This window comes from Durio zibethinus, chromosome 3, assembly GCF_047325235.1.
Source record: "Durio zibethinus cultivar Kanyao isolate XHJ-2024 chromosome 3, ASM4732523v1, whole genome shotgun sequence".
Classification (NCBI taxonomy): Eukaryota; Viridiplantae; Streptophyta; class Magnoliopsida; order Malvales; family Malvaceae; genus Durio; species Durio zibethinus.
In genome coordinates this window covers 9276276-9347289 of record NC_143164.1, presented here as the reverse complement: position 1 = coordinate 9347289, position 71014 = coordinate 9276276, and the positions used below count along the sequence as shown (strand labels likewise).

General features: G+C 28.6%; 1 pseudogene; it reads right to left on the bottom strand.

The window, feature by feature from the left end:
- Positions 1-10805: 10805 nt before the first annotated feature.
- Positions 10806-42496, bottom strand: LOC111300056 (ACT domain-containing protein ACR8-like; annotated as a pseudogene).
- Between the last annotated feature and the right edge of the window lie 28518 nt (positions 42497-71014).

Genomic DNA, 71014 nt, shown 5'->3' with positions numbered 1-71014 from the left:
CCCGGTTATGTGAAAAGAGTTTATGAAATCATCAAAGCATGAAAACAGGTCAACCGAATGAGCCCAACTAGATCGTAAATAATGTTGCAGAAGGTTACCTTACGTGGATGATTAAAAGGGTTAACGAAATTAGGCCTCTACCAGTCGATATTTTAGAAAAGTTACTAGCTCTTATTTTAGTACCGGTATTGTCGACTTTTGAGATTGCCCAATGAAAGTTTGAGATTGAAAAAAAAAAGGTTAGAAAAAGAAAAGATGGCTATGATGGATCAAGTTAACCAACTAAGATATGATTTGATGATGAAAGATGATGCAGTACAGAAGTTGACTAAAAAATGAAAAGTATTGAAAGAGGATCTGTAAAATTTATATTAAGAAAATAAGAAATTGAGGTTGGATAGTAGACCTTTGAATAGATCCAAGAAGGATGTAGACAAATTACGAGATATGATAAAGTATTGGAAGAATAGAGCTCGAGAGAATAAAGAAATGATCTCTACACTCACCAAAGAACAGCATGAATGGAAAGAAAAACTTTTAAGAGTTTTTGAAAAGGTAATAAGGTACCAAAGAGAAAGTGAGAAGCTAAAAGCTGAACTAAGGAAGGAACAGAATAAGAACTCCAATTTGTAAAGTGAGAAAAAAGCTCTAGAGCATGAATTAATGAGTTTGAAGCTTCAACTGACAAGCAATCAGAGTCACATAGATAAGATTTTGGCTTAATGGTAAGAGAAAGAGGATTATTAGGCTTGTACTTGCAATATGGAGGTAGATCCTCGAGAGATGTGGAGAGCGAAAAATTTAGAGAGGCAGTAATACATCAAACATTTGACTGTTCAAATCTACAATGCTGTTCGAAAAGCAATTAACATGGTTAAAAAGGCGAAAGCACTGGAAAAAAAGATTATACTAACCCAAGGCCACAATCAGAGATTATTGAACTTTTTGTATGAAGCTAGGGAGCAATATGCTCAAATCAAATGTTTTTATGGTTTTAATGCAAGAATGATCAAATGATGTATAAAGACTCCCATGGTTAATGAAAGTTTCTTTTTGTTTCGATCGATCCAAGATAGTACCCCAATTTGTATTTCATTCATTTCATACATGTATTTTAATAAATATAAATACTAACAAAAATATCAACGATATTATATCATGTGATCTAATTCATGGTTAATAAACTAAGGTTCAAAGATAGCAAAGTCAAGGAATCAAAATCAGTCAATTTCGCATAGATATAATACTCGTTCTCAGACTCGAGCTATGGAAGAAGAGAATATAACTAGATTTGAAAGGGTCGAAAGGGCACAGGAGGAAATCGATAAAGAGTGATGGAAATACAACAAAGTATCGAAGCACAAATGATTGAATTAAAACAACTGTTGTTTAGTTCAATGAAAGGAAAAAGAGTCACTCGTGCATCAAGGACAGGGGATGAGGTTAATATGAAAGAGCCATTATAGCTTTCGAGATTCACTCTGTCTCAGACTCAGGTTCAAGTTTCTCGGGGTATACATATACAACCACCAAGTGCACAGCCATACCGTTATGTCAATTATTCTGCAAGTCAACAATCGACCCACTTGAATACTAACTCGAGACCTATCCCAGTTGATCCCATCATAGTGCCAAATCTTGATGACCCTGTTGAACAAAAAAAGTCTCGTGAAATGTCAAAACCTGTTATAAATTCAAAATTTTGAAACAAGTATGACCAACTTGAGGAGAGGCTCAAAATGGTTGAAGGTAATGACATTTATGGGGTTGTTGACACCAATGAGCTGAGCCTAGTACCTGACTTGATTATCCCACCAAAATTTAAGATCCTAGATTTTGAGAAATATGACGAAACAAAGTATCATTCCGTTCATATTATCATGTTTTGTAGAAAGATGATAGGTTATACTTATAATGACAAACTATTGATACACTGTTTCTAAGATAGTTTGACTGGTTTAATAGTAAAATGGTACGTGTAGTTAGATCGAAGTAAGATCCATTCGTGAAAAGACTTGGCCAAAATTTTTCTTGCTTAGTATAAGCATGTCTAGGATACAGCCCCTGATAGGCTGTCATTACAAAATATGGAGAAAAAATCAATGAAAACATTCAAGAAATATGCACATTGATAGAGAGATGCAGTGGCCCAGGTCTAACCATCACTGATTGAAAAAGAGATAACTGTGTTATTTGTCAACACACTGAAGGTCTCTTACTATGACAGATTGGTGGGAAATGTCACGAAAAATTTTTCTGATATGGTAATCTCAGAAGAGATGATAGAGAACGCTATCAAAAGTGACAAAATTGAAGGGCCCGAAAAGAAAACAGTAACTTAAAGAAAAAAAAGCAAGAGACACATGCTGTCACTCACAGAAATCCCTCATACCATCTTTTTGTCTCATATAATCCATACCTCCCTTACTACCCTGCTACAAACCAAAATTTTCACCAACCATATCATTACCAGGCAACCTAACAACCACTGCCCAGACTAAGCTTTAACCCTCAACCATCCAACTACACCTCTGTACCCTCAACTCGACCATTTACCTAACCAACCTACCCAAACAGCAATTAAAAAAACTCACAGAATAATAATAATTAGGAAAGATCTCATTTTGACCCAATTTTTATGTCTTACACTGATTTATACCCTCAATTAGTGAGAGGCCACCTTATCGCTCCTTCTTATGTAAAACCATTAAAATCACCTTATCCAAGTTGGTATTACCCTAACGTCAAGTACGATTATCATTACGGAGTTATAGGATACTCTACTAAAAATTGTACAACATTTAAACATAAGATGCAAGGTTTGATAAATTATGAGCTTTTATCTTTTGATACCAAATTCAAGTCAAGTGTTAATGAAAACCCTTTGTCGGATCATACCGAAGGAAAAATCAATATGATGGGTAAAAAAAAAATGTGAAAATCAAAAGATACACGGATGAAGTGAAAACCTCTTTTGAATGGGTGTACGACTATTTGTATGAGACGGGCATGATTCAATAATTATTTTTAGATGATAATGAAAGTCATGAAGACCCTGACCATTTTTATAAATACCATGAGAAAATAATTGGACATTCGATCCAAAGTTGTGAGGTCTTTAAACGAATATTACAGAGCTTGATAGATGAGCCATCATTAAATTCTATGAAGAATGTGATGGGAATGGTGTGAATACAATGGGTGACGAGCGTCCTGGCAAGTCTTTTATCCCCAAACTTCTCACTATCTACTATGATGAGAAATCAAAACCCTTAATTGAGAAAATCATCTCCTCTTTCAGAACATCGATAACTGTTTATATCCCTAGCCCATTCCCTTATCAGACCGACAAAGCAATCCCATGGAGATATGATTATAATGTGGTGATGTGAGGGCCTGATATGACCTTGAATAATCCAAGTACGAATAATACTACCAACATAGCATAAATAGGAAGAATGACTCGAAGTGGTGGAATTTACACTCCTGAAATGTCAGAAAGGGCCAGGAAAGGGAAAGACAAGATAGAAGAAGAAAACATAAGAGAAAGCCAAGATTCTCAAGGGTGGTAAACTTGAAAGTGCAAATTAACAAACCGATGTTAGAAAAAGAAGCTTGTGAGTTTCTAAAGATCATTAAACATAGTGAGTACAATGTGGTTGATCAGTTAAATAAACTGTCAGCTCGTATTTCCTTACTGTCGTTACTATTAAATTCTGAGTCGCATAAGAATGCTTTGCTGAAAGTGCTCAACCAAGCTTATGTTGAGCATAATATTTCTGTTAAGAAGGTAGATCACATGGTTGGAAAAATTATAGCCTTGAATTTCATCACCTTCAATGATGATGAAATACCTCCGAAAAGACATGGTAGTGTTAAGGCTTTACATGTTACTATTAAGTGTAAGTCCCACACTATGACCAAAGTGCTGATTGATAATGGATCATCTATTAATGTTATGCCTCTAATGACATTATCAAAGCTTTCAGTAGATTCCTCTCACATGCTAAATAGCCATATGATTATAAGACCGTTTGACGAAGCACGAAAAAAGGTAATTGATGATATAAAGATCCCATTACAGGTCAGTTCTTGTACCTTTAATGTTATATTTCAAGTAATAGACATAACTCCTGCATATAGTTATCTATTGGAAATACCTTAGATTCATACGACCAGAGTTATACTTTCATCCTTACACCAAAAGGTAAAATTTATCATGGAAGGAAAATAAGTCTATGTGGATGGTGAGAAAGATTTATTGATAACAAAGATCTTAACTACTCCTTACATTGAAGCAGCAGAAGAAGTGATTGAATATTCATTCAAAGCTTTTAAAGTAGCAAATGCTACTTATGTTAGAGAAGGGTCAAGAATACTAATCCCTTAATTATTAAAAGCTACAAATATGGTGATCAAGCATACTGCTGGTAAAGGTTTATGAGTCAGACAAGGCTTAAGGAAAGCTTTACAAGGAATCATAAGAGCACCATGCTCAATTGAAAATAAAAAAAAGATGAGGGTTAGGCTATAAGCCTATGGCTGTTGATAAAAAAAACTTAATGCTAGAAAAGAAAGAAAAGAGAACGGCACGCCTCAAAGGGTAAAATTCAATTGATAGAAAATGGTGTTCCTTTATTTGTGTGAAACCTTTCATTCAATTAGGCATGTCTATCCTGGGTCGACAGAAGTTGAACAGGGGGAACTGGTAATGGGATTGAAGAAAGCTTTGTTGCAATTTCAAGTGAAAGCAGATGAAAGAGTCATGCAAGATAAAAAGATCTTTTTTTCTTTTTAGGAGACTTGAAGAATAGTGTACCATTTTTATTGTCCTTGAACCTTTTAACTCAAAAATTCCAATTGCTTCTGCCCAATAGAATGCGGAGGTTAAGTGTATGGGCTTATTTTCATTGTCTTAATAAAATGATGAATGTAATGCATTTCACTTATACCATGTTCTCTATTTTTCATTTTTCTTTTCTTTCATTATCATTCTCTTTACCCTTGCCAAGATCAATATATTTCTTTGTGATTATACGTATTTTCAGGTTTTCTAATATTGAACATTATGGATGACCAAGGTAATAACACCAGTTTTGATTTTGAAAATTTGATTCACATTAGCGAGCTTGATAACGATGTTAATTCAGAAGACTATGATTTACCTCATGATCTATTGAAATAGATGAAATAAGAGGAGAAAATTATAAAACCCCACCAAAAATCAACTGACTTGTTAAATTTGAGAGATGGTGAGAATAAGAAAGAAGTTAGGATAGACACTTCATTATCACCGATCGATAAGTAAAAGTTGGTGAGTCTGCTGCAAGAGTACATAGATGTATTTGCATGGTCCTACCAAGATATGCCCAGATTTAACACGGAGGTGGTTGAGTATAGGTTACCTTTAAAACCAGAATGTCAACCAGTACAATAGAAGTTGAAAAGCATGAAGCCAAAAATGTTACTGAAAATAAAAGAAAAAGTAAAAAAGTAATTTGACGCTGGTTTCTTAAAAGTAGCCAAGTACCTTGAATGGGTAGCCAATATAGTCATAGTTCTCAAGAAAAATAGAAAAGTTAGAATGTGTGTGGACTATTGAGATTTAAATAGGGCTATCCCAAAGGATAATTTTTTATTGCCATATATTGATACCCTTGTGGATAATACTGCTAAGCACTCTACTTTTTCATTTATGGATGGTTTTTTTAGCTATAATCAGATCAAAATGGCTCATAAAGATATGGAGAAAACTACATTTGTGATAATGTAGGGCATGTTTTGTTATAAAGTTATGCCCTTTGGGCTAAAGAATGCTGGTGCCACATATCAAAGGGCGATGGTCACTCTCTTTCATGACATGATGCACAAAGAGATAGAAGTATATTTTAATGATATGATAGCTAAATCTCAAAAAGGTGAAGATCATGTTGTTAATCTCAGAAAGCTTTTTGAAAGATTACGAAGATACCAGCTCAAGTTGAATCCAGCAAAATGTACTTTTACTATTAAATCTAAAAAATTATTAGGGTTTATAGTTAGTGAAAGAGGTATAGAAGTAGACCGTGATAAAATTTGAACCATTCGAGAGTTGTCAGTACCACGCACGTAAAAAGAGGTGAAAGGCTTTTTGGGGTGATTGAATTATATTTCTCATTTTATATCTCAACTTACCTTGAAATGCGATTCAATTTTCAAGTTGCTTCGTAAAAATAATCCTGGTGAATGGGATGAAGAATGCCAAAATGCATTTTAAAAGATTAAAGAGTATTTAATAAGTCCACCGGTGTTAGTACCACCAGTTGCAAGAAGACTGTTGATTTTGATATCTAATAGTTCAAGAAAAATTAATGGGATGTGTATTAGGGCAAAGAGATGAAACTAACAAGAAAGAGCATGCTATATACTATTTAAGTAAAAAGTTTACAGAGTATGAAGCCCAGTACCCCCAAATAAAAAAAATATGTTGTGCCATGGCTTGGACTACTTATAGACTCAGGCAATATTTGCTCTACCATATGACGTGACTAATATCGAAATTAGATCCCCTTAAGTATATTTTTAAAAAATCATCTTTATCAGGCAGGCTAGCGAGATGGCAGGTCATGCTCTCAGAATATGATATTATGTTTGTGACACAAAAATCCATAAAAGAGAGTGCAATTACTGATTTTCTTACCGATTGAACTACAGAAGATTATGAACCTATAAAGTTTAAGTTTTCAGATGAATATTTGATGGCAATCTTACAGGATGAAGATGAAGAGCCTGTAAGAAAAGTATGAAAAATGTTTTTTGATGGGGCATCTAATAAAATGAGACATGGCATTAGGGCAGTGCTAATATCCCCAGAAGAGAATTATTACCCCTGAACCTAAGGTTAGATTTCAACTGCACAAACAATATTGCTGAATATGAAGCATGTGTCATGGGATTACAAATGGCCATTGAAAAGAAGATTGGAACACTAGAAGTATATGGGGATTCAACCTTGGTGATTTGTCAACTAAAAGGTGAATGGGAGATCAGGGACCTGAAACTAGTGTTATATTAAAAGCACATAACTGGCTTGATGAAACATTTTAAAAAGATCCAATTTCAGCATGTTCCCTGAGAAAAAAATCAGATTGCTGACGCCTTAGCTACTTTAGCAGCAATGTTCAAGTTAAATAATAGTATGGGAATTCAGCCTATTAGAGTACAAATGAAAATTTCACCAGCCCACTATTCAAATGTAAAAGAAAAGGTAGACCGACAACTGTGGTATTATGACATTATACAATATATCAAGTGTCAGAGTAGGCTTCAAAAAATGATAAGAGGATCATTCGAAGGTTAGCAGCAGGTATTATGCTTGATGGAACAATCCTATATAAAAAGAGTCGAGATCAAATTTTGCTAAGGTGCGTCGATGCTGTGGAAGCAAGAAAGATACTTGAAGAAGTACACGAAAAAATTTATGGAACACATGCTAACGGGCATATGATGGCCAAACAGATTATGAGAGCTAGTTACTACTAGTCTACAATGAAAAATTATTGCATCAGTTATGCTAGAAAATGCCACAAATGTCAAATTTATGCAAATAAAATTCATTCCCCTCCAGTCCCGCTACACGTCTTGGCACCACCATGGTCTTTCTCCATGTGGAGAATGGATGTGATCGGATCCATAACCTCAAAAGCTTCAAATAGGCATTGATTTATCTTTGTGATAATCGATTACTTTACAAAATAGGTAGAAACAGCTTCGTATACTAGTATTACGTGATCAGTGGTGTGTAGATTCATAAAAAGAGAGATAATATACCGATATGAGCTCTCAAAAAGGATCATCTCAGATAATGCTAGCAATTTAAACAATAAAATAATGAAAGAATTATGTGTACAGTTTAAGATCAAGCATCATCATTCAGCATCATATCGTCCAAAAATGAATAGTACAGTGGAAGCTGCGAATAAAAATATCAAGAGAATATTGAGAAAAATGACTGACACATATAAGGATTGGCATGAAAAATTACCTTTTACTTTGTTTGCCTATAGAACATTAATCCGAATCTCAACAGGGGCCACCCTGTTTCCATTAGTGTATGGGATGGAAGCTGTATTATCAATTGAAGTGGAAATTCCTTCTTTGAGGGTGTTGATGGAGACAAAATTGGATAAGACAGAATGGGCTTCGCATCATTTTGAGCAACTGAATCTTATTGAAGAGAAAAGGCTCTCAGCATTCAGTTATGGACAAATGTATCAAAGAAGAATCATGCGAGCACATAATAAAAGGATATGACCTCGATGCTTTCGCGATGGTGAATTGGTTTTGAAAAGGATTTTGCCATATCAGCATGACAATAGAAAAAAATGGACGCCTAATTGGGAAGGTCTATATGTAGTAAAAAAGGTTTTTTTTTGTGGAGCTCTGATCCTTGCAGAAATGGACGGAGATGAATTACCAAATCCTATAAATTCGGACACTGTCAAAAAATATTTTGCTTAAAAAAAACAAAAACAAACCAAAAAAATACAAAAAAAAACAAAAAAGAAAAATGAAAGAAAGTGATTCAGATTAAAAATCTGAAAAAAATAGTTTGAATCAAAGGGGATCATTTGAGCTAAAAACCTAAAAAGATGATTTGAATGAAGGTGGAGCTCGGAGAAAGTGTTTTAAAGAACGAAAAGGTGACACCAAATGGACGAATTATCACAAAAATTAAAAAAGATGACTTTTAGGGGGTAAGTTCTCATTAGTCACAGATGTGGGGGCAATGATTGGTCATATGAAATCACAGGTGACAAGATCGTAAATGTAACAAGTTTTTAGAAAAGACTTGGTCTGAGTAGGTCGAAATCGTCCAAATGTTCATTATTTAGAGAATTGTTATTTGATTCTTGAAATACTCTTGAGTAAACTGTTTTTTATGTCTCGAAAGACTTATCTTTCTAAACCCAACATACCCCATTAATGATCGTGTTTCACGCCCAACTTTGAATCTGAAATCATTGCATTTGTCATTTAAAATTAAGAGAATGATTGATAAAGTTCATAATAGACCAATGCATCGCTCAAAAAGAGAATGCAATATAAGGATGACAGAAATATTAATATGAGGGCAAAAAGAATGAAATGAAACAGATTGATCACTGAAAACAAAATAGAAGAGATAAAGAAAATATTCAAAAAAAGATTTTAGAGCGACTAAAAGTCAAGTGGGTCCATCATAAGACAGAGATTTCTGATCGAGAATCGAAAGATTTAGAAAGATGAGACTATTGGAATCAACTTTTAAAGCTCGAAAGAATTGAACCAAAAAGTTCAATTAACTTGGATGAAAATGCATGATATAATACGTTGATTGCATCTTTGTCTTTCATTCATCATAATCATTGCATATGTCACAAACCTATTAATAAGTTGCATAAAAGATTTCTTTATGAGACATCAGGAAAAATAAGCATTTTTCTTTTCAAAATAAAGATAATGGCCTAAAAGATGATGTGTTATCGTGGCATGATTCTTAAAATCGAAGCTGTCAATCTATAGAGTGCTTAATCCTTTATTTTTCAACTCACAACTTAGTCTTGGTTATATTTATTCTCTCGATTTATGGTTCAGTCTTGGTTATTCCTATTTTTTTGACCTGCGATTTAGTCTCGATCATCGTTAATCTCTCACTTGCGGTTTAGTCCCAGTCATCGTTAATCTTTGACTCGTGGTTTAATCCTGGTTATTCTTATGTTCCCGACTTGCGATTTAATCCTAGTCACTTTTATTTTTTTTCTGACTTGCAATTCAATCCCAATCATTGTTAATCTCTGACTGGTGGTTTAAACCCGATCATTTTTATAGCTTCCCGACTTGTAGTTTAATCCTAGTCACTTTTATTTTTCTGACTTATGGTTCATTCCCAGTCATCATTAATCTTTGACTCGTGATTCAATCCCGGTCATTTTTATTAGTTACCTGACTTGTGATTTAGTCCTGGTCATTTTTATTTTTTTTTTACCTGCAGTTCAGTCTCGGTCATCGTTAATCTCTCACTTGTGCTTTAGTCTCGGTCATTCCTATAGCTCTCTGACTCATGATTTAATCTCGACCACTTTTATTCTTTCTGACTTGCGGTTTAGCCCCGATCATTGTTAATTTTTTACTTATGGTTTAGTCCTAGTCATTTCTATAGTTTCCTAGCTCGCGATTTAATTTCAGTCGCTTTTATTTTCCTGACTTGTAGTTTAATCCTAGTCACTTTTATTTTTTTCACTTGCAGTTTAATCTCAATCGTCCTTATTTTTTGACTCACATTTTTAATCCCAATCATTTTATCTCTATCATTTTTTAATTCATGATATCATCTCAATTGTTCTTTTCCACTTAATTCATAGTTCAATCTTTTAAATTAATTAGAAAAGTCATTTAGTTGGCTTTGGACAAAATCGTTGTCTTTATCTTTGTCTTATTACTGATTCTCAGTAAATGTACAAAGAGGGGTAGCTATAGACACCGAATTTTATCCGAATCTACCATTTCTAATCTTTGGTTTAATAATAATAATAACAATATTGATTTAATTAATATAAAAAAAATAAAAATAAAAGTGATAACTGATAAAAAAAAGAGAAAAAAATCATGATGGCAGTGGTGCCTTACACGCCACCACTACCACCCACCCTATCACCACCATCCTCAATCCCATTGGAGCCCCTGCACTTTACTTGCCCCAACTGCTCGAAACCATCAACCTTACCTTACCATCACACCCATACCTTGCCAGACATATGCTCTATTGGCTACCACTATTTTTAGCCCTATAAAGCCCCTAGCGTTTCCCCTTTCAACCTCCCTCGGACACCCCCTTCTTGAAAACTTTCAGATAGATCTTCGAAACCTCCAGACATACTGCCCTCAGCACCCTCTCGTTTCGAGCCCAAACACCAAGCCAAACTTTTCCCTTCAACAACCTCAAATAGAACCCACACCAACCATAAAAAAATAAAAACAAAAACAAAAAGACAAACATAGTCCTCCCCGTATGGAGGAACCTTAGCGTCGAAGATCTTTACAAGAACAAAAAAATCATATTAGTCTTCGATTTACAAAAAAAAAAGAAACAAAAATCTTCAAACCCCGATCTACATCGATCAAGGCTTTTTTTGTGAAAAAGATAACAGATCCGAGCTCAGGGGGTTGAGAAAAGCATTTTGGTGAATTCTGAAAATTTTTTGATCAACGACGGTCACCGGTGGTGACCCAATAGTGGTTGGCGCGACGGCAAGGCACCAGACTTCGATCGGAGCCAAAGAGCATTTTCAGACTGGGGAGTTTTTTTTCGAGTAGAAGAAGAAATGAGTAAAAAATTTCTTTTTAGGTTTATATAGAAAATTAAACAGCTCAAAACGATGTCATTTTGGCAGGGGAGGATCCGCGCGTGGACCCGAACTTGATCCAGGATCCGCGTAACCGATCTGACAACCCAGCTCCTCAACAAATCTGAACTAGTTTGACTAGACCGAACTAAGCTGCTCCCTAGATAAGCCCGAACCACTCCTTAACCGGCTCAACCGAACCGCACGTCGAATCGAACCCTTTTCGATCCAACTGAACTGCCGTTGACCGATCCGATTCAAGTAAAAAAAATTTTTTATTTTTTTTATATATTATTTTTTTGTTATTTTGAGTATTTTTTATATTTATGCATGATGGATTTTTAAATTTTTTAGGATAAATATTTAATGATTTTAATAATAATAAAAATGAAAACAAGTAAGATAATAATTAAAAATATATATTAAAATGCTTAAAATAATAATAATAATAATAATACTATAATTTTTCTTATTTTCCCTGCTTAGATGTTAGAGGGAATAAAACATATTCCTAAAAATAATTTCGCCTAGATGTTGAAGAATTATTATTAATAATTTTTCATAAAAAAAAATATATATAAGAAATTTTTGATTAATTTTCAAAAATCGCTAAAATCGAACTTGCTTCGAAAATCCGTCTAGATGTTGAAAATTTTTAGAAATGTTCACATTTTCTTAAAAACGAAACCTTAAACACTAAACTCAAAATCCTAAACCTTTCATACCCTAAAATCCAAGCCTTAAGACCTTCTAAACCTTAAAAACCAAACCATAAAACCCTCAAAACTCAGTCCAAAATCCTAAAATCCGAATCTTCAAAATCTTGAAACCCTAACCTTTAAAACCTCCACTCAAGCCCTTACTTAAAATATTCTGAAAATCCTAAAGACACATGTGAAAATCTCATTTGAAGTAATTTATTCCTGAATGCCGCCTAGATGATGAGGTATTTAGGAAACTTTACTTCGTTAAGTTTTTTCACACAAGTTCTTAATTCGTATTAATAATACGATTAATAAATAAAAAGTATAATAGTAAATTAGATTCTTAAATATAAACAATCGCACCTAAGTTCTGCCTAGATGTTAGAGAGTCAGGGTGGTCTCATTATACTTAAGAACCCAACTTTTAAATTGTATTTCTTTTTACATGACATTCATTAGCATACATACGTTAGTGTGTTATCATTATTCTCTCTTTAATTTTTATTTACTATTTGATGATAAAATATTTTATAATAAAAAAAGAATAATACATTTTTTAAAAAATTTTATGATATTATAAAATAAAATAACAATAACATTCCGAAAAAAATAATTCTTAGTACTCTGCCTAGATGTTGGAGAGTCACTAACAATTATCTTTTATAAAGATTTTTATTTCATTTTAAGGATTATCGTGTTAAATCTTAAGCGAAAAGAGTTATTTTAAATTCTGCCTAGATGTTGAAGAATTTTAAAATAATTCTTTAACTTTAAGATTTTCTCAATATTCCTAAATAAAGAGCTTTAGCAAAATCTTAGTTTTCCAAATGAAAGGAATTAGTGTTAAATTTCAAATTGAAACCATTTTTATCCAACATAAAAAATAGCGCATAATTAAATGGTATCAATTTATGGGCGTTGTGGGGGTGCTAATCCTTCTCCACACATAACCAACTCTCGGATCCAACCTGATTTTTTGTATATCAAAATTTTTTTTTTGATAAACTTTAAACTCGCTTTTATAGTTTTATTAAGAAGATAAACTTTTAGATGGCCAATCACACCCTAACAAAGATTGGTGGTGACTCTCTCATTTATTTCGATTTTAAAACTCTTTTACGTCTGACGATCTCAAAATCGTTACGACAATCGTACAGGCAGTCAGTTATGCAAATGCTGTAAAAAATGCTATAGCAATTATTTCATCACACCTAAGAATGAGTCAACATCATGACTGTGGTCATTTCCATGGACGAATGCATTCACCAGAGCGATTTTTCCCTGATGATGATTTTATTCTATAGGTAAACAATGCATCACATCATTCATGGATGGGTCAACTTTTGGTTTAAGAATGTCGACTATAAATTACAGAGGCAATAATTATTCCTCAAGTCCATCTAGATTCATTGAAGTTAGGACTGCTTTTATGGCTGACAGTGTAAGCATCTTTATAGTGAGGATCTTGTGAATCGAATATTTTGCCCAATTGACAAAGTTGATAGTACCAAGTAATATTCATTGTCTTGGAGTATAATGCTTGTAGGGGATATGGATATTAAAAGATTTTTAAAGAAATTGAAATTTATGGGTAAATGACAATTTTTAAACATATGGATGGTAGAGCCAATGAGCCTTTGGTTAAGCAGCATCATGGTATTGGTATATGGAGGGTTGCCAACGTCCAAGGTGTAATCCCTTCCCTAATCAGGGAAGCTCTTGTACTTTACTATAGATACTAAAGTCGAATGGGTTAAAGGTAAAATAAGAATTTTAGAAGAAAACATATGAATAATATAAAGAGATTTGACATATGACTCAACAAATGTTAGTATAAATGCATGTCAAAACTCTATTATCTCATTATTTCCCAAAGAATGAATCAAAATATTGTTTTTGTTCCAATGATTGAATCCTAAAATTGTAAGCTTATGATGCCTTGAAAAAAATTAAACATGTATCTCTCATGTATTAGAAGTTTCGTAACTTAAAAATTGTAAATCAGCCTTTTATTTTGTAAAAGACGTAGCTTTATCATCTTAATAATACATGGACATGTTTCTTTAATAACTATTGTTGTCTAATTATGATTCATGAAATTCTCCGTGATATGTATAGTTTACAAATTGTAATTAATGCAATAAATTTTATGTATTACATCTTATTGTCATAATGTATAAATCTATAGACCTATAGTTAAACATGACTAAATGAGTCATCCTCAATCTTTTTTGTATAAGTGTGATTGATCACCTAATTGAATCTATCCCATTTTAAAGAGAATTTTCAAGTTTGACTCAGGTATTTTTAAAAGATAAATTCAATGTATACGAAACCAAAACTAAATTCGAGAGTATGATTACATATGAGGAATGTTAAAGCACCCTTACAACGTCAATCAAAAGATGATACTAGCTTGATTTCATGTTATCCATTAGGTCTTAAAAAATTTTACCATATAATTAATTATTGAGAATTATTTTTCATTGACTCTAATACTTTTGACATAAAATTAAGATAATTTTTTCACCTTAAGAATATACAAGAAAACTATTATTTCCTTTATAGATACTTAATATTATAATCATTTAATATTTATTTTAATTTTTTTATGAAATTCTTAAAAATTTAACTTTAAGGAAAAATCAATATTTCAATTTCTTCAAATTCTTGAAAATTTTCATTTAAGGAAAAATTGATATATTAACTCTTTTCTTAATTTTTTTTGAAATTATTTTTGTTTTAAGGAAAATCGATACTTCAATTTTTTCTTAAACATTTCTTGAAATATTTTTTTATTTAAGAAAAATTGAAACTTCAATTTTTTTCAAAACATTTTTCATAATTTTTTCATTTAAGAAAAATTGATATTTCAAGTTTTTCTTAAAATATTTTTTGAAATATTTTTTATTGGTATTCCAAAATTTTCATCATTATTTGAAAATATTTTTATTTATTTTTTTCAAAAAAATTTCACTCAAAAAAATGAATAAATAAATAATAAGCAAAATAACAAAAAAAAATCACTGCTTGACTTGGCAACTTGGGAGGTGTGCGGCTACAGGTGTCACAGACCTAAGGAGGAGTCCTAAATCTCACATCGAATATAAAAAGGAAGCTCACTGGGGTATAAAAGGGTTCACACTATCTCTACCTTGTGAGGCGTCTTTTGTAGGACAAAACCGTTAGGTCAAAGGGGTCAAAGCAGACAATACCTCATAATGGTGTAAATAATGGCAAGTAGGCTGATCTGGGACTTCGGATGAGTGGATGCCCGGGTCCTGAAGCCATACGGGTAAGAGCTTAAGTCTCGACCCGTAACAAGTGGTATCAGAGCCAACCCTAAACCGTTTGATCTATGCCAAACGTCTCGAGAGAGGTAGGCAGGGTGACCAATCTCCATGACGAGGGCGTCACGAGGTTAGGTGGGAGAAAATGTCACGGACCTAAGGAGGAGTCCTGAATCCCATATCGAATATAAAAAAAAGGTCAATAGCGTATAAAAAAGTTCACACTATCTCTACCTTATGAAGCATTTTTTGTAAGATAAAACTGTGAGGTCAAGGGGACCAAAGCTGATAATACCTGATAAAAGTATGAACCATAATAGGTAGGCTTATCGGAGACGTCGGATGAGTGCATACTCAGGTCCTGGAGTTACGCAGGTCGGAGCTTAAGTTTCGACCCGTGACAAGTGATATCAAACTAACCTTAAATAGTTCGATCCACGTCAAGCGTCTCGAAAAAGGTAAGTAAGGTGACCAGCCTTCGTGATAAGAGCGTTACGAAATTGGATGAAAAAGAAATTTACGAACTTAAAGAAAAATACTGAATTCTACATCGAACATAAAATAAAAATCATTGAAATATAAAAGAGTTCATACTATTTCTATTTTATGAAATATCTTTTAATAATAAGTGAATTGATTTAAAACATCGAATGAATAAATATTTGGATCTTAAAATTATACGAATCAAAACTTAAGTTTCAGCTAGTAAGACATTCACATAGACATCTTAGACATCTGGCAACTCGGCTAGGTGACTAGGCTCTAGAAAGCTGAAAAAAGGTATGTTGGCACGTTGTGCGATCAGGTCAGATAGGCCGTGGAGTAGCACATGGGTCTTTTAAATAATCGGGTTCCGTTAAGAACACCATTTGGGGTTATTATAAAAAAGCTTTTTTTTTGTCATTTCCAACTTTTTCTTCTCTCTCTACACATTTATTTCCTCTTACTTCTCTCTTGCATTAAAGTAAACACCCACCAAAGATGCAGGCCTGGCTTCAAGCCTTCTCGAGAAATTGATGCCAGATCTTCAACCGAGCTGTCGTCCACCATCACCGTAAGCCATCGGTCGGACATCATTGAGGCTTAAATTTCACTCAAAAACTCCTTTCGGCCTCCTCTTTCGCATGGTGTCGTTAGTTTTCCATGAAAACATCTCCAACTCCGTAGATCGGGTTTTGAAGGTCATGGACTCCTGTCGAATCTCCCCTTCTGCTGCTTTTTGAGCCACTGTTTCATGATATGTTCTTCCCCTTTTTCTTAGTTGCCTCACAAATTTTGAAGCTCCAAAAATGCCTTGAAGAGAGCTGAACTAAACCCAGGAAGACATCCTCTCTTTTTTTTTTTTGCCATTTCCAGTCTTCTTTGGTTTTTGAGTTGGTTTTGCTTTTCCTCTTTTTTTTGGTGGTCTACTAGTAGTTAATGAATGATTGGCAAAAGGTTAATGATGATGGTAGAATCGGGTTAAATGGAGGGCAATTGTGGCATCTGTTTAGATGGTTTGTTGCGTGTCTTTTAGTTCTGCCTATGCTATTGTTTATTATACGGTCTATGGAAAATTTCAGGTGGTTGAGATTGCTAGAAATGTGCTATGGTTTTAGTTGAGTTTGTTGCTGGGTTTGGGTTCAGTAGAGTCTAGACTGTGTGAATTTGGTTAATGAAAAATTGGGGTTAGAATTTGCATTTGGGTTAATTGGGACTGTGTTTGAAATTGAGATTAGACTTGAGGCAGTGAACTTGACTAGTTTTATGCTTGGAGTTTAGCCTGGAATTGGATTTGAGGTCTATATCGTAGGTTATTGGCAGTGATGGAAGTGTCTTAGATGGAGGTGGGTTGATGGTTACTATTTGCGCGAGTATTTGGTGATGGTAGCAAAACCTAATCACAGCAACGGGGAACCGGTTAATGGTGGTTATTGTATGGAGTTGGGCACCGACGACTAGATAGAACTCGCAATTCTTGGTCAGTTACCTGTTAATTTGGTAGAGCTTTTGAATTGTGTAATATGTTGAAGATGGTTTTTTGGTCTGGGTTTGATTGATCTGTTTGAATCTGCTTAAGGCTGTTTTAGTGGGTTTTTGAGGACTATGTTTGTTTTCTTGTTTTTTGGGTTATGGTTGGAATTATGGTTTAACTATGGTGGGGTAAATATGGTGATCGAGCTGCTAGGAATATTTTGATTTTTTTCTGTATCTTTCCTTCTGATTTTTTCTGTGTTTTTCACGCTCCCTGATCTTGCTCTGAACAACAGTTTATATATCATGACAAAGATATGATTTTAATTCAAAAAACCGAGCATCCCATCACTTTCAATTTGAATTTTGATTTCAAGAAACATTAGATTTCAAGAACTTAATCCAAGCTCTGAATTTCAAATATCAAATCTTATCACCGAATTTATCCTTTTTTTTAATCTTTTTATTTAGTTTTCTATAAAATACTAATAAAAGCAAAATAATTACAGGCATGATTTTATCCAAAATATAATCTATGCTCAAAACTCAGATGTTAAATCCAAATCCAAATGGATTGGGTTCAAAGTTCAATTTAAATTAACTTAAGATTTAAGGATAATACGGCACAACGTAAGATGTCTATACTTACTTTTTCTTTAATGCATAAACTGTTATATTGTTTTTCTTTCGATTATTTATTTCTTAATATACTTTTTTTTAATTAAATAAAAATTTTATATATTTCAAATTTTAAGTTATATTAAATAAAAAAATTCATAGCAAAGCACGACCATCGTACTAGTATAAATAAAAGGAAAGTTTTAATTTTAATTACTCAAAATTTGGCTGCATTAGTCAAGTCAATTACTTGAGTAGAGAATTATATATGAGGTGATTTTTTATGCTATAAATTACATATAGTTCATTTCGAAGTGTCAGGCAGAATCCATACAACCAGGCGCAAGTAAGTGGAAGTAATAGCGACAGTCAAAGCTTTGAAGCTTTGAAGTTTGATGGATGCCAGACTACTTTGGACCCAGAGGTCCCTTGCCTGTTCTTTTTCAGGCTTGTAATGTAGGAGACACATTAAGAACTAGAAACACAGCAGCTTATATATATAATAGCAAAACATGGTTTACTTTTGGTAGAGAATTGTCCTAATTGATACAACATATTGTTCAGTGTTCATGGAGAATGTAACACAGTTCTACGAACGAGTTACTGTTATTATTATTATTATTATTATTATTATTATTATTATTATTATTAAAACCCTCGTCATTACAGGATATATATACATAAAGGTTTATAATAAAAATTTTCAAATAATTTAAAGTGTTAATATTATAGTGTCTCGTTAAGTCTGTTATTATACTAATTATATGATCTTATTAACAAAAAAAATTGAATCAGCATATGCTTGAGAATATACAAGTCACTTTCCAAATTAATCTTCTACACTCTTTCTAAAGAGAATTAGAGAACATAGATACATGAAAAAAAAAAACAAAAGCAAAAACAAAAACTATCCTTTTATTCAATATGTTAGTGAAAATATTCAATAGTTTGATCTATAGGTAAGGATTTTTTTTTTTTTTTAAGTTGTTTGCTTTCATTATCACATCTCCAACTTTGACCTCACATTATCATCCCCCTTCCAAGCGTGGGAAACGATTCACCCTACATACTTTCATCTTTTGATGCCAAATTTGTTCAACCAGTTCAAAACAATTTGATATTTATTCACATGAAGAAAATAAGATAAACTCAAAAACATTGACGTAACATCTCTCTCTCTCTCTCTCTCTCTCTCTATATATATATATATATATATATAAATATATGTATTTATATTTATATTTATAGAGATGATAGATGATAGAGCGTCAAGCTGGCAAAATAAAAAAACATGCACATTCCATTGATGAGGTCCAGTTTGAGAAGTGAATGGAGTTGTTGATAGCCTAGTCAATCTCATAGGCTTCAAATTTGGATCCAAATTCTACCAAATAGGCCAATACTAATGCCTGCAAGTAAATGAGCCCAATCCCCATGATACCATGGAATGCAGATAGTTTGATTTTTGAGAATTTATTTATTACTTCACCGATTCCATGAATCCTCGTACATCTGCTTTGAAATGTTTCCTTTAATTTCAATTTGTGCATCAACATCTTTCAATGCTTCATTTATCAACTTTTAATATTATAACTGTAAGTAAAGAAGGTTTTGCCCAATGGTTTAATTGGTTTGACCTTTCACTTTGAGAGGCTTACACAAGGAGAGCATTTTCAAGAAAATATGAGGTGCTTGAGTTAGCTGCAACTCACTTTCACATCTTGGCCAAATTTCCTTTTCTCTGCTCAAATTATGTCTCTATTTTTCAGTTGTGTTATTATACATGTGTATACATGCACGAACATCTACCATTAATTCAAAGAAGTTTACAAAGAAAATAGGTCCTCATTATTAACATTGTAATGAGATGGCTCGTTATAGATTTTTTTTTTTTTTTTACTGCCTTAAGTTTTAAACTCATTAAGAGGTTATAAAAAAAAAAAATTTCATGAATTCATTGTATTTGATATAAATAAATTTATTTGAATCAATTTAAAAATTATATTTCTAATGAAAATTAAAATCTCATTACTATTAAAAAAAATATTGTAATGAATTTAATAATAAGTTACATTATCAAGTATCTCACTGATGATGACAACGCTAAATGTACTGAATGGTACTTGCTAACCAAATGATTCCACTTCGTGATCTTTAAAGTTGCATGAAAATCACACCTCCCCCACTCCAATTAGTGAAACACAAAAAATGAATAAAAAATTTGTTAATGTCAGGAATGATGCACGCAGCATATTATTTGGGACCCACAGGTTTCAGCATACTTCCAAACTTTTTCACTTCAATTTGCGTATGGATCATGTTGCCTTGTTTTTCCCTAATATCAACGTTATAGTTTAACCCCATATTAATTTTAATGGTTAAAATTTTAAAATATTATTTTAGAGATTTCAAATTCAAAATTTACTACAATGAATGCATTAAATGTTATTGTTTCAATGATGAAATTAAATTTAGGTTTGTAATTGTATATATTGATTTTCTTGGTTTAGGCATGTTGGGTCCTACCTATATACGGAATGGAATATCTGCAGGACCTTGACATTTTGTAAGGTAGTAGTGGTACATGTGACATTGTTTTCTTTTAAGGATAAAGAAGGGCAGAAAAGAAAAAGTGAAAGGGATAAAGAGGATATGCATCAGATTTTGTCTGGGGATTTTTGTGCTAATGTTTCAAACATTTTAGCTTTCTTACCTCCTTCGTTTTTGCTCCCAAAAAAAAATATCCATTCAAGTTAAATAAGCTAAAATGTTTTTTTTTTTTTTAATACAAGCATATATTCTGCCTCTTAAACATTCAAAATGATGAATAAAAGTAAGTATTCCAATTCAAATAACTTTTTTCCCGAAATTCCAATTCCAATCATTTAGTACATTTCTTAAAATACAAATATGTAAAAATACAAAATGAAAAAGAAAATACAACAATAAGAAGATGAGTATTTTAGCTGAATAAATAAAATAAACTCTATAATTATTCCTTGGAGCTAAGGTGATTAGTCTCCGTTTTAAAAATTATTTTAGATGAACGATAAAATTAATTATGATGAAATTAAAAATAATAAAGATAATTAATTGTTATAATAATAAGATTTATTATTATATTAATAAAACTAAAATTAATAATAAAATATATGTTTGAAAAATAAAATAACGGTAATGGTGAGATAAAAATAAAAAATGAATACTAAGAACTTTATTTTAAAAATATATTGATAAATTATTTATATATATTTTTTTATACTTTTATACTATTTATTTATTATATTAAATTAATAAAATTATTTTTTAAATTTTAAATAAAAAATCAAAATGAAAAAAAAAATAATGAAAGATTAAATGATATAGAAATCTCTACAACTTTAAAAATAGAAAAGGAAAGAACTAAAAAAATTATAAGTAAAATTGAGATAAAAGGTGCAGTGGAAATGTACCAATTTCAATTGGAGCTTTTATCTCCGGCAGATAACTGGAGGCTATCACGTCCCAACGTTGTCAGCCAAACATTGCATCAGTGCATTTGGCGCAATGTTCCATAGTAAATAGAACTCAACTGGGAGTACAGTAGCATCCAAATCACCCCTCAGTGCGAATTTCTCTTTACAAATCGCACTGTTATCACGTTTGGGTAATACCGGTGAGGTGTTCCGTTGTTCACTGGAGCTAAGAGCTCCAGTTAAAATGTTTCCATTTCCACACACCTCTATTCTAATTTTGTTCATGATTTTTTTTTACCTTAAATTGATAGAGATTTTCATGCCATTTAATTTTTCAAATTTTATTTTTTATTTAAAAATTTTTAAATAATTTTATTAATTTAATATAATAAATATTATTATATAATAAATAAATAAAATTTACTATTATATAATAAATAATATGTATTAATATATAAATAATATTAAAATATATAAATAATTTATCAACACATTTTAAAAATAAACTCTTAAACGATCATTTTCATTCTCTTTTTATCACCATCGTTATTCTATTATTTAAATTCATATTCTATCATTGATTTTAATCTTTTTATTATAATAATTAATTTTATTATTATAATTATTTTTAATATTACCAAAATCAAAATCACCTTTCATTCAAATATATTTTTAATATGTAAAAGGCTCCTACAGTTATATGCAAAACAAGACGCAGACTAGGCTTTAGGTTATTTAGTATTGTTTACTGTTTGCAAAATTTAGATTAAAAAATTTATTTAAAAATTATGGTTAAAATTTTAAATATTTAATATTATTGTAAAAGAAATATTATGAGTAGTTAAAATATTTAAAATATATAAATAATATAATAATTTTTATTTCAAATATTTATATTTTTATCTCAAAACACTTTAAAATATTTTGATTTGAATTAAAAAATCAAAATTTTAAGTTAAATAATTATATTTTTTGTTATTTATCATTACGATTAAATAAAAATAGCTTCTGAACGTGAAACGTAAATGCAAGACGTAAGTGAATTAATCGTGTAAAATCACAAAAGAAGGCCCCTCACCTTACAAATTTAGCTTCTCGTCCACTAAGTTAGCCTTTTGAACAATAAGCTCAACTCAGCTACCTCTTCCCACTTCTTGCTCTTCTTTTCTTTTTTTTTTTTTTTTTTAGTTTTACTTTTTATTTTTATTATCATCATTTAATACTTCATTTCATTCGAAGTAATTCTCTCTTCCATCAATATTTGCACTATACTTGCCTTTTCCCTGCCAATCAAAATTACAAAAGGGCGGCTGCAATGTTTTTATATTATAATAATTTATCATTCGTTGCCTTTCTCAATCAGATGCCAAATATAAGTAATCCATAAATCAGGCATAAAATCAAAGTATTTTAGTTCATGCTTAAGATTAGGTGCCTCATGGTATAAAAGTCAAGCAAGTGTCATGATTTTTATGAAGGTATATCTTTCACTATAATAGTTTATTTTAGTATTTTTAGGTATGGTAATTTTTTCTTATTAGTGGATCAAAGATCTGTTTTGCAATTTAATAAAAATTCTAATATATAGGATTCACGGTACTATAGTAATTACATAACATATTAATTTATGTCACTACAAACCATAATATAGAACCAAGAACTACTTCTAAGACTAAGACTAGGATGGAAGGGAATAGTCAAAAGAGAGAGAGTTTAAGAACTCATAGTTTTATATTTAACAAGAAAGGATTTTCTTTCAAGAGAACTTTGTGCCTTCACAATGAAGGTCTTTTTGTCTTTGTAAGAAAGGAGTTACAACTTATATAGGTATGACAAAGTAAATGAATAGGACCTGATATAACTAAAGGGTCCATGACAAAGACATAAAGCAATGCAAACAAACTAGTAAGGTAACTTTAATAAAGTAACTTTAATAAAATTGAGGGAATCTCCTTTACTAAATTAGTTTTAATAAAATTAACACAACACAAAGTTGATGTATGTTTGGACTTGATGTTGTAGCTAATGTAGAGGCTGATGTCATCAATTATCACTTGTCTTGAAAAACAAATACACTTGCATACTAAACAAAGTCACACATAATTATATATATCTTAAACTGAAATAAGGAATATTCTCATTCACCAAACTGATCACAGAGTTATCTTGATAAGTACTATCAACAGAACATTTCATCTTCAAAATTTTCTTTTGGATCTTTTTCATAGGGTTTCAACCATTGATCATGAATCTTGTCTTCAAATATTTTTGATCCATATGACATCTCTTATATCTTGCCAATAAAGATTTGTGAGAAGTTGCATTAGTTATGCGAAATTTAGGAAGTCAAAATTAATGAGTCTTTGTAACATGTCATTCCACCAAATATCCCAAATGAGTGTTTGGATCCATCTGCTAATGTGATGGTGTAATTCTACAATGTACATGGTTCTTTTCTGAAAGGTGGTAATTTTTCAGGGTCCTAGGAATGTGATCCTTGTTGATCTTGCAAAGTCTTTGAAGGAGAAGTTAGTACTCTGTAGGATATGCATACAATCTCTTATACAAGGAATACGAGTTATAATCATAAATGGTTAAGTATGGCTAAAAACTGAGTATACCATCATTGTTCACCCAACAATGTCTGTGAAACATAAGAATGATATAAGGGAATTTCTCTAATTTGTTCAATCCATTACTGTAATGGTTTGAACCATTCAAGGAAAGTCTTAAACCATTTAGCAAAATCTATCTCACCAAGACGATAAGGGGTTCTCCTGATTAGGTGGATGAGTTCACAAAAGAAGCTTACTAAACTGAATTTTATGGCAATAGTATAGAGTTAACAAAGGTACCATAAAAAGATAAAAGCTTCTTTGTAGAGACAGTTTGGGTGAGTAATTTAAAACAAATGGAGAAATAAGTATTATGGATAATCTAATAGGTCTGAGTCAATAATTAGCACGGGTTTGAATGAGAACATATTGAAACTTGTTTATGAGTCCTTTTACTTTGTCATCAAATGTCCTTTTAGCAGTCATCTACCAGATGTTTTGAAGGAGATTTTTCAATAAAAACTCTATAATGAAGGATAAAAGCTGAGAAGATAATGAGAGATTTATCATAGCAATAACAAAAATGATCTTTAAAGTATTTAAAGGTCTAAATAACATATTTGGAATAACACTATCTTTTCTTTTTATATATTTTATGGTGAATGGGTACTTTTAAAATCATTGAGATAAGCATAATAATTGTGCATTAGGCATCTGCTTCTTTATGAAATTCATTATCGAATCAAAGGTTCATATGTCCAGTTCTATGAGAAAGTGATAACCAATAAGGTGAAATTCAAATCTTTGAATTCCATACTTTACTACTAAAATCTCTTTTAAAATAAAGTAATAGTGAGTTTTTGAATCTTTGAATTTTTTGCTTTTGTATCCATGTATTTGTCTTTTTTCATCTTTTTTCTTTAAGGAGAATCATAAACCAAAACTTATCACTTGCATCAGTCTGTAAGTTTTTTTTCCATCAAAAGGAATCTTTAAAGTTAGAATAAACTTTGATTTGACTTTGAGCATCTTTACTAACTGTGTTTATTTTTGGGACCACTGAAGAGGCTTTTTTCTCAACATTTTTCTAAAAGGATAGGATATCTAAGCAAGATCTGGAAGGAATTCACTTATATAGTTCACTATTCCAAAGAACTATTATACTTATCTTTTCAAAGTATTATCATCAAGGAAATCTTTAAGTGCCTATACAATGTAAGACTATGTAATGTATTATCTATCTTTCAAATGCATTCCAAGAAAATCAATCTCTATAACACCAATTATCATTTTTTTTCTAACAACATTATTCTATACTATTGCATAATTATTTGGAATTTATCAAGTAACTGTGTATGAGTTGTTACATCTAAAGAAAAGAAGGGGATATCATCAATGTGTACGAGGGCATTCTTGAGAATTTAGGCAAAGATTTTTGTCATCGCCTTCTAAAATAATGACGGAGCTATTTTTAATCCAATGGGCATTACTATCCATTGAAAATGATGTTGAATGATGTAAAAAGTTGTTTTGTATCTTTTTTGTGGATGAATACCGAGTTACCAAAATCTTACCTTTAGATCAAACTTTGAGAAAATTTTTACCTATACCAAGTTTATGAACAATAGTTTCCTATTAAGAAGAAAAAACTTATCATCTACAAGGAAAATAGTAAGAGACTTGCAATTGATAACCAATCTTAATTTTTCTTAAACTTGTTATGATCTTTTGTTCATATAGAATGCTTCATATGCATATGGTGAAGAAATAGGTTCAATACAACCTTGAGCTTGGAGTTGAAAATATTCTTCAATGGCTAGCTTGAAATGATCTGGATTCATACCTAAATAATTAGCTTTTGTAGGATTGACATTCTTATTCTTTTTTAAATGAAGGGTAATGAAAAAGTCAAGGTTTTGTTATAATAGTTTTTTTAATTTTTCAAGAAATTTTAAGTGAGTGTTAGCACAAGAGTTTTGACTATCTTTTGATAAACTTCTTGGAAAATATATGTTTGGATTGTCATGGTAAAAAGGTTGGAGAGCTATTTCATGGTTGGAAAAAACTTTTAAACTTAATACCTTTTCCATTGAGCTTTAAACCTAGTATACTAATAATAATGTCAACCAATAACTAGATCTTTTTGTGGAAGTAATGATCTTATAATTCCTTGAGTAATTTCACAACCTAGAAAGATCTAAATGGTAATAGGTTTGTTAATAAAATCTGTAAAGAAAACATTTTCATCAGTAATTTTGAAAAAGGTTTTTTTATCTTTTCCAAATAAAATTGGCTAGTATAATGGGGTTGGCTATGGTCTGGGTTGCACCAGTGTCAAAGAAAACAGTAACTTTAATGATAGGTGATTGTTTATAGATGAAAATTTGAATTGAGGCCAAAAGTGTTTTTTGAAGGCTAAATGGTTTATATTTTTTGGAGTTCTTAGATTGATATATACTCAAGGCATTGATCATTATCAAGTTCGAGTAGTCATCTAACTCTGTGTCTAAACTATCATCTACATATTGCTTGATCAAAATAGTAATTAAGGAGTTTATTTATCATTAAGAGAGACTACTAATTTGAAATCATCATCCAAAAGATTAATACCAAAGATATTAGCAACATCCAGTATCATCTTAATGGACCTTTTGTCAAACTTAGGGTAGTGTTTTGTAAAATGTTTTAATTTTTCACAACAAAAAATATTTGTTGGATTTATTCTTTGAGTCTTTTTTTTCTGTCGAACTTGAATCTTTAAAATCTTATAGGCTTTTTGGAGAATTTTTTGTTTTTGGTAAAATGGGAGTTGGTGTCTTGACACATTTAAAATTTTAAAGTATTTATTTTTTTCTAATGACAAAGATATGAAGAGTATTTTGAAAAACATTTTATTTGTAAACCAGTTGCTGAATAAGCACATGGTCTATCCATTTTTCTAGAGTTGTTCACTATATCTAAAATATACTTATGCTCTTTGCAAATCTTGTCAAGGGCTCTTACCATAACCTTGTAAATGTTATCAAAGTTCATGCTTTTCAAATCAAGATATCTAAGATTAAGTTAAGTCCTTATCTATTGGGTAAGGTTTTCTGAAACTGAGTTAAAGAAAGTTTGTTTTAGATTAATATCATCGAATCACCAGAAAGATAAAATTACTAAAAAAATTATTGGTAATGTTTGTCAAGATCTTTTGGATAAAGCAAACAATATTTTAACTTAGAAAATTACTCTCTAATCTTGTCCATTTGATGAGCTTCTGGGCCATAAAATATGGTTGAGAACTGAGAAACAGATTCTATAATTGTAGCGCATTGGAGAAATTTAACTATTTGTATTTACCAATATTATCCTAAAAGTTCTTAAAGGTTTCAACCAGTATTGAAATAAAATGGATTAAAATCATCTGCATTATAAGATTAAGATTGGAATTCAATTTAACTAGTCCACATGCAAGGAATTCTTGGATGGAAGAATGTCATCAATTGTGAAGACTGAGAATTTGGATGAAGATAATGAATTATAGGACTAAAAATGAGGATGAGGTTTTGGCCATTGTTCATAGGTTCTAGGTTACAAACTTCTGGATTGTCAAATAGGTTTTCAATTATTGATTCTATCAAGGAGATCTATAGAAGTATCTCAACAATATCATCAAAAAATACTTCATTAGAATCTATAAAAAAATCTGATTCATCCATAGTAGGGAAGATATTCTCAACTGAAAACTAAGAAATATTTTTTTAGATCATCTATTGGAGTAAGGTAGGAAAAATGTTTAGTGTGGAATAAATCATAAGATGGGATGATGATTTAAAAGAAACATAGTAGGTACTTTCAAGAACATGGTCAGGATTGAGGGAAGAGGAGGTAATAACTGAAGTAGTGGTTGTTTTTAGCTTTCGGGGTTGTAAAAGTTGGTGTTCTGCTATCCTATCGGGTTTCTATTCAATTGGTTATTTTTCTCTAAACATTTTTCAGTAATACTAAAAGAAGGATAGTTTGAAAGAGAGATGTATAATGGTTATTTTGAAATAGATGTAAAAAATGATTTTGGTTGAAGGTATGAGATGATAGGTATGGATGGAGGTGTGAACACTGATGTGCTTGGTTTGGGTTGGTATTGGAATATGGTAAAGAAAAGTTTTGGAGCTAAAGGTGGGATATATGTTTGGTAAAGAGTATCATGCATTCCAGTGTTAACTGGACAAAAATACTTAGGCTTAGGGTTGAAAGTTGTGGTTGTTGTTTTTTATAGAGTTGATTATGGAGATCCACAAGCTAAATCTTGAGACTTTTCATTTCTCTTTCTCTTTAAATAAAAACATAAGTGTAACCATTGTTGGTTTCAACCAACTATTTGAGCTCTTGATCTATAGTAATTATTCTTACCTAGATGTCAATAATAATATTCTAGAGATTGACGAGATTCTGGTTAAAATATTAGGTCACTTGGTCTAATTTATTCTCTGTCCTATGTAGGGTTACATTATGGAGAATAGAGTTTTTGGTTTGTTAATTCAATATTGATTTTGTAAGAGAAATTTCTTACTGGTTTCCTTTTTCATCTCTATCAGTGGGATTTGAGTTTTTGGGATGTACCTATACTGATCTTTGTTGAATTCCTGGAGAGGAGGAAATTTTGCATCACAAGAAGATCTAATAGACCACATCACGCAGATCTAAGGAAAAAGTTAAAGAGAAACATTTGGAACAACATTGTCGACTTTTTGTTTATAGCTCTTATAAAGCAAAGCCTTTTCTACATCTTTTTTAGCAATGTAAACAAGACCAATAACATAATAGGGTAAGTGTTTTCTTGGCTAAGGTTTTGGCTTTTTAGGTGTTTTTTCTGGACAAGTTGGTTGAGGATTGTCTGGCTTCATGTGTTTGGGATAAATGACATAATAATTGATTTTCCCGAGGGTTTATCAAGGATATCTACTTTAGGGTCTCCATTTTCAAATTTTTATTTCAACTTTTATTGGGAGGATTTATGTCTAGGTTTTTTTTTTTTTTTTTAGAATTATCATCATCAAAGAAACTTTTATGTTTGTCCTTCTAGCATTTTTTACAACTACAATCAATGTCCTAATAGCAATATCTTTTTAGAGATCCATATGTATATACAAGTAATCTATCAGACTTAAAGTGTTTAATTGTTACATTTTGTTATGGTTGACATGGTTACATCATGAATTGTGTAAGGAAAACAAAGGTTGAAATAGGAATGTCTTTTTTCTTGTTGAGGTGAAATTTAATTATGACAGTGCCATTTGAGTTTATAGTGTAGAAAGAATCAAAGTGCTAAATGGGTTCATTTAGGTTTCAAAGCTTTTAATGACTTGTTGTCCATAACTAAAGAAATATGGCAACAAGTTCTTCATCAGATATCTATTTTGATATATGAATGCATCTAGGAATTTTGTCAATAACCGCTAACTTGACAAAGACTACTTTACCAAAGTTAGGCAAAATGAGGTTTATGAAGTGATCTTAGATTCTGTATGCCATCTGATAGTAAAAAATTACCTGGCATTCTTTCATTTCTATTCTTACAATCTGAACTAAGACTTTTAGAACATCTAAGAGAGTTGGATCATGTAAAGACATGTTGTAATTGAGAAATACTATGAAAAAAATAGCTCTCGAGTTAAGAGTCATCTTAACTATGCCAATTACTACATGTTTGTAGTTTTTAAATCTTGTATCCAATAAAGCCATCCTGGTATAAACAAGAATACAATTTCACCCATGAAAGCTTAATGCTATTCTAATAGTACCAAAGTGGATGTGGGTATATCTTTGATCTATCCACAGCTCTAAAAATTTTAAAAGAATTTGAATAGTAACAAAGTGCTTTTAAAATCTTACTGAAAGAATGTATTGGTCAAACTTGAAAGCTTGAACATATTCTTTTAGAGTTTGAGATTTTTGCTTGAGAAGTGTTTTTATGGATCTAATAAATGAAGGAGTTCTAGAGAAAACATTATAAGGATTTACAAGAGGAAGTTCTATTTCTTGGATTTTTTTTTATTTTTTGGGATATAATTAATCTCATAAGGAAAATTTAACTTAGAAGAAAAAGATTTTTTAAGTACAAAAGAAGGTAAAAAAAAGGAAGATCTAGAGGTAAAAGTTGAAGGTGACTTAGAAGTGTTTAACATATCAATGAGAAAAAAGGTTTTGGCTATCTATTTCCACAGGTCTAATAATAGATTAGTTAATAGTTCCATATACCTCAAAAGGGGTATGGATGTCCTCTTTAAGGTTGTTAAGCTCTGATACCAACTAATGACGGATCAGTTGCTTTCTTTAAAAAAAATACCAAACATAAGTAATCCATATATCAGATATAAAATTAAGATATTCTAGTTAGTGCTTAGAACTAAGCACCCTCTTAGCATGAACATTGAACAAATGGCTTGATTTTTATGAAATTATGTCTTTCACTATAATAGCTTAATTCAATATTCTTTTGTATAATAACTTTTCCTTCTCAGTGGATCAATGATTTATTTTATAATTTCAAAAGAATTCTAATGCAGAAGATCACGATACTATAACAATTATAGAGCATATTGGCTTATGTCACTACAAACCATAATATAGAACCAAGAACTATTTCTAAGACTAAAACTAGGATGGAGGGAATAGCCAAAATATATATGATTATTCGTGTATTTATATCATATAATATAACAAAATTGCCTTTCAAAACACCTTTTTTTCTATTGCCCTTAAAATAGATTATCACTTTACCTTCTACTGTACTTTAATCTGGGAGTTAGGGACTTGACAAAAATTTTGCCTTTATCTAATTTTGATAGTTTCTTTGCTTATTTTCAATTTTATTTTTCATTTTGCACTCCATATATATATATATATATATATATAAGAATTTAGAATTTAGAATTAAATAATGAGAGATAATTATTTTTTATCTTATAAATCTCATCTCACTTTTATTAAAGTCAAAATTGAGATTATCAAATAAGAGGCTCAAATTCTTAATCATTTGAGGTGTTTTTATGGGACAATTAGTAGTCAATAAGCTTTGTATTCATGTGAATGATTTATCTATAATGCTTTATTAAAAAATTCTTAAAGGATTTAGAGTGTAACACCTATTCAACATTGTAAAACGTTCATTTTATTTTTTTCAATATTATAAAACTATTATTTTATTTTTTAATTAAAATCAAATAATTAAAATAGTAATAATAAAAATATATTAAAAATTTTCCGAAATGGTTATATTTTGATGCTTGTCCAACATTACAAAATTATCATTTTACCGTTTCTAATATTATAAAATGACAATTTTACCTTGTAATTAAAATAAAAAGAACCTAAAATATTAATAGTAAAAATAAAAAATATATTAAAAGAATTTCCTAAGGGATTATATTTTTTACACCTGTTCTACATTATAAAATAACCATTTTAACCTTAAATGAAAATAAAATAACTTAAAATGTAAATGATAAGATATTAACAATACAAAAATTAAAAAGAATAGATCTACAAATTTTAGAATCTCCAAAAGTATTATATTATATCACATGTCTAGTACTGTAAAATGATTATTTTACCCTTTCCAACATTGTAAAATAACCATGTCACCCTTTAATCAAAATAAAAATCTAAAATGTTAATAATAAAGAAATTTAAAAATATATTAAAAAATTGCCAAAGTGTTATATTTTGATACCTGCCCAACATTATAAAATGATCATTTTACTCTTTTTAGTATTATAAAATAATTATTTTATCTTTTAATGAAAATAAAATAACCTAAAATGTAAATAATAAAAAGTAAAAAATACAAATAAAAAAAATCATATCTACAAATTTTTGTAGATCAAATACCTCTATCTAAATTCAACAATTTAAAAAAGAACCTAACAATGTTGTTTGAAAAGAAATAAAAAAAAATTATCCTACAACAAAGTGCAAGCTAAATTCTACACCAAAAATAAAAGAAAGAGATAAAAAAAATAAATCAAAGAATGTCAAAATTAATACTTAATAATATTCTCTATTTTTCAAATATTTTTTATTTGTACAACTTCTTGTTAACTATTTTAACATGATTAGCTTATTATATTCATATTAAATTTAATAATTTATATATTTATATCGTATTTTTTGTCAAACTAAATAAGACACAATACATATAACTAAAAACGAACCCATTATAAATTATTAAACATATCAAAATCTTAAATACAAATACAATATATTCACTATGTATTACATATGACACAATACAACTAACATACTCAAATTAATTCATTTAATACAATACGGTTAGACATAAATAACATGACTATTAATTTATTTGTAACTTATTTAAACCAAAAAAAATATTAATAATATAATTTTAACATAAATAATAAACTCACAACTTCGTAATTCACATACAAATTAATAATTCACATATATAACAAAGTAACTATAATTCAAATATATAATAATAATTTATCATGTAATATAAAATAAATTATCTAATTTCTCATTTTTATTCATGATATTTAGAAATTAGAATCATTGTGTTATTTTTAATATCAAATGTATGCTTTTTTATTATGTGATTTAAAGTAAAATATATAAAATAAGTTATTGATATGTGTATAATAATCTGCACATTACTAATATAACTTTTAATTTAAATTACTAAAATCTAAACTAAAATGAAGTAAGCAAGTACATTATAAAAAAAATGAATTAAAAATCTTGGTTTTCTGTTTATTATTAATATAACACGTTTCGTGAAAAAAAAGAAAGAAAAGGTACAAGTGCTCATCACCATGTCTATTTAATTTAAAATTACAGTACGATTTCTAAACAAACTTGTTCCTAGCACAGATGGTTTAGCCACTGTTAGATAGATGAAAATTATTGCATATGGTTCGAAGAAGATTAATAGTCGCAGTCTTTATTTTTTTGTAATTTAATTCTTTAATTTGGTTAATAGAATCTAATTCTTAACGTTTTTTTTGTTTTAGATTACCAACGGTGTAAAAGAAAGAAGATGATAACCTTGAAAAAAAAACCTTTATCTCCTTCAGATTTTTCAAAATTCCTAACGAAATGTAAAATTTGCCTCATTTTTATTCTTAATAATAATTTTTTATGATTTAACCATTGGATATCAATATAATAGCATAACAAATTGAGACCCAATTCGACAAGTGAATGTGCATTCTATGCCACATAATTGGACACCTAGCAATAATTACGTGCAATTGAATTTTTATAAATTTAAATATTTATTTTTAACCGATAAAATTTTAGAAAAATAACGTTTTATAATTATAAATGTAGTTGATATTATATAACATAAAATCAAAATAAATTCAAAAATTTTTATTTACACAATGTTATTATGTTGGAAAAATAGTCACATGTTATAATATATTATGAAAAAAATTAAATATAATAAAAATAACGTTTTAAAAATAAACACATAATTGATTGTTGGAAAATTTTAATTTTGAATTTTTTTTATAATTTCAGAAGTATTACATTTTTAACATATAAAGCGTAGTAGATCATAGAAAATAATAACAAAATAAATTTTATATTTTCAATATCAATAACATTTTTTAGTATGAAAACATAGTAACTAATAAATTATAAAATTTTTTATATAAAAACGTAGTTATTGTAGAAAATATAAAGTCAATAAATTTTTTATTTCGAATTAATTTTGTTTGAAACATATAAATTGTGGTGATTGATTATTTGGAGTTGATAACATTTTTTACATATAAAACATAGTTAATTATAAAAGAAATAAAACAAAATTAAATTTTATATTTCTCTATATCAATAACTTTTTTTATTATGAAACATAGTCATTGATACAATGTAGCCTCAATCTTTGCGTTTATAATGATTAAAATGTCATCAATATCAATACTAGGGCATTTATAAAATAGAAAACGTTGTTCTTATTAAATATTGCATTTTATTTAATTAATTGGTTTTGTGATTATTTAAACACTACGTTTATAATGATTAAAATATCGTGTTTATCTAATATTACAACGTTTATAAAAAAACATCGTGCTTGTTAAATATAATATTTTATTTAATTAATTTATTTTAAGATAATTCAAACACTGTATTTTTATAATCAAAATGTCGTGCTTGTACAATATTAGGGAATTTATAAAAAAAAAAGTCATACTTGTTAAATATTACGTTATATTTAATTAATTGATTTTAGAATTATTCAAACACTTTGTTTATAATAATAAAAACCTCGTGCATGTCCAATATTAGGGTTTATACAAAGAAAAACTTCATGCTTTTTAAATATTATATTATATTTAATTAATTGGTTTTTAGAATTATTTAAACATTGCAATTGTATTGACCAAAACATTGTACTTATCTAATATTAGAGTGTTTGTAAGAAAAAATGTTGTGGTAGTTAAATATTACATTTTTTTAATTAATTGGTTTTAAGATTATTAAAACACTATGTATATAATGACCAAAATGTCATACTTATCCAATATTAGAATAAAAAGAAAAATATTGTACTGGTAAAATATTGTGGTTTATTTAATTAATTAGTTTTAAGATTATTCAAGCACTGTGTTTATAATGATCAAAATGTCGTGCTTGTCTAATATTAAGCAATTTTTTACTTAATAAACATTGTCTTTATATGGTGCTTATTATCTCTTTTATTTTTTGTTTATAATATACGACATTATTTTTAACAATTATATTTAATGAAAAATGAAAACCTTTTTTTTAAGAAATTAATTAATAAAAAATAAAAAATTATAATAAATATGTAACTAAATTTATGACAAATTAACAATTATAATTAAATAAGATATTAAATGATATGTCATTTCTATATTATAATATTTGTCATGTGTTATTTACTTTTAATGAAAGACATTATAGTAAAAAGACTTTGTTACGTAATCTGATATTCCTAAAACTAAATAAAAAATCTAACATTTTCATAATAGGAAGAATTACTCATTTCTCAAAATCGACATTTCCCCTAAAATCACTTTCCTTATGGTAATCCTAAATTTGCCAAACCAAATGCCCTCTTAGGTCTTTTATTTTCAATACCAGTATTATTTCTTTAGTTCTTTTGCATGACTTTGAGTTTTGGTTTTTTTTTAAAAAATAATAATAATATTATAAATTAATTAAAAAATAATATAAGAGTTTATATTTGATGCATTGCTAGTGTATACACTTTTATACAATGTCAATAAATCAGATAATGCCACCTTATTAACCAACAAATATCGATTATTAAAATAAATATACAAAAAATTAATATTTTTTTCAAAAAAACCTTACTCATTAATGACATCATATTATTCGATTCACTTTATTAATGAAATGATATTATTAGACTTACTGACAATTTATAGAATCTATACACTAATAATATATTAAATATAATACAAATTACAATTTCACAACTACTTAATTAATAAATATACAAGTAAATGGGGATTTCCTAGATCAACAATATTGTATAGTATATACCAATGTTGTTAATTTTGCTTCAGTTTTATTAAAACATGATACCCCTAAGGATGATTTTTCGTACTGAATTTGGTATCGAATAATAATGGTTGTTTTTATTAGTTTTGGCTGATTTCAATGAATTCCAATGAATTAGCTTGTTTCTACTGGTACATGAATATGAAACATGTTTTATAATTTTTAATTTGTCTTTTATTATTTGATTATTTTTAACCTATTAATAATAAAACTAATTGACAAAATAATCCTTAGAAGTTGAGTTTCTCTATTATTTTTCATTGTAACTTGTTTTCTTTTTATATTTTATTTTTTCGAATCAAAATTCATAAATATTTCAATATTTTTCAAAAAGCAATTGTACTCTTTTTTCAAAATTTAATAATCATAAAACCAAGGTTGATTTTTTTTATCCCTTTGTTTTTATAATATTTATTTAAAAAAGAAAAATACTCATTTAAATATCATAGGATCAGATTAAATATTTAAAAATATAATAAATTGACGATATTATTTTTTATACTTTAAAACTTATTTATTTGATTTTTTAAAATATTACATATTTATTTTGTAGATTATTACTAGTATTATTATGTACAAATTCATGTATATTTATAAATGTATTTGTACTACACCAAAAAATTTGAAATGATATACCAAAATAACTAATACCAACATATACTTTTTTTTAAAAAATCGAAACATTATTTAATATGGTATTAATAACTTAAGTATATATTCCTATTACAATATCTTAACTGGAAATATCTTCCACATTGTGCCAAAAGTATGACAATCTATGTTTGGTTTGAGAATATTTTTTTATTTTTAAAAAATAGTTTTATTTTCTTTTTTTGTTATTTAAAAATGTCTTTAGTGAAAAACAAAAAACAAAAGTTATTTTCTAGAAATGTAAAATAGTGAAATATGTTTGATATCACTATACAATTTTTTTGAAAAGAATGGCTAAAGAAATAAATAAAATATTCAATAATATTATCCATGATTTTAAACTTCTCAATTTTGTTTAATAATTTCATAAATTGTTGTAAAAAGATTAGAATGAAAAGAGAGAAAAAGAAATTTATAAATAATTCAAGATGCCTAATATATTTAAAGACCAAAAAAATGGTTATGAAAATAATTAATATTAATGACTTCTAATTATAAATATATAATATATTAATTAATAACTTCAAAAAATGCCCAATATAAGCGAACTTCTTAACTTATAAAACATAAAACAATAGGTATCCTGTTTTTGGAAATTGAAAATGCTTTTTTGTTTTCATATTTGAACTTATTTTTATTTTTAATTACTAAAAATATTTTTACTTTTATTTTTTATTTTTGAAAAATAAAAAAAGTCTGTTTTCTAAAACCACTGACTTTACTATTAATCAAAATCATTTTTACTGTGCAAGCATTTTGTTTTTCAGTAGCCCGCTGGTGGGTCCGGAAATTTTCTATCTTGTTTCTCTTTTATTTAATTTTTGCAAAATTAGCACTATATTGGATTTAATTACCTATCAATATCATGCGTATAAGGATTCTTTTCAAATCAATAATGTTTAATTTATATATAAGCCCTCTAAATTATAATCCTTTTACATTTGCAATTATCAAAAATTGAATCTTGATTGTTAAATTTAAAAATTCAATATTCTATCAATATATCGCATGAATCTCTAAATTGTAATTTGATATTGCATAATCTTTAATATATATATATATATAAGAATAGACGTAATTTTTGATGATTAAATTTTATCAATAAAATATATATATATGTTATAAAGTCTTTCACACCTTCAATTATAAATTAACAACAATCCATGTATACTATAAGGAATAAAGGATGTAGCAGTAATTTTTGTAACACCATAAAATTTGAACTTTTTTCACCTTTCACTTCTCTATTTACATCTTTAATTATTCTTTTACTAATGCTTAATAACAAATCATCCACTTCTATGTTTTATTACAAACACTTTCTCTTTACAAAACCCATTTATTTTAGGGTTTTAGCCCATGTTTGTGTGTTAATTTTAGCTAATTGCGAATAAAATAACTTCAATAGCACTAATCAGGTGAATTTATCCAATTAGCTTGGAACCTTAAAGTTTTGATTAAATAAATTAATCATCAATTCTACATTTTCTTTACTAATTACAGAAAAAGAAAAAACCTTTTTCTAAAGAAAGATTATTATTTTGGAGCCGGTTTACAGTAGGCATAGACCAATAAACAATAAGCATACCACCATATTTTCTTACTTTAATCAGTTTTTTTTTTTAAATAGATTAAAACTTAGGGAAATTAGAAAAAAAAATTAAAAGTGCTCGAGATGAATTTTAATTTATGAGAATTCACACATTTTAAAAAGGAGTGAACCTCTAAATTAAGCCTCAAATTCAGCTTTACTGGTTTAAACCGGTGTAATGCATGCTTTGGATCTCCACAAACAAGTTAACACGACCAGCTAGATTAGTTGATTTAAATAATCTCTTATATTTTCTTTGCAAATAATAAAATATAAAAGTCAAAGTCAAAATGATTAAAAGTAAAAGTACAAAGAATGGGCCACAAATACCAACTTCTTTGAATAATCCCATGCATTGGGCCATGGTCGTTCACCTACTGAATCACAAAAAAATAAACAAATAAAAATAAGTGTTTGAGAATGCTCGTACTTCAACAAAAGTTTCCCAGATATCTAGGGGTGCTTTTTGTCATTTTCAAGAAAGCTTCTCAAAAGCGAAAGAAGATCTCTTTAATCCCATTAATTAATTAATTAATAATAATGAAAGACTTATAATTCTTTCTATTTATTTTTAAAAATACAGATGACCGGTTAGATTTGAAATTACTCTCAGAATATTTATTTCAATAATTGATATATATTTTTATTTTTAATAAAATTTTAATTTTTTCAATAAAAATGATTAAATTTAAAATTTCATATGTAGCTAAAATCATTATGTATTAAAAATTATTAAATAAAATATTTATTAATGAATAAAATATTTATATTTATATATTATCAGTAAAATTTTAAATTTTACAAGTGATATTAATTAAAAAATTGTTATATAATTTTTTATTAAATTAATTTTTTAATTTTTAATATATTTTAAACAGGTATGTTACTTATACTCCTATTGAGGGTATATGAAGTAATTTTTTTATAAATAAAATTTAAAGTAGAAATTAAAATTTTAGGAAAAAAAAAAAACTATAGTTGCACAAATACTAAAATTCTTTTCAAACGTGAGCGGAACTTAAAGTTGTAAAAAGTTATGAAATGATACGAAATCAATCATGGGTCCGCGGGCTTTGTTACTTTTTGTTGCCTTCGGGTGTTCGGTGTTCCTTTGTCTGACAAGTTTAATCGTCACCGAACCAATCCATCATTTCTCATGTTTGTCCCAAAATGATCATTCCTTTGCATTTTGGTCCACCAAATTATTATTCGCTATTCCTTCAATACGTTTAATTTAATTTTAAATTAAAATGTGGACCTTTGCTATGTTACGGGGAGTCTACGTATATTCATGATATGCTGATCCAATAAGAGATAACCAATCTCACGACTCAAAATGCAACCCACATCTTTTTTTAACATTGATAAATTATATATCAAAAGAAAAGCAAGGGATTGCTTATCAACAATTAACCACAAAAATCAATAATGGAGATAGCAAAACATATCGGCCAGCCAAAATTTGATCCATCTCTTGTAACATTGCTTCAAGGAATCTACAACTATGTATAAACTTTTCATTTTGGTATGAATCCTTTTTGCTTGCATAGGGCATGTGTAATCAAATTGGTATTCTTATTGCAACAAAAATTCTCCATTCAAATTTCATATGAAATAGGATGATTGTTTATTAACTTACCAATGCACAAAAAGAAACGATAATAACCCCATTTTATCAGCTTTATTATCATCACGAAAGTATAGTTCAACCAAAAAATTGTAGTCCATAATTATCTTAGCCTCCAAAAGCTCATAATCTCGATCAATTTGCCTACTACCATTTAGTTATAGGAAATTAATCATAAATGTGAGATGGATGAAGTACCTAACAAGAGAAGGAGAGGTGAGAAGGGGAGTAGTAAAATAGCTTACTTCATAAGCTCATGGAACCAAATTCTTTAGAAGTGAAACATAAAATTAAGATCCAGGTCTTTTAAGGTTGTGGTTTCATCAATTTCCTTTTTTGGTTTATCAATTGAGCGATCATGGGTATTTAACCATAATAATTATTAAGCAAGTGAGATAATTTCATCAGTAACTTAATATATTTTCCATTTATTTCAAATACATACCTTCAATCCACTAATAAGTTTGACATAATGTATACCATAGAATTTTATCACAAGAGAATTTTCATACTAAAAAGCATGTTGGTACTAACTTGGAAACATCCTTATAAAAACTTAATATAGTTAATCAAACTTTTGATTCAATCTAATCATTCTACCTATCAAATATGTCTAGCTTTAACAAAGAAAATAGTGTGAAAAATAAGAAACAAGCAATTTTCCAATTTTTAATAATGCCATTTAAGAAATTACTACATCAAGACTCATAGCAACTTTTACATTGAGTCTAATGGGTTGGCAACTAACCTTGACTTTTGATTTCTTTACCATCTTCATCATAAATTTGTTATCTTGAGTAAGGTAAAAGAAGTTTCCATTCTTGCTCAAAGAAGAAAGCTCTTTAAGGCATCATTGCTACAAATAACTAGTATGTAATTCGCAGGATCCATTTGGACTAACTCCATTAAATGTCTAGAAACATAAAAGAAATTCAATCACCACTATCGTTAGCAACTGAAACAAAAATGAAAGCAAAAAAATAAAATAAACAAAAGAAATGAAAACTTGTATGCAACTAAGCAAGCTGATTACTAAGATTATCTTTAATTTCAAAATTTGTAGATAAACCAACTAATTCTAAAAAACAAATATTCAACTAAAACGTAAAACCACTGGACAATAATCTTTCCATTGGAACTCCATAAATTGATGAGAAGGTGCAAGCTTTGATTTTTTTGCTGGAAACCTTGTCCGAAACTTTTCTTTAGGATCAAATTCTACATTGGTTCTTAAGGAGTTCTTTGAGCCAAGAGTTACAAATCTTTTGACAAGCAGCCATCATATGACAATCTGAATAGGCCTATATCACGAAGAAAGGCCTATTTCATCAATCTTTTGATAATCTTTTGTTCTACATAATTAGGTCATAAAATGTATTAGTGCATTGCCAACTAATTAATTTCTTTTTTACTACTTTTTGGCCTTATATTAAACATGTATACATATAAAAAAAAAAGAATTACTTCTATTATAGTGAGAAATTGGGGAATAGAGAGACTTTACCTGCAATATCATATTCATTGTTCTAAGTTTACTTAGGAATTAACTATGATACAGAAATTTTTTATTTCTAAATTCAAATAAGAATAAACTATGTTATTTATAGCAAAAAGATGTGCAAACTGGTCAACAATATGTTATCTTAGCTTTTCAAGAAACTAATTTTTCACATTTCACTGGAATCATAACTCAAGCTTGTGAAGTTCCATATTCATCGAGAGGTTTTATCATGGCTAGTTCATGGAATCCTGGAAGTTTCATACAATGAGAGCATGAAGTTGACCCATTGCTTGAAACATCTTGTGCCTTTGATGATGATGATGATAATGATGTTGGGATCATTGAAAATAATCCCAGAAAAGGATAATGTAGATCCAATTGAAAAAAACGACACAGATCAGGAATGATCTTACCTAGTGGAAAATGTGGAATGCCTAAAGAAAGCATAAAGATGGGTATCCCTCTATAACTTACTATTACAATAATAAAACCCTAATAATCAATCAGTTTTCAAAAATAAAGGATACCAAGAATAAAACCCCAAAACTTTGAATTCAATATAAGATATTTTTGCTTATACAATTATGTATTCTAATTTTCTTGATTAACACATACTTATATCAGTAAATTTATAATTCAGGTCACATTAAAGTGTTATATTATATAATTGTGCTATTTTATGAAAACTAGATTGAAATAAATGTGATTACACGATGTCTTTCAGGTTCTGAACTAATTTGGGTTCCATCAATGTGTCGAATATAGAATTCTTGTAACAAGAATAAACAAATTTAACTCAACAAACTAAAGTCATGTAATCAAAATCTTAAAAAAGATTAGTACAACAACAATTTAGTACCAAATATGATTTATCCTCAACTGTGTTGATAGTGGCATGAAACACATCATTTTGTTTGTCTATCAATGTGTAAACGACATCAAACAGAAGCTTGGTTTAATCTTCGCACTGAACATTTATAGTTGAATAAACCCTTTTCACCCAATTTTGCACAGTGACGGCAGGTGAATCCACCCTATGTTGCAAAGCAGTTATTATTTCATAATCATGATCTGCAAACATCATTTGATGTAATCTTCTCTTAATGTAGGTTATAGCCATAGAAATTAAAGTTTTTGCTTTACGAATATCATTATTTCCTTTCAAAACATTATTTAAACGTGCTTTATTATGTCAATTTGCTGCAAGTCCTTAATTAGGGACCTCAGGTTGCAGTCTTTTACATAAATTAAAGATACAACTTGACCATTATGTGTCCATACTTTAACATCTATCACATTGCATTGCAAGCAAGCTAAAACTACAATTCTTCTAATAAAACACCAACTTTGTCTGTTCTCGTCAATTTCGATGCTGTTAAGCCATCAAATCCATAGCTTTTATCAGGATAAGTAATCTCAAGGGACTGTAACTAGACAAAAATTAAACAAAACATAAATAAGCTTTATGACAAATTAAGCTAATATAAAGGGTATTAATAATAAAATAAAACAAAGTGTAATAACTACATGTTCAATGTAACTAACAACACTTTCATTAGTTCATTTGTTTTAATTTAAATCAGTCACATGGAAAACTACAAAACCCAAAAGGAAAATGGCAATGATAGACATTTCAAGTACCACCAAAAAAAAAAAAATAAAATGTCAAAAGAACAAACTTTATCTTGTGCCAATTCAAAACTTTACTATTATAATGATTGATATGACCATTTTCATTCAAATTTCATGCTGCTTGATTGAAATAACATATATGCTTTTGTCTATCTCTTCAACAAATTAACAAGCATATGCATGCCTTATATGTTGTACTTAAAACCTATTGAAAATATTTTCTCAAAATTTTTTTGCAGTTTCTTTGGGTATGTTTATAGGGTTCAGGTGCAGAATGAATCAACCAAAGAATCACAAAGAAGGGTTACCTAAGAGGATGAAAACGGATAGTGTTTCTCAATGGTGGATGAGAGTAATAATAGTGTACTTTAATAAAGAAAGGTTTTGAGAAATCTGGCAAAAAGAAGGATGGCCAATAACAAAAATTTTTCAATCTCTTTCAGCAAACAAAAGAAAAGTTTTCAATTGAAAAAGAATATAGAATTTTCTCTTAAAGAATAGAACAAAACTTTATCGAGAAAAAAAGTAAATAAAAGCTATAAGGATCCTACCTTCTAAAAAAGGTTATACTTTTAAGTTCTAGCAATTTCAAATCTTTAAATATATTCATAAAAAAAGAGTTATTTCCAATCAACCTCAGAATATCAACACCATACATGTACCAAAAACATAAAAATTAAAAAACTCATTTGGGGAAACCTTCAATATTTAAGATAACAATACTCGCTAGAAAAAAAAATACATAAAAAAGCTTATGGAGAAGCTTATTGTCCTAAATTATCCCTTAACAAACAGATATCCAAGCTAAAAACCAACTTCCATTTCAAAATTAACCCTTCAATCAACATTTATTAACATTACTGAGTTGTCAATGTAAACTTTAAAATGGGACAGTTATTATATATAGGTATAGATGCCATTATTATTACTCAAGAAATAACTACATAAATTTCGTCAAAGAAGATTTGTATATTACTTTGACCTTCTATTATTCTCAAATTTTATGAACTTTGTATAAAATGATAATAAGTAAATTTTTGCATGTTGTTGCAGTTTAGACTAAATTTATCAATCTACTAAATTCATAGATAATAATAAGATAAAATTTCATGATGTAGTAATATGATAAGGCATATATGTTGCTCATATATAAAATCTTGAAATATATATTCACTACAATAACATGTTTTTTTGCTTAAAAATTAAACAAAGTTGCTTCATTTTTAATGTTAAGGGTCCTATAAGTTCTTAAAATGATGTCAAGAACTCAGTGACATGTTACAATTTTGAATTGCAACAAATGTCTTGTGTGTGTTTTGTTTGTAAGATTGAATGTAGCAATTGTAATTTTTTTTTATTTTGTAAGTTAATTCTTTTATTTTAGTAAGTTAATTCTTTTTCTTACATGTTGTAGTACCTTCATTCTTTTACTATTTCATTTCCTTCTTGTTAATATTTTTGAATAGCATAATGGATAATTAATATCAGTTTAAGTTGTTAATTGTAGATATAAAAACTTGTTGATAAAGTTAAGTGAATTTTATCTTTTTTTTTCTTTTTTAGGGATTCCTTATCAAATGAATCTTAAGGACATTGCTTTATGTAGGTGATTAGGGTAATTTTTCATAAAGTTTTTATTATTGTTTGCATATACTTGTATTTGTTGGAGTGAACACTAACAAGCTTTGTTTAGTGTCAATATCATCCGGGAGGAAAACAATGTTAATAAAGTAATTAGGGTTATTCTTTTAAATTGACTACTCAGGCATGAAAACCTAAAAAGTCCTTTTTTAATTCTCAAGGTCTTGAAATGGTTTCGGAAGGATGAAAGGGTTTTCATTTTTCATAGCAATGAAGCTCGTGATAGATATCTAAATCAACCATATGTTAAGATTGCAAAACAAAATGAGTTGTGAAATATTGATGTGATCTTCAACTATGATTAGCAGTTCGTATTTACATTTTTTGAAATTTTAGTATCCAATAACACCTATTTTTTTCCTTTTATAGTTCTTGTATTTAAAAACAATAGACAGAAATAGGTAATTTTTCATAGTGTTCAGTACACCAAAATTTTCCATCAATGGAAAAAAGTGTTCGAGTGCATTTACTGCAACTATTGTAAAATCAATCTTGGGATGCATCGAGTTTCAAAATTCTTGCTTCTAATGTAAATTTAGTGTTTTGTAATTATGAATTTAATATATGTTAATTGTAACCTACGTTTTTGGTTGTTTATTATAGTGTATCAAAATCATTAATATACTTTTGTTTCATTTGGATCTTGTTTGACCAGTTCCTCAATAATCACTTTGTTCATTTTTAGTCCTCTTTTGTTGGAAGTCGACTTGGAATGTTGATTTAAGGATTTTAAGGTTATTACTATACTTGGGACCTCTATATGTTGTGTTGTCATTGAAGTTAATTTTTTAATATATTGTCAGTTTTTATGAAAATTTATTTTTTTAAAGGAAAGTTACATGTTTTTTAGGTCCTTTACTATTGGAATATTTGGATTCACAAAGACTCGTGAAGTAGAGTATGTAGAAATAGAGAGTTGGCCTATATGATTGAAAGATAAGCCATATTTCTAATTCATTTTAATAAACTTAAAAGTTTACATTTTGTATTTGTATATGTTAAAGCTTAGCATATGGCTTTTACCTAAAAATTTTCTTATAGTAATTGATGGAAAGATGATTATAGGGTTTTCTTCATTTCTAATAAGCCGATTCTCATTTAGTTGTTGTGCAAAATCTTCCCAGAATGTTACTCAAATCATTTCATTCTTGCAATTATATTGTTATTAACTGTTACTTCAGAATTCAATTATTTTTTACTTTTTTATTTCATAAAGTATACATATTGAAATATCTGTATTTGTGAATTTTTTTGTTAGTTTTTTTAAGCTTTCTCCCACAAAGGTCATTGTATATTTGTTAATGTTGACCACGATTCCAACGACATCTGTGAATGAAAGATTTAGTTTGGTTTTTAAAGTATTATTTAATATGTTATATGAAAAGGCAATGTGATTTTTAAAGGTGTTAGAAAATTACCTAATAGTATTTCATTTTTTTTTACTTTTTTTCAAGTCGTTGAATGTTGACAAAGTTGTAATGGTAGGAAGGGAAGGAATCAAGAAGTTTCATTGATTTGACAACCTTAATTGTCCTAAAAAAGTTGATTGTAAAAGGATTTTAGGGCAACATTATAGAATTTCTTCCTTTCACTTACAAAGAAATTTGAAATAAGATAAATCTTATTTCATGAAGTTTGTCCTCATATGCTACCATATTTGTCAGCTTAATAATTCCTTGAATTGCATTATTTTATTTTTTATTGACATTATGTATGCAAAAATGAAAGGTTAATTAGTATGATTTGAAAATATATTTTTGGCTTTTTTAAAAAGACTACTTTAGGTAAGACAGATAGATGGCTACATTTAATATTTGATCTTTCGTAAATAGTTTGTGAGCTAAGCAAAAAAATGTATAGTTGCTATAGTTCTTAAGCTATGTATAGTACAATTCATATTAGTAATCAACTCATTTTTAAAACAACCAATATGTACATTAACTTTCTAATAATGTTTTATTAAGCTTTCCTTAAATTTTAAAACCAAGATGCAATCTTTTAAAGTGTGTCAACATTGTTATTAAATCCTTGTTTTGTTATTCTACAGTCATATAAAGTAAGCTTTTTTAATAGCCTATTAAATTTAAAGCAAAATTTATGATTATCAAATTATTATGTTGATTTTAACAATCATTTTTTTTAAATCATTTATCTAAAGTATACTATCTTTAAAGTTTGATAGTTCAAAAAGAATAATTCTTCTTATAAAATTGTTTGTAACATGAAAGTATAACGAGACTTAATTAATTTTCTAAGGCATATTGCATTTTGTTTATTGAAATAAAAAAATCATGGGATATTTTATGCAAATAACACTAATGGAAATAATTAATTAAATGCTTTTATCAACAATGTTTGTTTTATATGAGTAAAAGAATTCAAACTATTAAAAATAATAAGGCCAAAGTTAAAATTTTGTATTTAACTTAGCAAATAAGAATTTGTTTCTTAAGGTAGTTTATGCTTTAAAGGAAACAGGAAATACATTTTTAAATGGATATAGTATCAATAGCAATAGAAAATGTCAAGTTTTATCAAGTTATTTAGTTTGATAGACTTAAGAAAATTTAAGTATTCAATAATTAAAAAGAAGATAAATATGTATAATTTACTTATTGATAAATGGCTAGGAAATCATGGCTTAGTTGATTGTTTGCTCGATGGTTGATGGATTTTCATATCTTCAATATCTTCACTTTAATTATGCTTATATGGCTTTTAATGTTGTGTTCAGTTAGCATTAAGAATGCCTTTGTTATTGAACCTGAAGTATTTTTGTATATGTAATAGTATTATTCATAGCATATTTTTAAAATTTTTAAAAAACCTTAACATTTCTTGCCTATTAATGATAGAGAGCTATAGTTCAAAGTTAGATTGGACTTAAAGTTACTCTGCTGTAAAACAAAAGAAAAAGTTTTATTATGAAGTTTAAGTAGTAATTTAATAATACATTTTCTTAAACTAAATTCCTAAAATTCATGCATATTTATAAGAAATGATTAAACATAATGGGAACATAATAAAACAATAAATAATTGTTTGTAAAAGAAAACAAAACATCATACATGTAACCAAATCTTCAAATATCTCATGATAAACAACATTTTTTTTGTTTTGTTTCTATACATTCATGTTTATGCTATATTAAAATTTTTAAACCTTTGAAAGAAGTTACTCTTGATAGTACATAATAAAGTTGGCCATGGTTGACTACTAGCTTTGGCAAGTATAGGCCAACAAAGTCTAAAGTCTAAACTCTGTCTTTGGCTTTTGCTAATAGTAATTGTGTACGACAGCCTAATGGGAAATTATTTTCTGTTATGAACAAATGGCCACTTTTGATCTTTTATTGTCATGATAATTTTAGGAATGTATACTTTTTCACCTATGTTCCTACCACTTATGATCTTACCTTTAATGACATTTTTAACAAGTTGTGTAACAATGAGCCTAGTTCCGTTGGATAAACCAAGTGTCTGATTTATATTTCAAAATAGCATGATGACAGTTCATTTTTTCAAAGTTAGTTTATGGTTGGGAATGCTTGGAAAAATAGGTGAATTAAGGAATTCAATAGGTACAATACATCTTTGTCTGATGTTTTACACTTTTAAGGCATATTAAATCATAACTTAAATAAGTTATTGATTCTCCATGGACTAAAGATAGAACATGCTTAGTAATAACATCTACAATTTCATTATATAGTGTAGTTATCGCTATTTACTTTAGGTAGATAACATCAGCATAATAATTCAAAATATTTTTATAAATGACAGCAGATATAGCAACTATAGGATCACTTGTAAAAGGGACAAATAGATTATGTGAAATTTCTATTTCATTTGCTTCACAATCAGGTGTTTGGTTTGAAAGTTTTCTTACTCTGTTGCCTATGTCAAGTAGCTATTGAGCAAACATTTTTATGCTACTCTTTTCATTATTTATCATTGTCCCTCTAATTAGCCTCATGTTCACTCTTAATTCGATGAGTTTACAATTGTGCCATAGATTTGATTTGCTAATGCTAGCATTTATAATTTCATACCTTGTTTCATTTTTAATGATAGGTAAAACTTGTCTAAAATCACCACCAAGGACAACTATTTTACCATCAAAGGATTTAGAAAGAACTTCAAGGTCTTGTGTCTAAAATTATATCCTTTAGGGATTTATTTAATGCTTCAAAGCAATGTTTATGAACCGTTAGTGCTTCATCCCAAATGATTAGTTTACTGGCTTAGACTAATTGTGAAAGTTATGTTCCCTTGCTTATATTTTATATAGAAGAAGTATCTACTGTCAAAAGGATATAGAATGTTGAATGCACAAAGATAATTCGAATTAGTTAGTCTAAAAAAAATGTTTCATTTTAATTATTTAGACTTATAACATATCATTTTTATAATGATAATATTTATATGTATAAAAATATTTTTACTCTAATTATTTAATTATTAGATTCTATTTAAATCTAAACTAAATATAAATAAAGTAAATCTATATTAAATCTATCTATCTATATTAAAATTAAATCTATATATTAAATTAAATCTACATCTATATAAAAATAAAAAAATTATATATGTAATTTAAATATATATAATTTAAATGTAAAATATACTAAAAATACACTAAAAATATAAAATATAGCAATATTATACTTACTGTACTAATATTATACTAATATATATATATATAATACTAAATAGAATAGACTAATAGAATAAAGATAACATATAATAGAATAAATAGAAATTAAAATAAAATATATAATATAGAGATAAATAATAAATAATTATAAATATATTTATAATTATAAGAATATTATTATAATTTAATATTATTAAATTATAATATGATTAAATTTGAATATCATTTTTAATATGATTAAAATATAATCAAATAGAATTATATTATTCTATTTTTAATTATTATATTCTATCAATATTAGATTGAATATACCATTATTATATTAACTATGTTATATTAAATATGGCATTTAAAATTAGAAATTCTAGTTTTTCTAAATTCTAGTCTATAATTCATATTAATAATTCATAGTAATTATGAATAATAGGTAAAAGCAATGAACCTATTCTTATAGAAGCTATAGCTAATACAATATCACATTTTGATAGGATAACAATATCAATGTTTGCCAAAGGTATATTTTCCTATTTCTTCATAGTCATATACAAAAAACATAAAGCCTTCATTTTTGTAAACTAATTGCATAACGGCTTGGTGAACCCATATTTGCTCCTTATTTAAGTTAGCAAGAAACTATTCATATTTTATATGTAATTTAGGCATTCAGTGGTTGAGCTTTTATTGGAATAATCTCTCGTAAAAATTTGGTTTGAAGATTGTGAAGGCATTAGCATATTGTACTTTGCTAAAGAGTTAGAATTCTTGTTAAACAGCCTTTTTGAAGCAATACGAATTTGCCTTTTAAGGTATGCATCTGGAATACTATGATTAGGCCTTCTGAAAAGCTTGTCTAAGTTGATATTCTATGTCTTTAGACATTAATCTCAATTATTTATTCTATGTCTTTAGACATTAGTCTCTAATTATATTCAAATAGTTGTAATCAGTTGCATACCTCATAAAATATTATCAAGGTAAGGAAAAACTACCTTATTTCTGAACCAAATGCCCATTTAGAGGCTTGCTTTAATGCATCATCCCATTTTATGTTGTTGCCCAACAATCTAAGAGCATTGCATGCTAATTGGAAAGTTTCGTACGTGATGCTATTAATTGTTCTTAATTCTTTGTAGCTTATCGCACCTTTTATAACATTTACCAATAGCTAAAGATAATATAATGCACCAGCTAATGGGTGAATAAATGTGATTCTACCAATGAATTGATAGTTTTTTCTTTCTATCTAGACTTGTGTGTTTGCATGCCATACCCATGTAGTGGGAAATTATGCATAAGTAAGGCATCTTATATGTATGTATTTTGTATTGGTTTCCATCCACTTTTTAAGCATTTGTCTTTGTATCCTTGGCCTTTGAATAACAACAACAAAACTATCAGTATCACTGAAAGCAATAATATATCATTTTGGCAAATGGATAGTTAGTCATTTGACAGATGATATATGAAAGTATATTGAAAAGTCAAACAATCTCTAATAGGTTACATGAGCTGACAAATATCTAAAATTAAGATATTTTTTAATCTCATCAATCTTCTTATTAGAAAGGTTTCCTTGTTTTAAAGTTTGTACTTGTTGTTGCACAACCATTTACATTCTCTCCGGGTCCTTGTTTATATATTTAAACAAATACTTGATAGCCCTCAACCTATTGTAAACTGTAGATACCAAATTTTATCCAAAATATTTTTAACATAATTGACCTAGGTTTATTTGTGAACATGAGCTATAACCATTTAGGAGGACCATTTACAACTATAAAGAGCTCACAAATTAGCCCATTTAGAGACCCAAAGTCAACTTGGGTCAAGTTCAGTCAAACTTAGTAAATAGAGTTCAAATTAGCCAAATAAAGTCAAAATTATGCAAAAACTTAATCAAAATGGATAGAATCCAGGTTAATTCTCAAAATTCACAATCTAATTAAAATCAATATGGTTTAAAATTAAATTTGAAGATTTTTAAAACACTCAAATTTTGTATTGCACTTGGAAAAGTATGAAATAACTAAAATGCCCTTGAGAAGGTATTTTCGTAATTTGGCTTTTTCAAGTTCAAAATTTTGTGAAACTTTTTAGATCTCAATTTTTTAATATTTTATGATTTTTGGTGCATTTGAAATTATAGCAGTACTTCAAAAAATATGAAATTACTTAAATACCCTTTAGGGGTATTTTCATAATTTGGCCTTCTCAAGCTCAGATTTTCTTAAAACTCTTTAGATCTCAATTTTATAATATTTCATGATTTTTGGTGCATTTGAAATCATAGCAATACTCCAATAAGTGTGAAATTACCAAAATACCTTTTATAAGGGTATTTTCATAATTTGGCCTTCCTGAGATCGAATTTTCATGAAACTTTTCAGATCTTAATTTTATAATACTTCATAATTTTTGATGCATTTGAAATCACAACAATACTCCAAAAGGTGTGAAATTACCAAAATACCATTTAAGGGTATTTTTGTAATTTGGTCTTTTTGAACTCGAATTTTCACAAAACTTTTTAGATCTGAATTTTATAATATTTTATGATTTTTTGGGCATTTAAAATCTCAAAAATGAGCAGGAAGTATTGATTTCTAAGAAAATGACCTAAATACAGAAAACTTTGTACTATGAGTAAAATGGTCTTTTCATGGGTTTAGAAGCTACAAAAATTTAACTTTTGTAATGAATAATATAGACCATTAGATTTCCTATTGAATCTTAATCTAATGGATAAATGTTGCTCCTTGAAAAAAAAAAAAGAAAGAATTTTGGCCCTTGGATGAGATTTGATTCGAGGGCCTATGCTCACCAAGAAAAAGAGATATTTTTGAAGAGACTTTTTTTAGGCAAAGAGGAAGGCTTTCTACAATTTTATAGAGAAGAAAAGGCAATTGGGAAAAAGGGGGAAAGGAAGAAAAAAGTGGTGAAAAATTTAGAGTATGTAGAATTCTTCTCTTTTTTTTTTCTTTTTCTTTCATTCTATAACATTCATCACATCATGTATATCATTTACTTTTTGTAATTCTATTTTTTTAAGAAAGTGGTAATTCTTTGTTGATTTTTTTTACTAAGCTTGGATCAACTTATATCCAGCTAGTTAATAGTTTGGATTGAAACAAGAAAACCAAATAACAACGAATTTCCAATCCACCATTTTGGCCTTTGGAGATTCAACCAAACAACCTCACCATGGTCGAACCTCCTTTGGTCCTCTATTGATGTTTTCTTGCTTTTAAAGGTTATTTGTGATGATTAAATGGCAAGTTTATTTATTGGTTACATAAATTTTAGCTAGAATTTGATATGAGGATGTTGTTTGGCTTTAAAGATTGACTCCATGTTTTCTTCTCTTCTTAGTTCATCATATGCTTGCTGAAACTCCTTATATTTTGTAAATGCCTTAATATGATGGAAATTGTGATGTTCAATGGATATTTAAGTGAAATGAAAATGTTGATTGCTTAGAGAAATGCGATATAGTATTTGGCCAAGATAGTTTCCTTGCTTGGCTAAAACTTGCTCATCCATTTGTGGCCAAATGTTGCTTGATCTTATGTATTTTATTATTGTATTTGTCATGTTGACTAAGTTTTTAATGTGTTGGATTAATTTTTCAATGAAAAAATGATAGTCGAATGAGTTGTTTGATTGATTTTTATGTTTGTTTGGTTAGAGTTTTAAAGAACAAAATGGTGGAACATTCAAACCAATTTCAAAAGTTTGTTATGTTTAATCTATTTTTTCTTTTAAATTTTCACATGAAACTTGTTTGTAATTTAGTTTTATAAATGCATAGGCTTGTACTTTATTTTTTGGTCATGCTTTTATCATGCATTCGGTAATGGCATTTATATAATTTATTCTTGTCACATGTATAATTTCATAAAACCCCAAATCCATTTTAAATTTTTAAGGATTTGTATGGAAGCCTTTTATGAAATAATTGGTTCCCAAATACCATATAGATGTTGGGGTATTTAGGAAAATTTATTTCATTAAGAATTTTCATACATTTTCACAAACTCAAAATAAATTCTTTTTGTTAAAACCACGATTACAAAAATTCAAAATAATAAAAATAATAAGACATGATTTTAAATATAAAGATTTGCACCCAAACTCTCTTTATATGTTAGAGGGTTCAGGTGGTCTCTTTATATTTAAACTCGATTCTTAAATTTGCATTTGATTATTATTTGCATACGTTTCATTTTTAAATTAACGTCTTTATTTATAATGCATATATATATATGTTTGCTCTAGTTAAGAATGTTTAGTACTAATTATATTATTTTTCATTTTTTAACTACATAAAAAGTTTTCTTAAAATTCTTTAGTTTTGAACAAATAAAATTAAAATAGCATTCTATAAAATATAATTGTTAATACTCTACCTAGATGTTGGAGAGTTATTAATGATTATCATTTACAAATAGTATTATTTTACTATTTTAAAAGGAATGTTATGATAAATTTTAAATGGAAAGATTATTTTTAAATTGTGCCTTTATGTTGGAGACTTAGAAGGTATTTCTTTAATTTGAAGATTTTCATAATATTTCTAAATAAAGGATTTTTTTAAAAACTAATTTTATTTCTTACAAAAAAAGGAAATTATAATTAAATTTCATATAAAAATCATTTTTATCCAACACTGAAAATAACGCATGATTAATTGGTACCAATTTATAGATATTGTAGGGGTGCTAATCCTTTCCTGCACGTAATTGACTCTCGAACCCAACCTAATTTTTCGTAGACCAAAAGTTATCTTTTTGATAAACTTTAAACCCATTTTTATAGTTTTATTAAAATGATAAACTTTTAGGTGGTCAATTACACCCTAAAAAAGATTAGCGGTGACTTTTCGTATTTTTCATAATTTTTAAATATTTTATGTCTAGCGATCGAGTTTTCAGATCGATACTTACAACAGCTTGATGACTCCATTAGGGATTTCGAAGAGTCAAACCAAAAATTTTAATTATGCGCTATTAACAATTGTTGGATTTAATTGGTTTTATTTTATATTTAATTTAATTCCCTTTATTTTAATTTTTCAAAAAAATAACAAGTTAATTAATAAAACAAATTGTATGTTAGTTATTATTTTGTTTTGATTTTATGCTTATGATTTATTTATGATATTTTGATTAATATGTCACTTTGCACACTTTTGCATATACACTTATATGTATAAGCTCTAGACCTAGGCTCTATCTTTTTTAAGAGGAAGTGAAGTAGCTTCAATCTCGTGAGATGATAACCTCTGTATTTGCTAATGAAACACTTTCATTCAAATCGAATCATTTCCATTAGTAGCATACAATGGGTGAGGATTAGGGAGTCTTATTAGTTTGTAATGGATAATGATGGAAGGTTGAATTAGGAACCTTAGATAAATAAATCCCATTCCAGCATATTGAGAACCATAGGAAGCTTGCTTAGGGTAGAGCTATGCCACATTTTAGAAAATTACCAAAAGTTAGGATACTATATACATTATATTATTGTGTTGTATGGTTGCTATATTGTTTCTATTACTTGTTTATTTTGAATTATTGAGTCATTTTATTTTTTTATATATTCTTTGATTTTGTTGCTTAAATTATACATGGATTATATTTTTAGATGGAGTATTTATTTTAGGTCAGTCATCAGTAAGACAAAAAAAAGAAGAAAAAAGAAAAAAAAAAAAGAGTTCTCATGGAGTCATTAGTGGTGTTGACCTTTTGTAAAAATTATTCAAATGTCAAAAACCATGCCATTTTTTTCATAAAAATTACCCAAAATAAGATATGTGAGGCACTTTGATATAGTTTGTGTTTATGGGTAATAATAATGCAAATAAAGTTAGAATACAAAAAAGAAATGGAAAAAAAAGGGCAAAAAAGAGCAAAAAAAATTAGGATAGGTAAAAAGTGTGTTTTCTTTTTAGAATTTAGGCATTCCATTCAGCATTAAGTTGGTTTGTATATTTTTGGGTTATTCCATTTTTGTATATATCTTTGCATCATTATCATATTCAAGCATTCATAGACATGTCACATGCAAATTAGGAATTGTGTCATTCATTTAGCAAGAATACACTACATGAAATGGAGATTTTGTGGCTATTTTTTAGCGACGTTTTTAAATAAATGCCACAAAGTTTCATGTTTTTATAAGGATAGTGGCATTTTTTTATAAAATGTCACTAAATTCTTATATGGTGGCTTTTGGGTTTAAAAATGCCATTAAAAATATATTTTTGTGGCGTTTGTTAACCTAAACGCTGCTATATACTTTGACTTTTATAAATTTCGTGATGTTTACATAAATGTCGCTAAATACAAATCTACAAACTAAAAAAAAAAAAAAAAAACTTAGAGGGCATTTGATTTTGGAGAATCCAAATATTTTTTCCTAGAATCTTATTGTTAGGTATTTGATTTCAACATTTGGTTTAGGGTAATCTGATTCTAGAGAAAATTGACAAATTCCCAACAGTACTTAATGTCCTATAATAAAAAACCTACATTTTTTTGTGGTATTCTAGGATTCCGAGGGGGGAGTAGCATTATTTCCAAATTTGGCCTAACTAAAAATTGTGAAATAGTCGTTATCATTTTGAAAAACATGTCTAGAAATAAATGCAAGTCAGTTATAAGTTTTTGCTAGTAAAACATTTGATTTATTTATAGCATTTAGCATTAAAAAACACCTTCAATAATCTCTTAAAAAAATTGAATGGGGTTATTGAAGGCGTTTCTAGCAAAAAATATCTTGAATAATCCCTTTCAATTTTTATTGAAAGCATTTCTAGGTAAAAACACCTTTAATAATCTTAAAAAAAAATAGAAGGAATTATTAAAGGTGTTTTTGGTTAAAGGTATTTTTGGCCAAAAATGCCTTCAATAATCCCCTCAAATTTTCAAAAATGCCTTCAATAATCCCTTTCAATTTTTAATTGAAAATGATTATTCAAGGTGTTTTTGCCTAGAAATGCCTTAAATAATCCTTTACAAAAAATTTAATGGAGTTGTTCATGACATTTTCTAGCAAAAAATGCCTTGAATAATCCCAAAAAAATGAGAAGGATTATTGAAGGCATTTTTATAAGAAAACGTTGATAAATTTGTCTTAAATTTCAAACCTATGAGACCCTTTTTCTGCTTTTCTTTCCCCTGCTCATTTCTTTCATTTTTGCTCATTTTAGGTTGCTTTCTTCTCATTTTTTGCCTAAGTTTTAGTCATTTTATGATCAATTTTCATCCTTTTTTCTTTCATTTTTGCAAATTTCAAGTTAGCTTTTTTGCATTTTGAGTTAAATTTCTAAACTTTCTATCTGATTTTTTACGTTTTTGCTACCATTCAAGCTTTATCGGTAAGCTTTATTTCAACATTGGCAATTTTCAGTGTTTGGCCATTCTTTTTCTTTTTTTACCAATTTATTTCATTATTGTAATTCTGAGTTTGGTTTTGTTTCGTTGGTGAGAAAAATTCAAGATAGAAAAGAAAATGAAAGAAATATTGTTTTTCTTTGAAAAACTTGAAATTGAATGTTGAATTTAGTTACAAACACGAATGAAATTTTAGTTTTAGTTTTTTTTAACAGAATATTTTTGAAATTACTAAAAAATTGTTACTTGTTAACATGAATTTGTTGATTCATTTAAGATATTCTTTGGGAACCATTCTAAAATAGTCTATTATGTTTTAAACGTAATTTGAGTATTAAATAGGCTTTTGTGGGACCTTTTTTTGTATCTATATCACTTTCTTACAAACTACAATATATAATTTTGTATAAATTTTTTGTTAATGTTATCTTTATTCTTTTTTGCATTGTTTAAAAAACATAATATCAATACATGACACGTAATAGGCTTTTTTTATTTTTTATTTTTTGCATTGTAATAAGTTATCTCTGATATCATCTTGTTATTATTTTTGATTTAATACTTAATATAATTAAGTATGTTACAGTTCGTTTTCATCTAATTTAATTATATAATTTTGGTTTGATAATGTAGCAAGTACTAAATGGATAAGAGTTGGATGCAAAAGTTAAGATTAAGTCCAGAGTACCATGATAGAGTGGATGTTTTTCTTCATTTTGCATTTGAAAATGCAAGTGAAGATAATATGATATTTTGCCTATGTTTGAGGTGTGTTAATATTGATTGGCAAATGTGTGAAGTTGTTTTGAAACATTTAATTTGTATTGGATTTGTCTCGGGATATGTTAATTGGTATTTTTATAGAAAGTCTGTGCCATCAATGTCATCGGCTAGAATTCCTTCAACTTCAAGGGCTCCCCAACACCAACATGATCCTATTAGACAAGATGACATTGAAGGCATATTGCGAGATGCTTTTAACATTCATAACCAACATTTTCATAATTCATCTCCCTTAAATGATGGATTTAATGAGTCAAACATTGAAATGAATGAATTTGGTAAACATGGGATTAGTGTAGGTGACCAACAACCTAATGGAGAAGCATCAAAGTTTTATAGGTTGCTTAAGGATATGAATGAAAAACTTTATGAGTGATCTATGCATTCAAGGTTATCTTTCTGTGTGCATCTTTTTCACTTGAAATGCTTATGTGGATAGATAAGAAATTCTTAGATTTTATTATTGGAGTTTATGAAAGAAATGTTTTCTTTTGCAAAAATCCTTAAATCTTGTAAGGATTCAAAGAAGATGATCAAGGATTTGGGTCTTGGATATGAAAAAATTCATAGTTATCCCACTGATTGCATGTTGTATTAGGGTGATAGAAAAAATAAAAAATCTTGTCATGTGTATGGTAATTCTTGTTAGTTGGACATAAATCTCGATGAAAGGTTGAATGAGAATGATGATGAAGTCTATGTTAAAAAGAAGCTTGTAAGGTTTTATGGTATTTTTCATTAGTACAAAGACTTAAATGACTTTTCATGTATTTTAAAACTGTAGATTCTATGAGGTGGCATCATGACGAGTAGACAGATGATGGATCATTAAGGCATCTTATTGATTTTTTGGCATGAAAATCATTTTATTTTAGGTTTTCAAACTTTTCTTCTGATCCTCGAAATGCTATGCTTGGACTAGCATCTGACGAATTTAACCTATTCAAAGTGATGAGTACTTTTTATAGTACTTGGCCAATTATATTGTTTTTGTACAATTTACCACCATAGATTGCCTTAAAGCAACAATCATTTATTTTTTCTATGATACTTCTAAAAAAAAAAAAAATTTGGGTAATGATATAGACATCTGATTGCAATCTTTTATTAAAGAGTTAAAGTAATTATGAGAAAGAGTTTAGACCTATGATGCATAAAAAAAAGATAACTTCAAAATACGTGCTGCTTAATTATGAACTATCAATGATTTTTTTACTTATGCAAATTTATATGATTAAAGCACAAAAGGTCATTATGCTTGTCCATATTATAATGCATAGACATGTTCAAATTGGTTACATAATGGTAAGAAGTTCAGTTATGTGGCACATCATTAAATGTTAGATGATAATCATCAATTTAGATTTCAAAAATATCTCTTTAATGGAATTGAAGAGTTAAGGATAGCACCTTTATTAATTAATGGGTCTAATATCTTGTCAAAGTTAAAATATATCAATTTCACTTATAGAAAAATGGCTCAATCAAGGAAAAAAGTGAGGGAGATCTTTGAAGGTGTCTGGCCTCCTATTACTCAAGTTAGTGATATTGATACTCAAGTTAGAGATCTTGATGTTCAAAGTGATAAAGAGGAAGATAAAGAAGATGACCTCAATGAATCTAGTTGTGGAAAAAAAGAAGTATAATTTTTTAATTACCCTATTAGGAATATAATTTATTACGTCATAACCTTGATGTGATGCATGTAGAGAAGAATGTTTGCAAAAATTTTATCAGGATAATTCTCAATGTAAATAAAAGATCAAAATATGACTTAAAAAGTCAACTTGACTAATTGACTTGGGGATTCAACCTGACCTTCATCCAAAACTGCTTCCTAATGGCAAATCCCGATTGCTTCCTACTTGTTTTGGGATTTCCAAAGCTAAGAAAGATGTGTTTGTAAGGTTTTGAAAAATTTGAAAGTCTCAGATGGCTATGTGTCAAATATATCGAGATGTGTGAATATGAAGGAGCAACAACTTTTTTCATTGAAGTCACATGATTATCATATTTTGATGCATGATTTACTTCCTCTTGCTTTATGTTTATCAATGTCTAAATAAGTCATTTCAGTGGTTATTGAATTGAGTAACATATTTAAAGCTCTTTGTGGGAAAGTTTTGAATATAGAAGAGTTTGACAAACTTCATGATTGAGCCACGATTACTTTATGCCATTTAGAGAAGATTTTTCCCCTAAACTTCTTCATTATTATGATGTATTTGGTTACCCACCTTCTATATGAAGCAAAAGTCCGTGGATCAATTTATTATCGATAGATATATCCTATCGAAAGGTATTATTTGTTAATAGCTTGATTAGGTTGTTAGTGTTGATCATATCACTCTAATTTAAAAGGTATATGACAAATGTTTTATGCCTTAGGGTTTTAAGGAGGTTAAAGTCATATTGTCAAAACAAACGCTATCCAAAATGTTCTATTACTGAAAGATATTTAGCAGAAGAATGTATGACATTTTGTTCTCATTATTTAGAAGATGTTGAAATGAGATTTAATAGACAATCCAAAAATATTGGTATACAACATACTGACTTTGCCCACCTTTATCTTCTTAAAAGTTTTGGACAACCAATAGGCAAAGCTAAAGTGGTAGAGTCAGATGATAAACCTTAGGCACAAGCACATCGATATATTCTTTTTCATCATGACTCAATTGAATCATTTTGCACATAAGTTTTCTTGTGAGAAAATCATTCATTATGTTAAACATAATTTATTTTATTTTTCTTATTGTTAATACTTTATCTTGTTGCATGTAATGAGTATAGAAATAATTTGAAAGCTTATGCAATCAATGATCAAACCCTCAAGAGCTTGATAAGTTATTCACCGAAAACTTTCATGAATGGTTCGGAGCAATTGCAAGTAATGCCACACTTTTTATTATAAGAATTCTATACATAATGCTTGGGGTATAAAAACAATTAATAACATATATATTTATTTCACCTTGATAAGTTTGGAGTGGGAGGCATGTTAGTAAAGAGGTGAAGTGTCTTTCACAAAGTTCGAATAGAGTTGTGAAACGGTACAAAGGTTTTATCATCAATGGATTGAGATTTCCAACTAAATCCCGTGAGAGATTTAGAAGAACACAAAATTCATTGTTACTTCATCAACTACTAGCTATGCTAGTGCTAGAGACACAAATCCTTTAGAGAGAAATGTTGACTATTATGGCATGATTAATGACATCATTGAGTTGGATTATTATGATAAGTGAAAAGTTATCTTATTTCGGTGTGATTAGGTTGATATGAATAGTGTAAGAGGAATTAAGAAAGATTAGTTTGGATTTACAATTGTAAATTTTTCTCAATTAATTCATACCAGACAAAAGCTCATCAATGAATTTTTTGTTTTTTCCTTTCAAGTCAAATAAGTTTTTTATTCTAAACACACCAAAGAATTGGGTTGGTTTGTTGTTCTTCATAACACACCTAGGGATTTATTTGACATGGGGTCAGTTAGCAACAATGATGTTGAATATGGAACTGAATGTTTTTCTTTTGCTGAACAAAACTTGGATGGAAATATCTCAGTACCTCTGCTCAGTGGGTCCACGAAAATGTTAATGAAGATATTTATGAACCATGTGGATCATCCATATTTTGTAATTAGAGTGTTTAAAACATAATGTAATAAATGCTTGTATGTAATTTATGTGCCATTCGCTTTTGTATATTTATTGTTTTTTAAATCATACATTATATTTTAATTTAATTAAATCAATATGTTCTTTATATATCGTTAGTTATGATTTCTTAACTTCTCAATGTCTTTATATATGTTATTTATATATTTACTTTTATGATACAACTAAGCTACAATGCTGAGGAGTAGATTGAAGGGAATACATATCAGATATATTAGTTCAAAATCATCTATGGCACCTATTGATCTTAGCCATGGACTGAATCTTTTGGAAGGGAATGTGCCTACTATCAGTTCTAACTCAGTCACTTTTAATCCTTCAACTAATATTGGAGGTCTAATTTAAATAGTATCTCACCAATTGATTTTGCTTACAATTTGAATGTAGGTATTATAAAACCCATATTTAGATTTCAATTATAATCATTAAATTATTGGTAATTTACTAATTGATTTTTTATTTTTTGTAGTTGACAACAATGGTCAACATAAGACCAAAGGCTGAACAACTTTGAAGGAATTGTTTGCACTACCTCTTAACGAGCATATTGTAGTATTTGCAAATTCTAATAAGCAACCAATTAGTAAAGAGTCTTAACTCTTGGCTGGATTTCTAGGCATGATTACCTGTAATGGAATGAAATTGCCTATTCATTATGAAACATGGCATAAAGTTCCAACAGAAGTTAAGACTGATGCTTTAAATTTTATTAAGGTATTAGTATAATTAATTACATATAAAAAAATTAATTATTTTAAATTTGGTTTATTGATTATAACTTTTCTTTTTGTATTATTGCAGTCAAGATTTGTACTTGAAATACCTACTTTATTTGTACTTAAGTCATTGGGAAAAAAATGAAAAGATTATAATCATAATTTGTAGACAAAGTATTTTGATCGAAATAATATTGCACAGGCCACAATGGAAAATTTACCTCGTAATGTGATTAGGTGGTAATATGAACAATTAGTTAGATTTTGGTTCTCAAGAAAATGAGATGTACTAATTTATAACTTTTATGATTTTAGTTGGTAATATTTGTATTTCTACTTTATACATAATTATTTTTTATGATAGGAAAGAGAAAATATTGAGATTGGTAGTAGAAAGCTATAGAAATGTAACCACACGAGTGGATCAAAAAGCTTTGCAAGAAAGTAAAAAAAAAAAGAAGTAAGTTTAAGATATTAAACTTATCCAAATGATTGAACTTAGTTTTCATTGTTGATACATGTGAAAAAGTTATAATGTATGTCTGTTTAAGACTTTTTATGCCGTTAAAAGGTAAAAATGCAAAATTGCTATTGTTGAGATATTTTAACAGTTTGTATAGCTTCAATACATTATATTAAACTTGTCCGAATGATTGAACTTGGTTCTATAATTGATATGTGTGAAAAAGTTATTGTTTACCCTGTTTAAGAATTTTTTATGTCATTAAAACGCAAAAATGTAAATTTGTTGTTATTGTTCTGTTTTATCAGTTTGGATGGCTTCAATACATGATAGTAAACTTGTCCAAATGATTGAGCTTGGTTCCACAGTTGATATTATGAACAAAATATCATTTACGTTTGTTTAAGACTTTTTATACTGTTAAAAGGCAAAAATGCAAATTTGCTATTATTATGCTATTTTAACAGTTTGGATAGCTTTAATACATGATATCTTGTCCAAACGATTGAACTTAGTTTTCACGATTGATATGTGTGAAAAAGTTGTTTATGTCTGTTTAAGACTTTTTATGCTGTTAAAAGGCAAAAATGCAAAATTGCTATTTTTATTTTATTTTAACAGTTTTGATAGTTTCAAGACATGATATTAAACATATCCAAATGATTGAACTTGATTTCCACAGTTGATATTTATGAAAAAGTTATCATTTACATCTATTTAAGACTTTTTGTGCCATTAAAAGGCAAAAATGCAAAATTATTGCTATTATGCTATTTTAACAGTTTAAATAGCTTCAATACATGATATTAAATTTGACTAAATGATTGCACTTGATTTCCACAGTTGATATGTGTGAAAAAGTTATTGTTCACCTCTGTTTTAAGATTTTTTGTGTCTTAAAAGGTAAAAATGCAAATTTGTTATTATTGTTCTGTTTTCACAATTTGGATGGTTTCAATACATGATGTTCAACTTGTCCGAATGATTGAACTTGGTTTCCATAGTTGAAATGTGTGAAAAAGTTATCGTTTGTGTTTGTTTAAGACTTTTTGTGTCGTTAAAAGGCAAAGATGCAAAATTGCTGGTATTGTGCTATTTTAACATTTTGGATAGCTTCAATATACGATATTAAATTTGTCCGAATGACTAAACTTGATTTCCACCGTTGATATATGTGAAAAAGTTATTGTTTACCTCTATTTAAGATTTTTTGTGTCATTAAAAGGTAAAAATGTAAATTTATTATTATTGTTCTATTTTAATAGTTTGGATGATATTAAATTTGTTTGAATGATTGAACTTGGTTTTTACGGTTGATATATATGAATAAGTTGTAGTTGATATGTGTTTAATAATAATGTGTTTTTATGTAGGAAATTGAGATGGGTGAAAAAATTAATCGTGTGGAATTTTTCGATTAACCCACATAAAAAAAGATAGATCTTACCTAAATGTCGAAACACAAGAAATTATGGTAATTTGTTGGATTCATTTTATAGAAAAAGTAAATATTTACTATTTTAAATATATTATGAATTAATTTTTAAACTTGATAGTTTTGTATAATTAATTTACAAGAGAAAACGAAAGAGAAAATGGCTACTAAGATTGAAGTATTGCTCTATCAATATGCAAAAATTAAAAAATCAGATTTTTATAGAAATTGCTGGAAAAGAAAGACATGAACAGGTTTGAGGCCTTAGATTAGGTCCAACACCATCTATCTACTATGGATGTAATCTCAACAATTTACATTATCAATAAGTCAGTCTTTGTGAGACATCTCCCTATTGAGGAGGGGTTGTAAACTATGCAACAATGTTTCAAGCAAATGGAAGCAAAAAGAGAATAAGAGCATGCTAGAATTGAACAGAACCGTGCCAAAATTGAAGAAGAACATGTTAGAATAGATCAAGAGTATGCAAGATTTTAGCAGTAGCATGATTGATTCGCTACTCTTATGAATTTTGTGCAACAACAATTTTTAGGAACTAATCTAGGTGGCCCACCAACTCAAGTATTATATTTAGTAATTATTTATATTTTTAAATATAAAAATAGTTTATTATTAAGTATTAAAACTTGTATTACTTTATTCATTAGGTTCTTGAGTACGCTAGTAACCAAGGTGAAAAAAATCTTTCATCAAATGGTAGTATTCCAAATCTATGCAATCATCAATTCTATACATTTTAGATTTTTTGTTAATGTACTAAAATAATTTGAATATTATTACATGTATTAAACTTTTTGTTCCATCCATATTGGAATAAATTATGTATTTATAATATTCAATTTATGAATTTAAGTTCATTTTATTTCTTTTAATTTTTTTATTTAATGATAATAATCAATATTTAAAGAAAATTTTTAAAAAATAAGTTTTGTTAATTTAATAGCATTTGTGCCTTAAAACACCATTAAATGCAAAAATGTTATGGTGCTTTCTACTATAAATGCATTAAATTTAGCATTTAGCAGTGTTTGTTATCAGAAACAATGCTAATTTAGTGATATTTTTCTAAAAAAATCATTATTTTTCCCAACACAGGTATAGCCGACACTTTTAGCGATGTTTTTAGCAAATGCAGCTAATCTTTTAGTTGCATTTATAAATGCCGCTAAATGTGAAAAAAAGGCCACTAAAAACCTAATCGCCTATAGTGATAATAGCATAAGCATTGTTAGTATTAAACCCTTGAGATAGTATTTTTGTTAGTGGGTATTAGAAGTAAAAAATATAGAAAATCAATTGGAAGCTTGAATTAGTGTGTTAGAATGAAATCAAAAGGAGTTTGGTCATGACATTCAAGAGGTTACAAAATAGATCGCTAAGTTGACAAAGACCGTGAATAGACTCAAGAAATTTATTTTGACACATTTTCAAAAGTCTCTACCAATTTTAGCCCAAATGAGTCCTATGAATTCATGGAGTCATGATCAACCAATTTTCATTAGGCCTAGCACACTTTCAAAGCATGCTAAATCATTCAATGGTTTGAGCAATAATAAAGGTCTAGACAAGATCATGAAAGGGATAAGTGATCTGACCATTCAAGTATTTGAGCTCCAGAATTTGATTTCCAAGATAGGGTTACTAGGTTCCGTGCAGCCTTCACTAATTGTTTAAATCCCAAACTTGCATTCAAATCCTTTTCATGACTATTTTAGGCCTCATTTCCAACCATTTACAATCAGGCCCTAAAACTCCATACAATCATAAAAGTTCATATCTAAACCAAAATCTTTGGCCTTCCATTCCCCAACCACATGTTCAGCCAATTTGCACCATCATCAAATCCTAGGACTCCTAGTCAACCTATTACCCAAAAATTACCTAAGAAAAAGAAATAGTTAGATTATCTCCCCATTTCATATGAAAAACTTTTTTCCTATCTATTTGAGAGACACTTTATTGTCCCTATACCTTCAGATCCTTTAAAACCTCTATACCTAAAATATTTTAACCCAAATATAAGATACAAATACTATGGGGGGAATACGGGGCATTCCATTGAGAATTGTGAGGGTTTTCAACACAAGATGCAGTCATTCATAGATGCAAATGGTTTAATCCAACTATAATAGGGGATTAAAATATCTAGGAATAATGAAAAAAGGATGGCAAGATGATGAACATGGATGGGACTTTTGTTTAAAAAAGGCCTTCAAGTGATAAGTTTATGAATTTTTTTTGTTTGAAAAATGTTTTTATGTTGATATGACATTGTCTGTTGAACTTAGATATGTGAATTAAGGTTTGTCTTTCGTTTTTGCTCCTTTGCTAATTTTCATACTTTTTACTAAAAAGCTTTGTCAATTGTGTATTCAGTCATTCATTCATCCATTTATGTATCTATATAATGCAATTAATGTGTGCTCTAAAATAGGGATTTTCTTCAAAAATAATTCTTGTAATTTTTTCTAAGGGTCAGAAGAATATTTGATTTGAAAAGAAAGATGGAGAAGATTATCGAGGGACTTTGTGCTTAAAGAAATGATCAATTGAAGGATCTGGCTTAAGACCTATAAGGGAGGAGTTATGGAATCTAAATGAACAAAGAAGATATAATTTCTTGCAAGAAAGAGTTTAAGCTAATGAAGAAAAGCATGAATTTTTTTATGTAAAGGAATATCAACTAGTTTTAGATGTGGTTATTCCGCCCAAGTTTAAGGTTTCGACATTTTAAAAGTATACTAGAATTGGATGTCCTAAGACACATTTGGCTCAATACTATTACAAAATGGTTGGGTAGGCTGATGACAACAAGCTACTTATTCATGTTTTTCAAGAAAGTTTGACTAAGGGCAATAGCCAATTGGTATTATAGTCTAGAGAGTAGTCAAATTCGTACTTAAAGGGATTTATCATGGGCATTTTTTAAGTAATATCAATATATGTTGAAATTGGCTCCAAATCAATTAACCTTTCAAAATATGAGAAAGAGCCCTAATGAGAGCTACAAAGAATATGTCGTTAGATGGAAGGAAGTGGCATCGCAAGTATGAGCACCTTTTACCAATAGGGAATTGCTTTCCCTATTTATGGATACCCTTCATTTTTCCTATTACGATAAGTTGATTAACTATACTTCATCAGAGTTTGCAAATTTATTACTTGTTATGGGTAAAATTGAGAAAGAGATAAAAAAAGAGAAGAATTATAGATGCTAATGATGAAAGAAGGGGAGATATTTTTGCTGAACAAGCACAAGAAATAATTATTGAAGGGTGAAGCCTTCATGTGATACAAAAAGACCCTGTAAACGCTTATTTTCAATGGTTACCATATGGTTCCCAGTCGACATTTTAGGCCAAAGATTTTTCTCAACCATTTCATTTTTATGCTCCAATTCCTTCGTCATAAACATTTATAGAACAAAGGATCAACCTAGAATAAAGGATTAACCCAAGCCATTTACAAAATCATAAGAGATGTATCATTCACTTCCAATGTCTTACACTGAGCTTTTCAACTTACTAGTCAAGAATCATATGATCTCTATTGTTTCTGCAATACCTAGAAAGCCTTTATACCTAAAATGGTATAATCTAAATGTTAAGTGTAAGTTTCATGATGGGGTCAAAGGACATTCCATAGAAGACTATACTACCTTTAAGGATATAGTTCAAGCTTTGGTTGATGTAGATCCTATAAAATTTAAAGAATTGATTAGTGATTTTTTATAGTAGGAGAGTTACGGTTCAATGATGCTAAAATTGAATTGTCAAATGGGAAACCTTTGTTTGTAAGTTAGAGTGTCATCTCGAGAAAATTATTAGGAATATGAATTTTTGGGTCATGTTTAAGTGTTTGCTTTGCATGAATAGGTCTTGTGCATCAGAAGTGTTCCATAGATTTATATCATCATTTGATATTTTCAATTTTTGATAAATTTTAGATTTGTAATTGGTAAAAAGGGAGAAAATGTTAGATTTGAATAAAGCCCTACATAGTTAGGTCTTAAAGTTATAAAAAAAGGCTCTAAAAAAAGTGAAAAAAAACAAAAGGCAAAAAAATGATGAAAAAAATGAAAAAAAAATTTTGAGCTCATATGAGTTGACGATCATTATTAGGGATTTATCAAATACCTAAACTCTTTTTCTTAAGCTTTTCAAATGATTCCATTCAACAGCCATGACCCCTCAAATGCTGTAAAATTGAATTCGTGAATTTTTCTTTCACCTAATAATGTTATGATATCAAAAGGTGATATTCATTTCCAAGGCAATTAACAATAAAAGATCTAATTAAAAAAAGAAGAAAGAAATTTGGATTCCTAGAAGATCAGACAAACATGACATTTTTCTTAAGAATTCGATGTGGTAATTTGATGTGTCAATATTATGCTATAATTCTAAAATTTTTTGAATTCAAAACTAACTCAAATCTTGTAAAAAGAGCTCAGATTTATCAACCTTTTCAGCTTTTTATCCTAAAATTAGCCTCAACATGTGTCTTAGGGGCATGTTAAGCAGAAGAGAAATACCTTATTGCCCTTAAGACAACATAAGTTATGATTAACCTTTTTGTTTTCTTTTTGTGGAGTAACTTAGATTATTTGATACCTTAAACGGGTATATTCCACATGGTTCTTTACTCGTTCATTCACATGACCCTTTTCTTGTATCAACTTTCTTTAAACATAGTTTGTTAAAATGGGGCATCTTTCATGAAATACATTCTGGTAAAATGAATTTAGGTATGAGTTATGGGGAGTATGTCAAAAAAAGAGAAAAAGAGAGAAATGCACAAAAAAGAAAATTGGTTATGACATCATACACTTAAGAAATTTGAACAAATGTCAATAAAGTCCTGACAAATTCAAAGTTTTTGAAAAAAGACAAGGAAAAAAAATAGAAAATCCTAAAACAAAAAAAAAAGTTGAAATGAAAACTTTTCTTTGAAACCATTTTCTAAAAGGAACTGATCTTCAATTTAAGTGTTTATACTTGAAATGATAAATGGCCGTCTTTCATTATCCTTTTATAAATGTAAAAATTTATCCTTTGTTACCCCTTCGAGCCTTATTGAAATCTTTCAAAATAAATCCTAACTAAAGATCACCCTTCATACTAGAGGGTAAAAAGGAATACATTTAAGGGTTAAAAATGAGGAAGTCCAAATGGAATCCTATATGTTGGGACAAAGGCTCAATATAAAAGTTTAAAATAAATTTTAAATCCACTTAGTGAAACAATGCAAAAAAAAAAAAAAAAGGAAAAGAAGAATAAAACAAGGAAAAAGAAAAGAAATGAATGGGTGGAAAGCAAAAAGAAGTAAACCTCAGAGTGTATCCTTTAAATGGAAAAATGATCAATGGTATTGAATACCCTTAAATACTTATTTTGGGCCTTTCTATCCTTTTTTTTGACAACTTCAAACCCTAACCTACATTATAATATTTGCAAAGTCCATATTGGATCAAACATGATGGCTTAAAATTGAAAAGTGTCTCTTGGAAAATGACTACGAATCTTTTTAGTCCTCGTTTATTACATAATTTTCTATTTGAACCGTTAACCCCATTCGAAAAAACTCTTTTCCTCTTTTAGATTAGTTTTGAATTTTTTTTAAAGTGCATGGTGTGTTAATAAAAAAAATTAAAAAAATAGAAATAAAAATGGCTTTAGGGTGAAAATCCTAAAAAGGGTGATCTAAAGCTAACCTTGAAGGTCACTCTTAATGCTAAATGTGGTAGATGCTGAACTAAGATAAGCTAAACCTTATTGAAAGATCTAAAATATCAAAGTCACAGAAGTCTAAGATGAGTTGACTTTAAAAATCTCAACCTTTGTGCATTTCCAAATAATCTTTCAATCTCAAACCCTTCAGCTAACCTTCTGAAATATCAAAGTCACAGAAGTCTAAGATGAGTTGACTTCAAAAATCTCAACCTTTGTGCATTTCCAAATAATCTTTCAAAATCTCAAACCCTTCAGCTAACCTTAACATATATCAAATTGTAGCATTTGGAGACTAAGGAAAATGTTGAATATGTTTGGTTTCCAAGAAATTAATGTTTTTAGAAAAGCTTATGTTTCATTTGTGAGCTTGAATAAAAAATTTTATGCCTCTTTTATTCTCTTAAAGTATTGAAACCTTTTTGAATAAACAGGAATCTTTGTTTACAGAACTATTCAAACCATTTGGAAAAAAAAATCTTACCTTTCTCATTTTTGATAGGGACTACCAAATTCTAAAAAATTCAAGCTCAATTTAGTTGGCACCCAAGTCTTAAGCTCAAATTATCTAGCACCAATGTAGTCTTAAGCCCAAATTATCTGGCATCAATTAGATTTAAACCCAGCATAGCTGAAACATAAGTCGATATTATCTAGCATCAATGAAGTTTTAAGCTTGATGTAGCTAGCACGCAAGCTTAAAATTTTTGACACCAATGATGTCTTAAGCCTAGATTATCTGGCATCAATGAGATTTAAGCCTAGATTAGCTAGCACATGAGCTCAGTTTAGTTGGCACATAAGCCTGGATTAGTTAGCACATAAGCCCAGATTAGTTAAAAAGTATACACCTCTTTTATCTCCTTTAAATGGTAAAGTCTTTTTGAATCAACAAGTATCTATGGGTGCACAATCATCTAATCCATTGAGAGAGAGTGTGTTCACTTCTTTCAATTCTAATAGGAATTGTTAGTTGCCTAGTTTTATCTGGTATTTATGAAGTTTTAAGCCCAGCTTAGCGGTATCCAATGAAATTTTAACCCTATTTATCTAGCACCAAAGAAAGATTTTAAACCCGGTTTACGTGGCACCAGTGAAAGTTTAAGCCTAGCTTAGTTTTACCTGGCACCAATGAAAGTTTAAGCCTAGCTTAGTTGGCACCTAATAAAATTTTAAGTCCAGTTTATCTAGCATCAAAAAAAGATGCTAAGCCTAGTTTACTTGGCACCCAAAGAAAGATTTTAAGCTTAACTTAACTGGCACACAATGAAATTTTAAGCCCAGTTGATCTAGCACCAAAAAAGTATTTTAAGCTCAATTTACCTAGCACCAATGAAAGTTTAAGCTCAATTTACCTAAGCATCTAATGAAATTTTAAGCCCAATTTATTTGGTACCAAAAAAAAATTTTAAGCACAATTTACCTGACACCAATGAAAGTTTAAGCCCAGTTTACCTAGCACCATTGAAAGTTTAAGTCTAGTTTACCTAGCATCTGATCAAAAATTTAAACCCAATTTACCTGACACCAGTGAAAGTTTAAACCTAGTTTACCTAGCACCTAAAAAGATTTTAAGCCTAGTTTACCTGGCACTTGATAAAGATTTTAAAGCCCAACTTCACTGTCATCTAATGAAATTTTAAGCCCAGTTTATCTGACATCAAAGAGAGATTTTAAGCCTAATTTAGTTGGCACCAGTAAAAGTTTAAGCCCAGTTTATCTGGCTCTTAATAAAAATTTTAAGCTTAGTTTATCTAACAAAAAAAATTTAGCCTAGTTTATCTAGCCCCCAATGAATTTTTAAGCCCAACTTAGCTGGTACATAATTTTAAGCCCAGTTTATTTGGTATCCAATTTTAAACCTAATTTAGCTAGCATATAAACCCAAGATTGCTAGCACGTAAACCCAGATTAGTGGTCACTTTATCTGACTTACGGTGATATCTCATCATTTTTTTTAATTTTTTAACTTGCAGTGTTATTCTAATCGTTTTCTTATT